Source organism: Engystomops pustulosus, chromosome 10 (assembly GCF_040894005.1).
Source record: "Engystomops pustulosus chromosome 10, aEngPut4.maternal, whole genome shotgun sequence".
Taxonomy (NCBI): Eukaryota; Metazoa; Chordata; class Amphibia; order Anura; family Leptodactylidae; genus Engystomops; species Engystomops pustulosus.
Window position 1 is genome coordinate 90,987,492 of NC_092420.1, and position 72,089 is coordinate 91,059,580.

At 44.6% G+C, this 72,089-nt stretch overlaps 1 protein-coding gene across 4 annotated transcripts; it reads right to left on the bottom strand.

The window, feature by feature from the left end:
* Positions 1–13,744: 13,744 nt before the first annotated feature.
* IPO13 (importin 13) lies at positions 13,745–57,085 on the bottom strand. 4 transcript variants are annotated; one of them, XM_072128245.1, is made up of 21 exons: positions 57,066–57,085; positions 48,630–48,921; positions 42,580–43,316; positions 36,059–36,199; positions 35,241–35,382; positions 33,984–34,150; positions 33,727–33,847; positions 32,391–32,538; positions 30,440–30,621; positions 29,932–29,958; positions 29,709–29,843; positions 28,687–28,830; positions 25,798–25,878; positions 25,256–25,393; positions 24,500–24,596; positions 20,516–20,568; positions 17,005–17,071; positions 16,513–16,571; positions 15,111–15,200; positions 14,592–14,773; positions 13,745–14,287 (listed from the first exon to the last, which is right to left on the bottom strand). In XM_072128245.1, exons 2-21 carry the CDS (start codon positions 48,684–48,686, stop codon positions 14,191–14,193), a joined length of 2,865 nt encoding a protein of 954 aa, XP_071984346.1. In that variant the 5' UTR covers positions 48,687–48,921; positions 57,066–57,085; the 3' UTR covers positions 13,745–14,190. The 4 variants fall into 4 exon arrangements, 3 of the variants coding, with proteins under 3 accessions (XP_071984346.1, XP_071984345.1, XP_071984344.1); XM_072128244.1 differs by having other exon boundaries at positions 57,002–57,084; XM_072128243.1 differs by lacking the exon at positions 57,066–57,085 and adding an exon at positions 50,398–50,616.
* Between the last annotated feature and the right edge of the window lie 15,004 nt (positions 57,086–72,089).

The window sequence follows — 72,089 nt, forward strand, 5'->3', positions numbered from 1 at the left end:
TAGCGCACGGCTGTAAGTAATTAATGCGCAGACGGAACTAATCAGTCGGGCGACATAAAAATGCCAATGAAAACGAGATCTGCGCCAAAATCTTTTCCTGGTCTGTTTTGCGCCAAAATTTGCACCTAAGAATGATGACCGACTCCACATAAACGTGGCAGATGTTATAGGCCACGCCTACTTGCGCCAAAAAAAGACTGATGAGTCGGGATAGTTGGAAACAAGTATTCTTTCTGGCGCCAACGCATTATAAATGATCCGCAACGCTTATGCAGCAAAAAAAAAAAAGGTGAGTTTCTGACACTTTTTTGGCGAAAATACGATAATACATCTGCCCCATTGTGTAACATTTTTATCCAGCATCACTAGACTCAATCACAGGTCACCTCCAGTACAATTCATGGGGTGACCCACAGGCGGTTCCAACACAGAACCTGGGAAAGCTGGGTGACAACCTCTGTGAGCTCTTAATGGTTGGCCACGCTGAATGTCCTAGTGACATTTATAGCATCACACAATGAATGGTTAATGAGAAGCAGCACAGGGCGGGATAGAATTCCCAGACAGACGGGGGATCCCGGAGCGACGTCTGAGTCACCCGGGAAGGCGGAGGGAGGGGGCGGCTCCAGAATTGTGTCTCCCCTGGCATCTCAGGCCACTGCTGGCTTTTTGAAGTGGGTTTGCCCCTGGCAAGTGAGTCTGTAGTTCCCTTATATGGCGCCAGAAAACGCTCTTTCATCTCTCCGAGTCCCAGAGAGATCCCAAACACGATGGAAAGGATGGAAGTGTTCCAGCTGGATCCAAATAAGGTCAACGCCCAAACACCCCGCCAGGCAACTACAGCGCACCTGAAGTACCCAGCAACCCACCGGCATCTACTACTGAGGACACCCTGACCCCAATACTACAATGAAAAGGCTGATAATAGGGAACAACAGATTATACTGCCTATACATTCACCTCTCCCCGGGATGAAATGGCTGATAACAGAGAGTAATAGATTGTATCCCGCTGTACAGTCTCCTCTTCCTGGGATGAAATGGCTAATAACAGAGAGTATCCAACCCCCCCAAACAGCCCCCCTCCCCCCCGTACAGAGATGTGATATACATCTGTTCTCTATTTACTTACATAAACTGTGTGGCCTAGTTAACAAATGTACATTTAAGACCCCGGGATGGGGGCCGCAGCTCCACAGACTTCAGACTATACGCTCACTAGATCCTGGGTGACAACCACTGGTGGCCGCCATTACATAAGAGCTTCCATCCCATATATCTGGACAAGAGGGTAAAAGTATCATCATGGTAAACTTGTCCTCTGCTGTTCGAGTCTGGGTCTTCAGCCGTATCCCACATTTTATACCTTAAATCTACTATCAAAATCCATCCTGGTTAACCAGGGACATTACTCATAGATCCCGGAACCAGGACTGTGGGAATCTTCCTATATGTTTTATCCATGGCCTTCGCAAATTAACAAAAAAAAAATGCTAATGAGCCAGAAGGGTTGTGCGGGGTTAACTAGACTCCCTCCGTGCTGTAGCTTCACAGACTGTTACACTGTGCAGCACTTCCCCTCCCACTGTGTTATATTACACCAGGCAGATAGAGGGGGAAGAGCTAAGGGAGAAGTTGGAGGGTGAACCTGTGAAGCTGCAGAACGGAGGGGCTCTGGTAACACCCTCAGATCCCCTAAGGTTCATTAGCATAATTGTAAAAGTAGATTTTAGAAGGAAGGAGGCCATGTATAACAAATGTAAGATTACGACAGTCCCGGTGACTGAATCTATGAATAATGTCCCTGGTTTATCAGGATGGATTTTTATGGTATATTTTCTTTATAGGCCAAAATGTATTGCCCGTAGTGTTTGGCATCAGATAAGTGAAGGTCCCTGGAGACTATAATGTGGTTCTGCATGGTATACTGTGTGCACCATTGCCAAGACCTATAGCAGGGGTCAGGAACCTTTTTGGCTGAAAGAGCCATGAACGCCACATATTTTAAAATGTCATTCCGTAAGAGCCGTACCACATGCACATGCTCCCCAGCACTTGCGGATTTAAAGGGCCAGTGTGCCGCTGCCCACTTCCTGGGTTCCTATAAAGACCGGCGGCCGCCAGATAGGTAGCCATACCACATGTCCCCCAGTATGTAGGTAGCCGCAGCACATGCCTCCCAGTAGATAGGTAGCCGCAGCACACGCCCCCAAGTAGATAGGTAGCCACAGCACACGCCCCCAGTATATAGGTAGTCACAGCACATGCCCCCCAGTATATAGGTAGTCACAGCACATGCCCCCCAGTATATAGGTAGTCACAGCACATGCCCCCCAGTATATAGGTAGTCACAGCACATGCCCCCCAGTATATAGGTAGTCACAGCACATGCCCCCCAGTATATAGGTAGTCACAGCACATGCCTCCCAGTAGATAGGTAGCCACAGCACATACTCCCAGTAGATAGGTAGCCACAGCACATACTCCCAGTAGATAGGTAGCCACAGCACATACTCCCAGTAGATAGGTAGCCACAGCACATACTCCCAGTAGATAGGTAGCCACAGCACATACTCCCAGTAGATAAGGTAGCCCCAGCACATACTCCCAGTATATAGGTAGCCACAGCACATGCCCCCCAGTAGATAGGTAACCACAGCACATGCCTCCCAGTAGATAGGTAGCCACAGCACATACTCCCAGTAGATAGGTAGCCACAGCACATACTCCCAGTAGATAAGGTAGCCCCAGCACATACTCCCAGTAGATAAGGTAGCCCCAGCACATACTCCCAGTATATAGGTAGCCACAGCACATGCCCCCCAGTAGATAGGTAACCACAGCACATGCCTCCCAGTAGATAGGTAACCACAGCACATGCCTCCCAGTAGATAGGTAGCCTCAGCACATACTCCCAGTATATAGATAGCCACAGCACATACTCCCAGTAGATAGGTAGCCCCAGCACATACTCCCATTAGATAGGTAGCCACAGCACATGCCCCCCAGTAGATAGGTAGCCACAGCAAAAAAAAAAAAAAGAATATTCACTTATCAGTGCTCCCTGCAGCCAGCTCCTCATCGCTCCCACGCTTTTCTCTTTGACCCAGGCTTAGATGATGGCGCCTGGGTCGTACAAAGGACCTAGGCAGTGGTAACATCGCTGCCTGTGATCAGTCTAAGAGACACACAGCAGCCATCGCTATTTATTAAAGATCTGTCTGAGAGCCGGATGCAGCCAACAAAAGAGCCACATCTGTCTCCCGAGCCATAGGTTCCCTACCCCTGACCTATAGTATACTTATACATGTACCAGCCCTATACTCTGCACAATACTCTGCATATGGAGTTGTGTTTTGGCTGTCCGGGCGCCGCTCATCTTCCAAATCGCTTTTCTTCCTCTGTATCAATTCATGAACAAGGATGCTCTGGATGAGCAGAGCTATACATCCCCCTCAGAGTAATTTTTCAGTACTAGGAATTGTGAGAAGTGACTATAAAAGGTAAAATGTGACATGTAAGGGCCCCGGTGATTATAATCAGTAATGGCGCGGCTTCTGTGCCCGAGTTCTGGGGAGATTCTCAGAAAACATTTGGCGAGCACTTCCACCTAAACCATTTGGCTGTAATCAAATAAACTCCTGCTCCCAAAATTGTAATCTTAAAAGAAACATTGGCGCTCAGCAAGCGGCGGCCGCGGTAATGACTGCGAACTCCTCGCTCTACCGAGAAAATTGCTAAGAACCATTTTACCTTAATTTGCTGCAAAATTAGAGGGGAAACGTCCTTAGGCCTTGGGGTTATTAGAGGTCAGCAGGATATAACGGATCACACAGTGCGATGATCTGCAGAGGAGCAGATGCTTCCGAGACTATAAGAGGAATAAGGACAACTAATTCATTTGTAGAAAGGACATAAAGCTCAGATTCAGGTAAAAAAAAAGCTCATTCCAAGCAGCACACGAGCTGTCATGTCACCCTTTATAGAGGCGGATGGGGAGGGGGTCGGGGGCTGCACTTGTTCTGTGCTGGGGATATTTTCAGAGAAATCTGTTTCTTGTAATTCTTTATATAACTTGTATCTGGCTGCACGGATTTCTCTGGTACAACTGCGACACCTGGTGGCCAGACATTGCATTGCAGTGTGCATCCAAAATCCTGCACTTGCATCGTTCATGCGGTCCCCTACTAAAGGACACTTGACTTACAGATGACCCCTAGTTACAGACAGACCCCTCTGCCCACTGTGACCTCTGGCGAAGTCTCTGGATGTTACTATAGGGACTACAAGGCTACAATGATCAGCTGTAAGGTGTCTGTAATGAAACTTTATTGATAATCCTTGGTCCCATTAGAGCAAAAAATGTTTATAATCCAATTGTCACTGGGACAGAAAAAAAAAATTTGGAGCCTCAAATATTTGGAGATAAAATATAAAGTTCCAACTTACATACAAATTAAACTTAAGAACAAACCTCAAAAACCCTATCTTGTACGCAAACACGGGACTGCTTGTATTAAACTGAGCAAACTATGGAGGAGATAGCAAAATGACCCCCAAAATTGTCTTGGATCAGAAGTGTTTAGAACTAATAACTACATCACCTTTCAGGCTTTACAGGTCGCTGTTCACCTCTGTCTTTATTGGACGTTGCTGACTGAATGTCACGTTGTGTCTTACTAATTTCTTTCCAAACTTATGGCATTATCCGTTCTGAAATCTCTCTCGAGTGGGTGGAGTCTAACTTCTTCCTGTATCAGCCCTGAAACTCAGTCCAATTCACTCTGCCCACAGTTTCCTTTATGCCTTGTGTTCTCTCCCAAACTAATTTAGCAGCAAATCCAGTGAAATTCACACAAGTAAATCCAGTGAACAGTGCACATACAGGATGCATATGGTGACAGCCTGGCAGCTTCCATCACATGAAGGAACAGGGGACAAGTAATAAGTGGTAGAAATCATAGGTAAAAGTTACATGGAGTGTATATCCTGTGCTGTGTGAGCACTAAGGGTTAATAGCTTCTGCAGAGCTTATAGTGCCTGTACAAGTTGGGGGAGGGGAGCAGCGTGAGGTGAAAAGAGAGAGGAAGTTCTGTAGAATCACAGGCTGGGATGGAAGGACTAATAGGGAACATGGGATATCTTGTACCTCACTATTCTGTGTAGGAGACATCTGTATGAACAGCCATGAACACATTCAGCTCGACTACATACACCAGGGGTCTCAAACTCGCGGCCCAACTGCGGCCCCCGGGACAATATTTTGCGGCCCCCACCTGGAAAAGCACCGCCCGCCGTGTATTCACGGCGGCGGTCGGGCCACGCTGCATGGAGAGGGCTCACGGGCTGAGCCCTCTCCATAGCCGGTAAGTCTTTGCTGCATATTGCAGCAAAGGCTTACCGGTAACACCCGCGATCGGTGCTAGCACCGATCGAGGGTGCTTTCACAGCAATGGCTTCCGGCAAAGCTGCCGGCAGCCTCAAAAAGATAGCGACGCATGGGCGCCGCCATCTTACCTGGAATCGCTGCTCCCCCAGGGGCAGCGATCCGTCTCCATGGTAGCCTCGGGTCTTCCGAAGACCCGAGGCTATTTCGTTTTAACCCCTTCATTACAATGTGCTGATAGCACATTGTAATGAATGAGGAGGAAAATCCCCATATACTGCCATACTGTAGTATGGCAGTATATGATAGGATCGATCAGACAACCTAGGGTTAAAGTACCCTAGAGAGTCTGAAAAATAGTATAAATAAAAATAAAAAAAAAGTGTAAAAAAAAAATTATAATAAAAAAACATTAAATTTCAAATCACCCCCCTTTCCCTAGAACTGACATAAATATAAATAAACAGTAAAAATCATAAACACATCAGGTATCGACGCGTCCGAAAATGCCCGATCTATCAAAATATGATAACGGTTTTTACAATGCGTTTAACCCCGTTACGGAAAATAGCGCCCAAAGTCGAAAATGGCACTTTTTTGCCATTTTGAAAAATATAAAAAAATCTATAAAAAGTGATCAAAAGGTCGTACAGTCCTAAAAATGATATCATTGAACATATTATCAAATTTCGCAAAAAATGACACCACCCACAGCTCCGTACACCAAAGTATAAAAAAGTTATTAGCGCCAGAAGTTGGCAAAATCAAAAAAAATAATTTTTGTACAGGAGGTTTTAATTTTTGTAAATGTATGAAAACATTATAAAACCTATACAAGAAAACAAGCCATCACACAGCTCTTTACGTGTAAAAATAAAAAAGTTATAGATTTTTGAAGGTGGGGAGTGAAAAATGGACATGAAAAAACAGGAAAGGGCCCGTAACCGGTTAATCCGCTTCCTTCCGGTACTTGAAGATGATGAAGTCGCCACTCTGAACGCACTTGGTGAAGGTCAGAGCGGCGACTTCATCTTCTTCGATGGGAGGGACACGGGGAGGCAAGTACCGGAGGGGGGGGGGGGGGGGGGATGGAGTGTCCCTGACTGGGCTCAGTGCGGTAGGAGCTTGGGACCCCTCGGTGCACAGGACACGTTCATAGAGAGAACACGTCTCCCCGCTCGGGGCTTTCCTTGCGCTGGGAGACGCCATGACATTTGAATCTGAATAATGATATTTTGTAAGTGCATTTTGTGTGGAAAACTTGATGCGGCCCAGCCTTACCCAGAATCTACCTCCAGCGGCCCCCAGGTAAATTGAGTTTGAGACCCCTGACATACACAGAAAGCACTGTCACATGACCTCCCCCTACTGCCTCCTCGATAAGCAGCAGCCCCTCCCTCCCTGTGAGTCTGTAAATTTGTTTACAAGACGGATTCACAGGCAGGGAGCTTCTTCAGGAATGGGCTAACCTGAGGGGGATAGCAAAGAAACTGCTGCATATAAAGAACAAAGGTAATAGGCAAAGTTGTTCTACATCCCAAGAGCTATTGATTTGTACAAGTATATCTTTTCAGTGCGGTTTTCTTTTCTTCCCTGTGTATCAGGTTCTTTTCCTCCTATCTCCCAATCTATATCTCTATCACAAGAGGTTTATCCTGCTCAGTACAGGTCAGAAATTCTCCTATATGGTCCAGCTGACGCTTCAGAGGGATAAAGGAGAGACATGGACAGCGGCAGCTGGAGATAATAGGAAGTTTCGGTCTCTCCCCAAGTGCTTTATTCCCATCAGCAGAAGTCAAAACTTTTCTTTAAAAGGACGCGAGTTGGCTCACCTCAGTGAGTCGATGGCTCAATATACCCCACACTAAATGGCTCACCACGCCCCCTTTAACCCGATTTGTGAGTGGTGTGGGGTGACTGACTGGCCTGCCGATCCCTATTATACATGTAATAGGGAGTCTTTCAGTAGCCAAAAGAGCCGGCTCGCTAAGAACAGCCGGACTTCCCATCACTAAGCAGCACATCTCAGTCTTACCCTCCCTCCTGTACTTCCTGCAATTTTGGCAGCAGTGTGACACAAGGGGGGGGGGGGGTGCTTCTTCAGAACGCAACAGCTTATGAATCTGCAGCAAGGAAGGGCTCTTCCAGGTTCATTAGAATAGATTTAAGGAGATTGTCTACAATGGCCCTTACTTTGTTTATGATGCATGAACAATAATCACAATTATATATCACTATATGTTACCTGCATTGTGGTTGTGTGTCGTCTGCTGTAAGTCACTGGCCACTAGCGCAGAGACAACACATATTGAAGTCCATTCTACTTAGTGGCGTAACTTGAAGCTGGTGGGCCCCAGTGCAAAGTTTGTGCTAGGCCCCCGACTATAATGTATGGATTTTAGTACTAGTATTCTCATATGGGAAAGTAACACTTAATGGGCTCCCTAAACCACTTGGGCCTGGTTGCGACTGCACCCTCTGCACCCCCTCAAGTTACGCCCCTGATTCTACTAGATATAAGTGTAGCGATAGTAAAGATCTAATCACCATTCACCTATATCCTTTTATACCAGGGGTCTCAAACTCGCGGCCCGCGGGCCAACTGCGGCCCCCGGGACAATATTTTGCGGCCCCCACCTGGAAAAGCACCGCCCGCCGTGTATTCACGGCGGCGGTCGGGCCACGCTGCATGGAGAGGGCTCACGGGCTGAGCCCTCTCCATAGCCGGTAAGCCTTTGCTGCATATTGCAGCAAAGGCTTACCGGTAACACCCGCGATCGGTGCTAGCACCGATCGCGGGTGCTTTCACAGCAATGGCTGCCGGCAAAGCTGCCGGCAGCCTCAAAAAGATAGCGACGCATGGGCGCCGCCATCTTACCTGGAATCGCTGCTCCCCCAGGGGCAGCGATCCGTCTCCATGGTAGCCTCGGGTCTTCCGAAGACCCGAGGCTATTTCGTTTTAACCCCTTCATTACAATGTGCTGATAGCACATTGTAATGAATGAGGAGGAAAATCCCCATATACTGCCATACTGTAGTATGGCAGTATATGATAGGATCGATCAGACAACCTAGGGTTAAAGTACCCTAGAGAGTCTGAAAAATAGTATAAATAAAAATAAAAAAAAAGTGTAAAAAAAAAATTATAATAAAAAAACATTAAATTTCAAATCACCCCCCTTTCCCTAGAACTGACATAAATATAAATAAACAGTAAAAATCATAAACACATCAGGTATCGACGCGTCCGAAAATGCCCGATCTATCAAAATATGATAACGGTTTTTACAATGCGTTTAACCCCGTTACGGAAAATAGCGCCCAAAGTCGAAAATGGCACTTTTTTGCCATTTTGAAAAATATAAAAAAATCTATAAAAAGTGATCAAAAGGTCGTACAGTCCTAAAAATGATATCATTGAACATATTATCAAATTTCGCAAAAAATGACACCACCCACAGCTCCGTACACCAAAGTATAAAAAAGTTATTAGCGCCAGAAGTTGGCAAAATCAAAAAAAATAATTTTTGTACAGGAGGTTTTAATTTTTGTAAATGTATGAAAACATTATAAAACCTATACAAATTTGGTATCCCCTTAATCGTATCGACCCAAAGAATAAAGTAGACATGTCATTTGGGCCCTCAGTGAAAGACGTAATATCCAAGCCCACAAGAAAATGGCGCAAATGCATTTTCATTGCATTTGGAATTTTTTTCCCGCTTCCGAGTACATGGCATGTAATATTTAATACCATCACTATGAAGTGCAATTTGTTACGCAGAAAACAAGCCATCACACAGCTCTTTACGTGTAAAAATAAAAAAGTTATAGATTTTTGAAGGTGGGGAGTGAAAAATGGACATGAAAAAACAGGAAAGGGCCCGTAACCGGTTAATCCGCTTCCCTCCGGTACTTGAAGATGATGAAGTCGCCGCTCTGAACGCACTTGGTGAAGGTCAGAGCGGCGACTTCATCTTCTTCGATGGGAGGGACACGGGGAGGCAAGTACCGGAGGGGGGGGGGGGGATGGAGTGTCCCTGACTGGGCTCAGTGCGGTAGGAGCTTGGGACCCCTCGGTGCACAGGACACGTTCATAGAGAGAACACGTCTCCCCGCTCGGGGCTTTCCTTGCGCTGGGAGACGCCATGACATTTGAATCTGAATAATGATATTTTGTAAGCGCATTTTGTGTGGAAAACTTGATGCGGCCCAGCCTTACCCAGAATCTACCTCCAGCGGCCCCCAGGTAAATTGAGTTTGAGACCCCTGTTTTATACTCATAGCTGCTGCCATTGACGTTGGATGTAAAGAACTTGTGCATGCGGATGTGACTCCATATAACGTCCCTATGACAACACTAAACGTGACAGAAATCAGAGCCGAAAGCTATTATATACACTGCGGACCCTTCCCATATTTATAATCAAGGGTCTCGGTTAGGCACATGCATTATGAATAGACTTCCGTTTTTCACCATAATGGGGACTTTCAGTTGCGTTATATAAACAGCGCTCAGACGTCTGGAGCCACGGACCGTTCCTAAATACACGGAGGTGTCAATTATGTAACATAAGAGCCTAGAACAAGACATCTGGGGATGATGAGTGGGGGCAGCGGTATTATTCTCTGAGTGCCATACCTCGTTACATAATGAGCCCTGGATACTCGGATGAGCCGGTAATGAGCAGCAGGGGGAGGGGGCCCCATTAGCCGCTTTCTTGCTGTCCATAAACACATCCATTTGACAGAACACAAGACACTTACGTTGTTGTAGATCCGGTGACTCAACGCTGATACTACATCTATTATAAAGTGTAGATGAAGATGTCAGTGTGAACTGTGCAATAATACAAAACACAACATCACAATTCAGACGCAATGGGGCTCATTTACTAAGGGTCAGAATCGCGCATTTTCGTTGTGTTTCCCGAATTTTTCCGATTTGCACCGAATTGCCCCGGGATTTTGGCGCACACGATTGGATTGTGGCACAAAGGCGCCAGATTTAACGCGACAGAAATCAGAGGGTGTGGCCATCGGAAAACCCATCGGATTCGGAAAAACCGCAGAATTTTAAAAAATTTGTGGCGCAAGAATAGCACTCACATACACCGGGGCAAAGAAGGTGAACTCCGGCGGATCTCAGCGCAACAGCGACACCCAGTGGATATCGGGCGCACAACCTTAGTGAATCCCGGCAAGCTCCGAATTAACATCCGAGAACGTGCCGCAGGATCGCGAATGGACCGGGTAAGTCAATGAGCGCCAATACGTTACATTGCAAAGTGGAAATTAGTGCCACTTACCTGCTGCTAATATTCTCTAGTGTCCAGTGATCCTACTATAAGTGACCCCCATATTAGCTGCACTGTCTGGGCTGTGGAGTCGTAAGGCCGCGGTCACACTTGACATTTTAAAAACACATTTGGCTTCTTTATTGCTGGAAATATAAGAAGCTGTAAAAATGGTAACACAGCTGCTTTCACTTCCAGCAATAAATGGAAAAAAACGCTTTCAAACCAGCCAAACACATGGTAACATGTAAGAACGCATCCAGAAAAACACCATGTATTACCACAGTCTGAGCCAAATTTTAACTCTGACTCCACAATCCTGTTTTCCTGGTCCCTCTAGCAGCGCATGAGATAAATACCGGAATTCCTTCCCACTGCCGTATTCCTCTGATCTGCAGCAGAGGAGCTTCACTACTGAGCATGTGCATAAAGTGCAGCCACATTCATCTCTAGTGAAAGCCTAGAAGAGAGTGCACAAACCATAGCCAAGCAGCAGCGTTTTCTGCACCCTACTGCTATGGAGTCTCTGGTATTATTATGGTCTACTCTGGCATTAATGGTGCTGGTTACTGGTGCAGTCCCTTAACGCTGAGCAGTATGACCCACAGACCAATAAATGTTGTTCACCCCTGGCCTAAATCCTTAGATCAGGAATAGGACAGACATTGAAGGAAATTTAATAATTTTTATAATTTATTTTACATTTGTGTAGTTGGAGCCGGTCCATTTTTTACCAACTCCAGTGTCTAGAATCAACTCCGTCACATCAGAAGCTCAGGCTTCAGCTCTGTGTCTTACATGTTTTATACTAGAGATATACCTGATCCCTATATACCTATCTACCTATCCTGATCCCAGACCCACATTACACTTTGTCCTGAATGGGTGAGATCTTTTACATTTTTTGTATATAGTGTCTAGCATTGGCGCAATTTACACTATTAACTATACATACCTAGATCTATCGTTCCTGCAATTGAATAGTTATCAGTGCTGTGATTATATAGAAATAAGTTTTTTATGAAACAAGGCCCCTGATAAGAGACTTTTTATAGAAGAATTAAAAGTTATGTTTTATATATATTTTTCCATCTTGCTTGTGCCACTTATTTATTGCAAAATGCCAACATTTAAGTGCAATTCAAGCAGTAACTTCTTGCTCCCATTGCTTTCAATCGTATCAGTATCCTAAGAGCAACAATATAGTAGAAAAAGACAGCGACAAATTCAGGGTACCCTGAATAGGAAGAATTTTTGGGCCTGGAGCTGAAGATACATTGATAATGCACTCGCGTAGAGGACAGTCATTCAGGCCCACACATTCCGATTCCTCCTGTAGTCTCAAGCAGTACTGTCGCTTTAAGATAGCACTGAGCGCAGCAAGTCCTGGGCTGTCAGGGAATCCATGAAGATACCTTGCATCCTATTTGGTGATGGCCTGGGTGCCCTCTGAGTGCCACCTTTGGTACCCGTGCCATAGGTTCGCCACCACTGCACTATAATAAGAGATTCTCTTTACGCCTATAGGACCTCTGGTAGTGTACAGCGCGGTGCTACGGCGTCGTGTAGTGTACAGCGCGGTGCTACGGCGTCGTGTAGTGTACAGCGCGGTGCTACGGCGTCGTGTAGTGTACAGCGCGGTGCTACGGCGTCGTGTAGTGTACAGCGCGGTGCTACGGCGTCGTGTAGTGTACAGCGCGGTGCTACGGCGTCGTGTAGTGTACAGCGCGGTGCTACGGCGTCGTGTAGTGTACAGCGCGGTGCTACGGCGTCGTGTAGTGTACAGCGCGGTGCTACGGCGTCGTGTAGTGTACAGCGCGGTGCTACGGCGTCGTGTAGTGTACAGCGCGGTGCTACGGCGTCGTGTAGTGTACAGCGCGGTGCTACGGCGTCGTGTAGTGTACAGCGCGGTGCTACGGCGTCGTGTAGTGTACAGCGCGGTGCTACGGCGTCGTGTAGTGTACAGCGCGGTGCTACGGCGTCGTGTAGTGTACAGCGCGGTGCTACGGCGTCGTGTACAGCACGGTGCTACGGCGTAGTGTACAGCACGGTGCTACGGCGTAGTGTACGGCACGGTGCTACGGCGTAGTGTACGGCACGGTACTACGGTGCAGTGTACGGCACTATACTATAGTGTAGTGTACGGCACTGTACTATAGTGTAGTGTATAGCACTGTACTATAGTGTAGTGTATAGCACTGTACTATAGTGTAGTGTAACACAGGCTCTGCTCTCAGGTTTTGGCTCTGACCTCAGTCTATCACAGGTTACTGGTGTCGGAGCATCACTGATCAACTGTGACGACCCATTTTAAGAATAGTAGTAAAAGTGCTCTAAGCATTTGTTTAGTATATTTAGAATAGGAGCAAAGGGGCCAATAAAATCTAAACTTCTAGTCCTGTCTTCCTGCCAAGTTCGCCCGCTCTGTCTGCTTTGGTCAGGCGGCGTCCATATAGGTCTGGTCAGTACTGCAGCCAGTCACTGCCCGCTATGCCAGGATCACAACCGAGGCCAGCGATTTACCCCAGCAGTGAACTCAACAGACGGGATATCACTGCTGGTCGCAGCCGCGCCAAGAAACCATTGCAGAAACAACACCCAGATGTGGAAATCAGGGAGCAGGGAAAGATGTCATCATGTTCTAATTTGCCCCTTTGCAACTCAACTATAATAATAAAAAAAAAAATAAAAAAAACACCTGTTATAAGAGCGAGTGCAGTTCTTGGAGAACCAATTCTTCTCAAATAAAGCCTAATTTATTAGAGCAACCAAATTTGGCCTCTGGTTCCCTTCCATGGAATCATTACTGTACAATTTCTTTCTTTTTCTGCTACATCTTATGTTGTAAGTAGGAAGATAATAAATAACGGAGCGCAGGTTATCTACACCGGGGGCTGGGTGTAGCGGGTACAAGAGGCTGGTATAATAGTGGTTAGGCTGGCATGCTATTGCACTTTGTATAATGAGACATAGTTTAATGGTAATCCCTGGGTTCAGACACGGAGAGGACATGTAAAACCATTGCCCCCTGTTCCATATCTTATGGGTGAGCAGATCAGTGAGACATTGTGACAGTCTGGTATATGTAGTAGTATCTGCAGACATGCTTGGTAACAGTAATTACAGTCAGAGTGGAAGCAGCAGACGTGGCTCAGCTCGTGCTTGAGTCATCTCTGTACATATCCTACAAGCAGCCACCAAAGTCTGTACTTAAACCCCCTTTCCCCCCTCCCCAAATCCTTGCCTTTAGCTTCAGATGGCAACAATTACACTTGTCTGTGTCTCACAAGGCCGGGGAGCAAAGCCTGGAAGCTCCAATAGTGATGAGCACCCAGCCAACGGGTCCTGAATGCTCGGAGTCCACCCATCCTCCACTCTTCATATGCACCAGATGGGGAAATGGTGATACACAATCCATACGGTTTACACTCACATAGAGGACAGTCATTCACCTCTGTATGAGATCACGGGCGGGTGGGTGGGCATTCAGCCATCTCCGAGCTGTCGGTCAGTAGTCGGCAGTGTACTCTGTCCCATGTAAGCCGCGGCAAAGCAACGTGAACTCCTTCACCATGTCCCGTATTCGCCGCTTGTTCACTCGCTCCCTATAAGACATGTTACGGGTAAGCACCGAATAATAAAAGCAATAGTCGAAAGCCATGACATTGTTTGGCTCTTAAGACATACGATCAATCAATGTTTGATCGGGGGGGGGGGACAAATTTCGGAGATCCCAAGGTTTACCAAAACATTATCGGATTTGTAGGGGTCAGGTAATCAGGTCCCCCCAGTGACCAGTTGTAGACCAACCACAGATAATGGAGTCAGAACAACAGCTCTTTTCTATCTGTGGTGGTGGGGTCAGGCAACTGCAGCTGAGGGGCAATGCCCTTTAATTAGCTAGCCTACCTTAATATGTGCTGACTGAAGTTATCCTTCTGCTCCTGCGTCACACGGGGGGACGGGAAGCCATCTTGCTGCATCAATTCTTTTAACCAGAGAACCAAGTAGGAGAAGCAGTTCTTATTGAGAGAGAAGAGGATATCCGCAAAGGAGTCCATGAGATTGCGAGAGGCTTGCCCTCCAATGCCCTATAGACAGATATACAGGTTTTAGGTTGAATTAACAAAAAATCAAAACATTACAATATAGTTTGTTCTTCTAATTCATCCTTTTTTCAGGATCTCTCCTTGTTGTCAGGCAATGGAAACACTGCAAAAAAACTGTTGTGACCTGGGGCTTCTCCCACAGCGTCCTTCTGTGTTCAGTTCCTGATACCATGTGCTTCCACTTGCTGACACACAGCAGAGATCTTGACAAGGAACTGAAACCTCAACATTATGAAAAAGCAGAACATTTCATGTACAAAATGGACAAACAAAAATGGACACTTTGTATAGAGCCGTATGTTACTGTACTGAGCCTGACCTCCAATGCAGCCTGCAGCAGCAGCTTCCCGTCATCATGCAGCACCTGCCCCACCGGAGCCAGTTCTCCACATCTAGGCAAGAACTCCATCTAGAATACAAGGATACACAAGCCAATAAACCAAATTGTCATCACTTTAAGTGGATTTGAAATTTAGAAGGGTTGTGCCACATGCACTGGAATAAGTGACTGATTGCTGAGTGGCCCAACCACTAGGGCCATATGAATGGTGCACATGCTGGAAGAGAGCTTTATTCACTGCTATGAGACTTCTGGGATGCCCATTTATTGCAGTCCATATTACTGAACATGGTTCTGGTCAAGCAAGTGCCCCAACAACCCACTCTGACAGAGAACTAGCGCCGCCTGCAGGTCATTGCTCGTGAGAGTTGAGGGCAACAGTGACCAGACACTTTCCCCCTACCCTGTGGATAGACATAAGTGTACTTACAGGCACAGACTCCTGAAAGTCTCTCTGCAGTCTCTAACATCGTGTCCTCTTCTCTTTTTGAAACTTAATATTTCTAAGGCTACATTCACCCTAATGTATGGAGGACGTATATACGGCCGATATACATCCTCCATAGACGTCAATGGGCGCACGGCACCGTACCGCTCCATACCCGGAAAAAGATAGGACCTGTCCTATCTTTTGCCCTAATACACCTCCTCCTCCTCTCCCCATACACTGCCGTTGCCCGCTAAGGTACGGTACGGGCAGGCAACGGCAGTGTGAATGTAGCCTTAGACTGAACTCCTTCTCTTTCCACCATCTACCAACAAGCCCAAACCTGACCTCTCCATCTCGGTCTGTGGGATCACTATAACCCCAGGGCCGCAGGCCGATGTCCTGGGGTTGTGCTGGACTCTGACCTCTCCTTGCACCATATATTCAATCTCTTGCTCGCTCTTGCCGGATGCATCTCAGAAACATCTCCACAATCCGCCCATTTCTGACAATTGAAACTTCTAAAATGCTAATTTTTGCTCTGATTCACTCCCCACTAGACTCTTGTAACTCCCTACTAATCATCTTCCACTCACTAAACTCTCTCCTCTACAATATATTCATGATGTAGCAGCCAGACTTTTCCAGACAAAACGCTACACATGACCCCGGCTGTACCCACGGTGCACGTACTACTTTTGATGGAACTCATACAGGGAGAATCGGGACACTAAACCACAGGTCAATATGGAACTGCTGGTCATTTTGTGGCACAAATCACCCTGACAGGTTCCCTTTAAGTTATGAAGAATGAGCTGTAATACCAGGCACAGCCACTGATAAATATTTAGCACTGCAAGGATAGTCCATCTATACTGTAATTCCAGCAACCCTCTTTTACTCCATGATGGGGAAGAAATACATATTCTCCATCTTTTTATGTAATATACTCACAAAGAACTGGCAGGCGGATTTGACTGTGGTCGGCTCGGGGAACTTCAGAGAGAGGACTCCTGGAAGGAAGAAAGAAACAATCATAAGGAGAATAGCTGGGAGGGAATCTACCATCTGGAATCTACTTAGTGAAGCACGATCCAGGCAGGGAGATTTATTAAGCTGGTTAAAATCTATCTTTTATAATATGCTAATTCTATGCTAATTCACAATTATTGCGGATGTGCAAGGGGTGTCTCTGCAGGGCTACTGGGGGGTGTAAAAGCCTTCACTGCCGGAGGACTGATGGGAAACAGAAGGGCTTCAGTTTACCTTCAGTCTTATTAGGCTTTTGTTCTATGCCTTACTTATATAGACTGGGGATTGTGTGAACACAGCCCAATACAGCAGGGGGCGAGAATGACACACATCTCGCCCATCCATAAGTAACAGGGGCCACCCTGCAGGAGACAGGACACAGGAGACAGGACACAATCAGACATGTCGTCTTACCACATTGAAATACGGCCTTAACATCCAGCTCAGCTGACATGAACAGACATGGTTTGCGCTTCAGGGCCTGCAAAATGCAAGAGATGGATAGATGAGGGCCTGGTTTCGTGCAGTCACATGAGTCCACCTTCAGGCACTTACCTGGGGCCACGAGCCGTGGATACCTGAAGCCAGACTTGGGTCAACTTTCTTCAGAATCAGTGACAAGTACAGTATGTAGAAAACCTGATAGGTGTGAACTGCCTTTGAGATGGTCCTTCAGCCGGCGCCTACACACAGGAGCCTCAGATCCATACTGCCGAGGACTTTCATTATTTTATGGCCCAGGACTTTTTACACTCTGATCCCCCTCCTGTGTGTAGGTGAAGGGTCTATGATACTGGGATGTGTACATCAGCATGTAGCCGCCAGGGATGTGAATATTGTATATAGCAGAGTGCAGGTAGTCAGGACCTCAGTACATGTACAGGGCAGCACCAATATGAAATGATTATAAGAGGTCACTACAACCAACACAACAACAATAATATTTAAAGAATATGTTACCCTCATGACCATTATACAGTCTACAATATAATAACTATTCTACATAAACAGCTCAGCTACTATGGGAATGTGTACTAAGCTACCATCCACATTATACTCCAAATGTGCAGAGAAGATATACATACATTGCACGTTTACACCAGGACTGTACAGTCATCTGTCATTACAGTGACTGCACCAGCAGCAGAATAGTGAGTGCAGCTCTGGTGTATAATACAGGATGTAACTCAGGATCAGTACAGGATAAGTAATGTCACGTATGTACACAGTGACTGCACCAGCAGCAGAATAGTGAGTGCAGCTCTGGAGTATAATACAGGATGTAACTCAGGATCAGTACAGGATAAGTAATGTCATGTATGTACACAGTGACTGCACCAGCAGCAGAATAGTGAGGGCAGCTCTGGGGTATAATACAGGATGTAACTCAGGATCAGTACAGGATAAGTAATGTCATGTATGTACACAGTGACTGCACCAGCAGCAGAATAGTGAGTGCAGCTCTGGGGTATAATACAGGATGTAACTCAGGATCAGTACAGGATAAGTAATGTCATGTATGTGCACAGTGACTGCACCAGCAGCAGAATAGTGAGTGCAGCTTTGGAGTATAATACAGGATGTAACTCAGGATCAGTACAGGATAAGTAATGTCATGTATGTACACAGTGACTGCACCAGCAGCAGAATAGTGAGTGCAGCTCTGGGGTATAATACAGAATGTAAATCAGGATCAGTACAGGATAAGTAATGTCATGTATGTACACAGTGACTGCACCAGCAGCAGAATAGTGAGTGCAGCACTGGGGTATAATACAGGATGTAACTCAGGATCAGTACAGGATAAGTAATGTCATGTATGTACACAGTGACTGCACCAGCAGCAGAATAGTGAGTGCAGCTCTGGGGTATAATACAGGATGTAACTCAGGATCAGTACAGGATAAGTAATGTCATGTATGTGCACAGTGACTGCACCAGCAGCAGAATAGTGAGTGCAGCTTTGGAGTATAATACAGGATGTAACTCAGGATCAGTACAGGATGAGTAATGTCATGTATATACACAGTGACTGCACTAGCAGCAGAATAGTGATTGCAGCTCTGGGGTATAATACAGGATGTAACTCAGGATTAGTAATGTCATGTATATACACAGTGACTGCACTAGCAGCAGAATAGTGAGTGCAGCTCTGGGGTATAATACACGATGTAACTCAGGATCAGTACAGGATAAGTAATGTCATGTATGTACACAGTGACTGCACCAGCAGCAGAATAGTGAGGGCAGCTCTGGGGTATAATACAGGATGTAACTCAGGATCAGTACAGGATAAGTAATGTCATGTATGTACACAGTGACTGCACCAGCAGCAGAATAGTGAGTACAGCTCTGGAGTATAATACAGGATGTAACTCAGGATCAGTACAGGATAAGTAATGTCATGTATGTACACTGTGACTGCACCAGCAGCAGAATAGTGAGTACAGCTCTGGAGTATAATACAGGATGTAACTCAGGATCAGTACAGGATAAGTAATGTCATGTATGTACACTGTGACTGCACCAGCAGCAGAATAGTGAGTGCAGCTCTGGAGTATAATACAGGATGTAACTCAGGATCAGTACAGGATAAGTAATGTCATGTATGTACACAGTGACTACACCAGCAGAATAATAGTGAGTGCAGCTCTGGGGTATAATACAGGATGTAACTCAGGATCAGTACAGGATAAGTAATGTCATGTATGTACACAGTGACTACACCAGCAGAATAATAGTGAGTGCAGCTCTGGGGTATAATACAGGATGTAACTCAGGATCAGTACAGGATAAGTAATGTCATGTATGTACACAGTGACTGCACCAGCAGCAGAATAGTGAGTGCAGCTCTGGGGTATAATACAGAATGTAAATCAGGATCAGTACAGGATAAGTAATGTCATGTATGTACACAGTGACTACACCAGCAGAATAATAGTGAGTGCAGCTCTGGAGTATAATTTTATGCATTTACAAAGTGGCTTAACTTTTTATGTAGATAATTTCTCTATAAAACTGTAAAATGGTTTTTGGCAATTAACAGACCCTTTAAGTAATAACATAAACAGCTTTGCTGTAACACATTTCTACCTAATAGTAAAATACATCAGACTTCATAAAGCATTGTCAAACAACACTAATTGTAGAAGGTCATCTTCCGTGGTATCATGGTGGTGCTGGTGAAATGGGATTCAGTCAGGAACTTTTAATATCCAAAACATAGAGAATGCAAAAATAAGTAGATGCATCTCTCTACATTTAAGGTAAAGAAAGCGAGTTCAGTGGACATGACCCAAGTATGAGAACAATTACAGAACAGCAGCACAAGGGGGACGTCCGTCTCATGCGATTGTCCCTCTGCTTCCATATCCTGCCAAGTATCTATATGTATCTGTAACATCTCTGGCAGGAGAACGGATACATAAAGGAATCACATGGCTTTCCCGTGCTGTAAACAAGTCTCATTATTTTATACCTGTTGATTCAAGAGAAAATCCCTAAGTTTGTTACTCAGGACCCTGGGAGAGCTGGATAAGTCCCCATCCAGCTGGCACCGTCCTCACTCCCTGGTGTCTACCAGATACAATGACACAGAGGAAGAGAATCCTGAATCTCAGTGACCCTGGCGTATGACTCATGGGGGGGGGTCCCCGGCCTAAGAGCAATGACCTAATTCCTTGCTGCCCATAGCCCCAGGTCTCTATACATTTATGGGCCGCATGAGCTGTGGGATACGGATTTATTTTTGCTTTCTCTGAGGGCGTCTCAAAGAAAGAACTGGAGCAAAACTTGATGGAGAAAGGCTACAGAACATAAAGAAATCATAGGGGGGAGGAAGGGAAGAGAACAGAAAGCCAAATTGAATTAAATAAAGAGGAAGAGAGAGAGAAAGAAAAGTGAATGAAATAAACCCAAAACACACCTGTGCCAGGAGTTGCATAAATGAATCAACAATATCAGGATGGTCCCTGGGTCCTAAAAATATAATAAAGATGTAACTTAAGAGAAAATTATACAAACAGCAACTTAATCTCATATAAGTCATGTGATACAGAAAGAAGTTCACAGGGAGGGATGTGAGGAGGGGGAGGATAAAAAGACATGAACAACTTGTCAAAGAAACAAAATTATGACTTGGAAAACCCAAAAAATAGAACGAACAAATTAAAAAGAAAGATGCCTCAGACCCTGACCATCCCGCACACTCAAGACATCAGTGATGGAATGCGGAAGGAGGACGTGGACCAGTGGCCGTGGAGCGCTGCCCCCTACAGGTCACTCTGCTATACCACAGCTAGCAATGGGATCATCTTCAGAGCTCCGTAGCGCCTGTGTCTCACGTTAATACTCATCTTACACAATCTTTAAAGCTTTTCTCCAGTCTTCTGTAAATAAAACCGTATTATGGGGGGAAAACGGCAACTTATAATTTTTTGTATCCTCATCATTGTCAGGACCTTGCAGGCAGTGTATTAAAGCATTTAGGGGATAAAAAAAATGTTGTAGCAGCGGGCCTGTGGAATATGGATTTGTTTGTATTCTAGGTCTGAGGGAGGAGTATAGACTTCTGGTTGCTTTCTACAGTGAGGACACTTGTAGAAGTTACAATCCTAGAACATAAATCCATATATCAAAGTCCTGCTGCTACTAACAGCATACACAAAAGTCTGCTTACACATCTCTCCAGGGACATTACCTAACAACGAGTGACCGCATTTCAGCAATCAGGTTAATGAGTGTTCAGACTAGTTATATGTGGCTAGTATTAGCTATTATAGGTTATATTGTACACGGTATAGACCTGCGGATGGGCTTGTTACAACACACTGGTATGTGCTGTAAGGAACCGAGAGAGATCAGAGGATTGTCTACATCATTTCACAGCAGCTCTGATCCAGACCGGGGCCAATATTCAGACCTTCAAATGTAAATAGCCATTAAATCCCCATGATCCCACCCAATGCCAACAAGCAGAGATCTTGCAAGTAGTGAGTCTATTATTATGTAGCTGAACTTTCCATTATAAAATCATTTAAGCTTTTTCACATGAGACTAGGTCTAGGACCTTAGGATTTTATGATCCAGACTGAGGTGACTGCATGCAATGCAAAACAGGAACGTAGAAGCAGAACAGTGACGAGCAAGAAAAGAACATGAACTACAACCCGGGCCAACTCAAAGGTAACAGCTGCTCCTTCTTCATTGTAAGATCTTGTATGTGCAGAACTTCCTATGAGTCTTATACGCATAGAGTGTGGGGACGCCTCTCCCTAGAGGTCTGCATATACGAGGGATTATATAGATAACGCTCCACATAGTTATCCCTAGTCATTGAATGGAAATGTCATGCTCAATAGTATGACAGCTTTATAATAGACCATGTTAAATATCTCTACTTGCCATCACTGAATGGAATCGACAACTGTTTATCCAGAGGTTGAACAACTGTCCTGACAGATTACCGCTTACACAGATGATTGGATTTTGGAGAGATGAAGGGGACACAGATTGCCTTCTATAATAGATGAAGACATCAGGGGCAGTGGGTCAGGACACATGTTCAGCCTTCATAGTTAATGAATGTCCTCATTCACTAAAAGCAAGCAAAGATCTTCAATATGATTTCAGAATACATTACATTACAATGTTTCTGCTTTATTTACACGAGAAAGCAGCTATATGTGATTGTAGCAGATGGCAGAGCTACATGCAGCAATGCTATACATGGGTCCTATAGAATCACATAATATGTAGGCCACGTGTTCCATCTGATTGGTTTCATCTCCCACTGTCTGTATGTGTAAGGAACAAAACACAATGAAGCCTACAAAACATGTGCAGGTCCTCACGTCCCACACAACAGTCCCATGGACCATTGTTTGCCGCCAAACTGTCCTTAGCGGATAAGCGCCACTCAGACGACCGTAGGAGAGGACTGTGCGAGCCATTAACTCATGCAGGAGCAGGATCAGCTTTCACAGCTCGGACACTCAGCTCATCATGACAGTCTATGAGAATGGATACCAAAAATATAGAATCCACGGACACTGGAAAATGGACCGGAGCACAGGGTCTACTAAGGACAGAAAGGCAACGACTGAACTACAAATAAGTTGCAGCAAGTGAATGCTATTCTAATAGATACACTGGAGGCTGGAGCATCAATTCAGCAAATTTCAGGGTTTCCCAGAACAGATCAATGCAAGTTTGCATTCCCTCCACCCTCTTATGGTGTATTCGGGAAAACCACAGATCTCCTCTATACATTATGCATAGGCTGGTAGATGGGTGCAGCCGCTGCAATGCAATCTCCAGGATGGAAACACTTTCTCATCTCTCATCGCCTGTAGTGCCACCTGCTGGACTTTAGGGTTACTACCACATTTACCATTAAAAAATGTGTTGATTTATATGGTGAAATAAGAATTGATTTTATTCATAACTTGAGAACTCAGTGAGAAGTAGAAGTTATTACCCTAAAGGCTGCACCATAAGGTAACACTATTGAGCACCTCACGATTTTAATTCCCCTGAAACACCATAAATAATACCAATCTTTTTAGATTCCTCCCCCAGAGAATTCATCAGTAACCACTGTTGTCTAGGCAATACCTGCGAATGTTTAAGCCATTGCTTAGCAATTGGACAGTGGGTGGCAACCCCCAGAGCATCATACCGGAGCTCATTCATGCGGCATGCACTGATCACAGACCACTAGCAGAATACAAGAGCTTACAGTATAAGGCTGCATTTACACGACCATTGGAGAACGTGTATACGGGAGCGAGCTTGCAGACGTATATATGTCCCCCATAGGCCGGCACTGGGCGCATGGAGTGGTACGGGTGCAGCACAGGTGCGGCAATGTACCGCTCCGTACACAGGGAAAGATAGGACATGTCCTATCTTTCTCTGTGTTACTGCGCCGTGCATCTCTATGAAGATAACCCTCCTCCTCTCCATGGCACCGGACGCATGTCCGCCTAGCTACGTTTGTGTGAATGCAGCCTAACAGCTATATATTTCCTTATTTAACAATGGTTTTATGGTAGGAGGTGCTAGGTATGTTTTATATGTCTTTTTTCATACCTCACTTTTATCTGCCAAACTTTAAATTTCTACATCTACAGTGACTTCGGATTGATGCAGCATGCCCGACAGCACGGCCAGATCTTTATCATTTCCATTACATTAAAATATGTTGAGGCTTATACACTAACAGGTAACCAGACTGCTGCTCACAATTCTGTAGTGACTGATTTTAAGCATAACTAAACAGAAAACTTTGCTATTTTCTTTATAAAAATTCCTCATTTGCTGACTAATAGTCCCAGGCCTGAAAAACTGATGCTTAAAAGGGGTTGTCCGATAGTTTTCAAAATCCTGGAGGCAAGCTGTATTCGCCCCCTCTGTTGCTTCGGGTGTCCCGCCAGTCCATGCCTCCACATGATGGGGATAGGGATAGGTGGGATTGGCCAGCCGGAAGCTGAACTTAGCGCAGCTTCTATGCCTCTGTAAGCAAACAGGGGCACGGCACAGAGAGACGGCGGCGCATAACACCGGCACGTGAATTGGGAGCAAGAGATCACGGAGACCGACTACAAATATAAGTAAAGTCCCCAACAAAGGGACTTGCAATTTCAATTGAATCCATGTTTGCCCTTGGCTTAACTCAATTTTGTCTTTAGTTTACTAATATTTTCACATTATCCTTCGCCTACAGTATATTCCTGGGGGAGGTGGGTGTGATCTGGTCTACCTATTTCCAAGAACCTTCCATCTGACTAGGGAACCATAAAGGCCCAGATGTTGCACGGACATGTACATCTCCATTTAGGAAATCCTTAGCTAGAAACGTAGGGACTGTAGTTACAGCATGGAGGGTGTCCATCCCAGGGTGACTAACCTTGCTGAAACAGCGACAGAGTGAGTGACGTGACCAAGAGGAAAAGTGCTCTGATGGGAGGGAAGTGCGCCGGCTCATTGGCGAATATGTGAACCATCTGAAATGGAACAAACCAAACACAAGACAATGTAAATTCCCCAGCTGCTCGTCATAATATTGGATATACACTATATATATTGAGTACATACAAGTCAACAGAATATCTTTTGTCTGCAATGGATACCACCTCCTTGTAAGGACAGTGGGGGTTCCAGTTGATAGAAAGACACAGGGGGGCATTTACTATGGCGTTTTCGCCAGTTTTGAGGCGCTCTCACCGCATCTTCTGCTCTCCGACCTATTTATCAGCTGGCGGCGCCAGAAAAAATGACTTTCCACCTGCTCCGGCTCTTCTCCGAAAAGGGGCGTGGCTTTGTCGGAGTGGAAACTCAGACACAATTTATATGTGTCGTAGCCAATTTTGGGCGCTGTAAACTGGCGGAAAGTAGAACAAAAGAAATCTGATCTAGCAGGGACACAAAACACTGCTATTGCACCGTTGCCTGTTCTCCGACTGTTGGACACATTTCTGGTGCTCGGGAAAATTTTGGTCCCAGGGACAGAAAATGGTTTCGGCGCCAGAAATGAATCTGCACAGCTCCACAATATTAAATGTGTATCTTCTTTCCGAGAGCAGGTCGGTAACAAAGCCAATGCAGACAAAAGTAAATGTCCCCCACAGTCTCTACTAATTCCTACCATGGATAAACCACTTACCTGGCGTGTAAGGTCAATGGCAGAGGCTTGAGGAATTGTACTATACATCTGGCCCAGCATCTCACATAATTGAGGTACTATTGGGGCAAAGTCATCCAACAGGGTCTTTACCGATTTCTCAAATATGGTGCATACAGCCTGAAAACATGAGAAGAAGGTGTAAGTATTGGACCTACATGAAACCCAGAGATAGGTAAAGGGAAATTACTAATTCTAGTCTGCTGCAAAAAATAAGAAAAAAAAAAAAAAAAAGACACCAATATTCAGGAAAAAAGGAGTCATGTAACAACATGGGAGTGTTACCATTCCAGATCAATATTAACCAGTTCGATTTCTCTTACATTCTTCCAAGCAAACAATATGAAGAAAAGCAGATTATAAAGGGAAACACTATTCCAACACCACATTCACTTTTATGCCTCGGATCTGCTTTCCAAAAGTCCCATTAAAAGTGAAGCAGAGTGGTGGTCCAGCGTGTGCATCACTGCTCTAATCTAATGGGACATGTCCATGTCACTCCAGGGGTCAAACAATCTTCTCACCTCCACAACCTGAGCGTCATTCAACCAGGTGCTGAGAATCTTCCTTATCAGCTGGAACACCTGCTGCAGAACCAGGACAACCTGCAGACAAAGGATAACACAATGAAACCGGGAGACATGCTGAATGTAACCATGCTTATGCAACTATTTATGTAACTATGATGGCTGCATTTAACCCCTTAAGGACGCAGCCATTTTGTAGCTTAAGGCTCAGCCCGATTTTTTGGATTCTGACATGCTTCGCTTTATATGGTTATAACTATTGAACACTGTTACTTATCAAAACGATTCTGAGATTGTTTTTTCCCCACATGTTGTACTTCATTTTAGTGGTAAATTTTGGCTGATAAGTTTTGCGTTTATTTACAAAAAAAAAGAAAATATGATAAATTTTTTGAAAAATTTACCATTTTCGAAATTCTAAATCATTGCGTTTTCAGGCAGATGGATTTACCACCTAAATAAGTTGCTGAATAACATTTCCCATTTGTCTACTTTACATTTTCATAATTTCTGAAATGTCTGGATAATTTATTTTGACGTCACGCGGCTTGCAAATAGAATATCGCTTTTCCGGATTTTCAGAATTGACTATTTTGGGGATAAATACAGTTTTGAATGAAATTTTACATATTTAGCATCAAAACCCCCTATATAACCAACCCATTTTCAAATCTGCACCCCTCAAACTATCAGAAACAGCTTTTAGGAAGATTGTTAACCCCTTGAGATCTTCATAGTAATTGAATCAAAATGGAGGTGAAATTTAGAATGGTCATATTGTTCCCTTATACGTTCATTTAGCCCTAAAATTTACACATTTCCAAAATATAAAAAGAGAAAACCCACCATACAATTTGTTCTGCAATTTCTCCTGAGTACAAAGACCCCCCACATGTGGCTGTGACTTGTGTTATGGGGGCACAGCGAGGTGCAGAAGGGAAGGAGGGCGCTGCAGCTGCCAGGATTTTAGTTTCCTCATTGGCCCCTTTTGAAGGCTATAAAATTTTCGCTTTTTCGTTATTGGGGCCATGTGACGGCATTTTTTTTTGCGGGACGAGATGCTTTTTCCATTGTTACCATTTTGGGGTTAGTATCACCTATTGTTGAAAATTTAGGAACTTTTTTTAAGGGCAGGAGTAGAAAAGCATCAATTCTGTACTGGATTTTTTACTTTTTTTTTTTTTTTTTTGATGTTCACCGTATAGACTAATAATCCTGTTATCTTTATTCTATGGGTCGATACGATTACGGGGACCAGACACGAATATATTTTCTTACGTTTTACTAAATTTGTCAAACAAAACCCTAATGTGGGGAAAAATCTATCATTTATGTATTGCCGTCTTCCAAGTGGCATAACATTGTTACTTTTTTGGCTACGGAGCTGGTTGATGGCTTGTTTTTTGCAGGACATGTTGTACTTTGCACCAGTATCATGTCTGAGTACATATGGTTTTTTGATCGCATTTTATAGCATTTTTTGTGGGATTGAAAAGGTAAAAATCATAATTTTTGGAGGGTTTATAACAGTTTTTTTTTACGGCGTTTATCGTGGGGGTTCAATAATAATTTACTTTTATTCTACGGGTTGTTACGGACGCGGTGATACTATATATGTGGGGTTTGTGTTATGATTTAGACTTTTTTTTGAGTTATATATCTCTTTATATGTTTTGGGGGTTTGGGGCATTTTTAGTGATTTATGACTTTATTTTTTTATTGAATAACTTTTTTTTTTTTTAACTTTTTCACTTTTATACCATGGGACATGAAGAAGCAATCATCTGATTGCTTCTTCATGATAATATTCTGCAATAATCATGTATTGCAGAGTATTAGCAGTGTCAGCCTATACACTTGCATAGGCTGGCACTGTGCCAGTAAGATGACGTCACAGACGCCATCTTACCGGCAATTCTTGCAAGTAACTCTGGGGTCCAGATCGGACCCCAGAGTTGCTATAGCAACGATCGTCGCCCCCCGAAAACGGTTCGGGGGGGCCCGATCGTGGGGGAAAGACCCCCCCAGATGCATGTTAGATGCCGCGGTCGCGCTGACCGCGGCATTTAATGGGTTAAGCACCCGCGATCGGAGACAACTCCGATCGCGGGTGTTACACTGGGGTGCCGGCTATTAGTTACAGCCGGCACCCCGTGTTTCCCGATGCCGGTTCGGCTCTGATTCAGAGCCGAGCCGGCATAAGCACCGTGGCGGATATATCCGCCACTGAGCGCTAAGTCACTGCGCTCCGTGGCGGATATATCCGCCACGGAGCGTGAAGGGGTTAAAGGACATCTATTACCAGATCAGGGATTGTACACCAAGCACACCGGCATAGTGGTGCGTGTTCCTCTGGCAGGATCTGCTCTTCTTTTAGTTTTTTATGCCCTGGTTTTTACATAAAAAAAAGCTTTTAAAATTGTGCAATTGAGCCTAAGGGGCTCAATAGGAGTTAATGGGGCCTGGAGTCCCCCAGGCTCATATGCATAATTTTTAAAGCCCTTTTTTTCTTAAAAACAATGGCATAAGAAGCTTAAAAAAACTGCGGATCCTGTCAGAGGGGCCACACACCAGTATGTATGAATGTTTGGTTTACAATCCTTGATCTGCTGATAGATGTCCTTTAAAGGTCTGGGCATCATAGCCAATAAACCCAGACCCCTCAAGTCAACCTATCTTAGATCATCAGAGAGATGGAGATAATGGACATGGAGCATATGACATGATGTGATGTTGTTCAACAGGGATTTCAAGTCACACTCACTTGGATGCTATTCTGGACATGCAGGATACCCTCATATCTAAGATTATCAGTTGTGTCCCCATAACATAGATGAGACATAGACAACATAGAATACAATATGAAGGCTAGGACATAAGACTCACTGGGTTGGGTCCCTGCACCACAGGTAACTTCTTCACTTCAGCCGCCTCGTGATCATCATCATGGCAGCTGATATCCAGAGTCGCAAACAAGTTGGAGAGAAGCCCAAGAATGTGGATGATTGCCAATTTATTGGAGGGATTCGGCTGCATAGAAGAACCAAGATTCATGTCATTAGGATGATTTTACTGAGCAACTATGCAAATAGACTTAGGAGTGGTAGACTGTCACCAAATGCATGCTCATTACCTTAGGGGTGATGGGGGAGTGCTCCGGCCACGTTCCGGCATGTCTGCTACCCCGAAATAAAGACTTTAAAACTGTATGCAAATGAGCCGGAGGCGCTTACTTCTCCGCTAGCCGAGTGCCTACTGGCTCCGGCAGATGATAATTTATGCACACCCCCTCATTAATATTCCCCCCACGTCGCCAGCCGCGAGCGTGAGGTCACCCAGTTGTTTGCTAATCTCATGCATGCTCAAACTACCTTGCGCGGGCGGCCAGAGAGAAGTACGGCTGCGCGGGCGGCCAGAGAGAAGTACGGCTGCGCGGGACAAACATAAGTGACTTCGACCAGCCCAGAGGAGGAGATTAGCAGACAGCCGTTAAAGTGGGGGAATATCAATGAGGGGGCGTTCATAAGTTATCTTCCAACAGAGTCAGGAGGCGCTTGGCTAGCTAGAAAATGAGCTGCGGCTCATTTTCATAAATTTATAAAGTCTTTATTTCGGTGTAGAAGACGTGCCCGAACGTGGCAGGAGGACTCCCCCATCACCCCTAAGGTAACGAGAATGCATATAGTGATAGTCTACCCCCCTTAAATGTGGCAGTAGATGTCCTTTAAATTGGACTCTGCATCTCTGTATGCTGCAGTTCTTTACACACATTAATTCTGAATTTTGCATTTCAAAAAACCGTGGACGTACATACGGCCACTTGTAATCTACAAGAAGTATTAAAACATAAAATAAGAAAAACGTAGAAAATGGAAAAAAATCCCTTAAATAGTACAAGCTCAACTCACTGTCTCATCTGCTAATTTTTCGAGCTGCTGGATATACGGAGTGATGAGCGAGTGTAAGTTGCTGAGAATTTCTTCTACCTGCAGCGCTGATAGGAGGAAGCCGAGGGCCTGCATCAGCCACATGCACTGACTGGTCTGCAAGACAACAGCACATAGTGGTAATTACCAGCCCCGAGGGCAGCTCATGAGATTATCTACCACAGCGACAGAACATTAACATTACCTTGTGGATCTGCTTCAGTAGCACATCCTGGAAAAAAATAAATAAAATGACATGAGTTCTCACTGGGAGCCCCTGAGAATAACAAAGTTCCCTGTCTGATAAAACTGCATGGACTACACCACCAAGGCTCTGTATGTGCTGGCACAGCTACGGTTTAACTAGGCTCCATTCATACAGTTACAATGCTCTTTTATCATACAGGAGAAGATAAAAAGGATAATGACACTGTCCTCCCAGCAGGCAAAAAATGTTAGTCTCGAGCTGCCAACGCAGCAGAGAAGCATCATAGGACGGACAGGGAGAACGAAATATATGGATGGTGCCTGATCAAATCGGCCTCAAAAGAGGCTGCAATGCAGTAAATAAAAAGAGTGTAAAAGACAACTGAGTGAGGATAGGAAAGGTTTAAAATAAATGATGATGAAACCCTTCTTTACACTTCAGTTATATAGAATACGGGATCTCCTCTAAACTTGAACAACGAATACAAAGCAGGTGATGATGATACCTGGGATACGGCAACAATATTGGCAGCATAAGGAAGAAGGTCGTATTTGCACTCTCGACAAATTTTTTTCAGGGTGGAAACACTGGATATTGACAGCTCAGGATTTCCCAAGGCGTGAAGGACCAATGGCAGCACTTTACTGATCATCACTGGGTGGTCTGCCAGCCATTCAGCAAGCGCTCCTAATGATATAAGGAACAACATCATTTATTGTCATTTATAAAAGATACAGGTCAACAAAATGGCCATTGAAAATATTATTACATTCAACTCTTATTATTTTAAATATTCTTTTTATTACTTTAAAACACTACAGTGTCAACACAAACATACACAACTGTTCTGTTTTTTTATTGGCTGCTGTAGCATGGGAATAGCGCAGTCACTAGTCACAACGCTGCATCTTTAAGCCGGTTGCTCACAGGTTAGTTCAGTCCAAGAATCTATTCATGCACTTGCCGGACCGAACCTTGAATCAGTAAAGGGAAGTTGAGGTGAGCGATTTGAGATTTGGTTCGGGAAATCCTGCAAGTTCAAGTACATGCGGTCCCCTACTTAAAGGGGACCTACCACCACGATTCTACCTATAAAGGTAGAACGGGTGGTAGGTGGATGAATGGGACGTAAGGATAGCCCTTTTGGGCTAATCCTTACGTCCCGGCTATCCTTTTGTAAACTTTAATCAGTTGATATGTTAATTTAATTAAGCGGCTACTGGGGCGTGGAGTAGCCGGACATGAGGCTACTAGTCGCGGCTACTCCACGCCCCAGTAGCCTTGTTCCTCCGCCTACCGGGTAATCTTCGGCGCGCAGCTCCTCGTAGCTGCGCGCCCTCGTGCGAATATCCTGCGTTCTGCGCATGCGCAGGACGCAGGCCTACGGGTGCGCGGCCGTAGCTCCGAGGCCGGCGCTACTGCGCATGCGCAGACGCCGGGTGCTCGGACGAGGGCGCGCAGCTACGAGGTGCTGCGCGCCGAAGATTACATGGTAGGCGGAGGAACAAGGCTACTGGGGCGTGGAGTAGCCGCGACTAGTAGCCTCATGTCCGGCTACTCCACGCCCCAGTAGCCGCTTAATTAAATTAACATATCAACTGATTAAAGTTTACAAAAGGATAGCCGGGACGTAAGGATTAGCCCAAAAAGGGCTATCCTTACGTCCCATTTATCCACCTACCACCCGTTCTACCTTTATAGGTAGAATCGTGGTGGTAGGTCCCCTTTAAGGACACTCGACTTACAGACGACCCCTAGTTAAAGACGGACCCCTCTGCCCACTGTGACATCTGGTGAAGCTCTCTGGATGCTTTACTATAGTCCCAGACTGCAATGATCAGCTGTGAGGTGTCTGTAATGAAGCTTTATTGATAATCCTTGCTCCAATTACAGCAAAAAATTTAGAAACTCCAATTGTCACTGGAGTGAAAAATTTTTTTTTGTCTGGATCTACACAATGATAAAATATACAGTTTTGACTTCCATACAAATTCAACTTAAGAACAACCTATGGACCCTTTCTTGTATGTAACCCCGGGAACTGCCTGTACAGGTACAAGTTGCTCGAGAGATCTTGCTGCTGGGAAACTGGTTTCATAAACAAACGCTCTGCCTTTCAGAGATCAACTTGAACAAGGATGTTACAGAAATCTCTGAAGACTCAGAAGTTACTTGAGTGATCTACAGGGGAATTCATACATGTCTGATACCATGGTCTTAAAGTGGTTTTCACAAATATGGCAGCCAGAGAGCAACTCTAATGACGGACTTCCCACTGTTATTTACTGAAGAGTTCACAGATGATAATTTCAACATAATCAAAACTAAAGGGAGTTTTATCCTGGCAATTTTTTGTATATGCAATTAACTGTTATTAAAGGTATTATCATAGGCTTCTCCTGCAAAATAGGAACAAGGCTTTAATGTACCAAGCACCTAATAACTGTCCTCCTTACCAATGGTGAACATCACGGTGTCTGCAAGCTGCACGTTATTGATGTTGATCCGTGGTATGAGACCAATAAGTCCAGGGACGACATCCGAGTAGTTTACATCAACGGTTTCTGCAATGGACTGGAAACCGAAAAGCAAAGCTTCTGTATTCTGCAGGGAACAAAGGGTTTTACTGTTAGCAATCAGATCAGCTCTGAAAAGCCACTTGTTTTACAAACCTTTATGGATCCATTGGTGTACAATGAGTACCCTGCCAAAATGCAATACTGTGGTTGTGTAGTCATAAACATCCTAACCCTCTAAGGCAATTATACAGAATTCCTCCCTGCACGGTCAGCAGTTCTGATGTGCCGCAGTAGCTGAAAGCAGCCCAGGCCCAATATCTTGAGGCTACATTATAATATCATTATACAAGCCCTGAAGTGGTAGCATTTATCACATAGAAACTACCAAGTCAGCTTTATTCAGTACTTCCTTGCCAACAATGTCAGTGTAAATTGGTTTTATTTTTTTCTAGATAAATAAGCGGCTGTCCACAAAGGTAGTCACATTTTAGGGATGGCACCTGTTAGAGACAGAGGGTGCCCTGCCTTCTCTGAACAAAAGGTAAGTCATGTTTAATCCAAGTTTATTCAAGGAAGGCAACATACACATAAAAGTGTGACAAAGTAATAAACGCTCAAGGGGTATGGGGAAACAAAACAGATATAGCTCTAGCAAACTATAATGGGATCTGCTGGTAGAACAACATACGAAAGACAAATGAACAAAACAATCATAGGGAAAGTGTAGGGGTAGGGATAAAAATAAGGGGGGGGCAGTTCCCAGATTATCTTTCAAGCTCAGTTATCAGGTATGATCATGCCACCCAGAGGTTCTTAGATAAAAAGATCCTGAAAGGAAAGGAGTCAGCTGGTACTTTTCCCAAGGGGCCCAGGCCATCTCCTCCATTCTGCATAAGAATCGGAGCTCATGCAATCACTCCACGGTAGTAGGTGGGGGGCTCTTCCAATGTTGTAGAATCATTGTCCTCGCCGCTGTAAGTAAATGGCACAGGAGGCCATTTTTAATAGAGGAGATGGAGCCCAGCAACACTGAAAGAAGAGCAACCTGAATTGTATAGTCTTACCAGTGTGCCTGTTGTAGGTAACAAGCACCATCCGCCAAGAGGGCTGAATCACCGAGCAGCTCCACCAGACGTGTAAAATAAGCAATTTATGTGACAAATAGGGGCATCCTTCTTTATCTATAAAACTGCACATGCACTTCCATGGGGAAAAACAACCATTTCACAAATGCAGAAAAGAATTTAGGAACAATGACAAGCAGAGCTGTTACCTGCCACGATGTGGGGTGCTCCGATGAGGTCAGGAGGCGTCCCAGTTTATCATACAGGCTGCTGAGCAGCTCTGCTCCCAACATCTCATATACATACATCAGAGTGTCAGATATGTCCACCCTGCAAGACATATTAGATGCTGATTCAGAATCTGCTGGTGGAAGGACGACACACACTACCTGGAGTTACTGCATCCACAATCTGTAATCTTGTTCAGTTTCATGGCCTGAGAAACTCGAAGCAACAACATATGTACCTGTAGATGCGGAACTGCTCCTTTTCATCAGAAGACCAGGACGCATACTCGGCATCGGCAGGAAACTGCGCTTTCTGAAGCAAAACGTCAACTAGTTGGAAGTACACAGGGCGATAAACCTGCAAATACACAGTCTGCTTCTCCGCCTCAAACGAGAGGATATCATCCTAGGAAATGATAAAAGGTGCTCAAAACGTGGATTTTGCAAGACAAAAATCATACTGACTTCTATTGTGAGTCAAATTTCACATTGTAACAAGTCAAAAGGGTTTCCTGAAACTATGATTTCACTTGCTTTTTCCAATGCATTGACAGTTCTGCAGGGTTATGGGATCTTGTCCAACCTCTGTGTTCCCATGCAGTTGTAGAACGGAATATGCTCGCATTCAGAGGTTGTAAACTCTCATTAAAAATTAATAGAATCTGTGTGCAAAAGCTTCCCAACTCTGCTTCAATTCTGCCTGTACTAATTTTAGAAAATACAATATATGTCTTTTTGGCCAAAATGTGCACAATTTTCTGGCTTACAAGAGTAGTCTCTGGTTTAAAGGAAACCTATCATTTGATTTGATGCATTATGAAGCAAACACACCTTGAGACTGCTGTAGCTACACTCATGCAGGATCATATCTCGGTTAATCCCTTTGCTGAGTGGTTTTGCTGATATAACAGATATAACATTATGATAATGAAGCTCTGTCGCTTCTATGGCTCCTTCAGCGCTTCTCCTAGCATGTGAATTTTTCTCTGCAGGAGATGATGATTGCAATCACTCTTCTCCCTGCCGGACAATAATCAATTGCTGCACCCTCCCCCAGCTGCTGTGTATTAGTGATCCAGCTCAGGTAGATTAGTCATGCTTGACTAACCGGCATTTATAATTCTAAGCTCCGTGTAATGTGTCAGCCAGCCTGTCCTAGCTTTCCCAAGGTCCTGAATGTTATAATTGTTTGTTCAGCAAAACCACTCAGCTAAGGGATTAACAAAGATATGATCCTGCATCAGTGTAGCTACAGCAGTCTCAAAGTATGTTTTCTTCATAATGCATCAAATCACATGGTAGGTTTCTTTTAAAAGAAATTTATTACCTATCCTTAGGGACCCTACAATAAAAAGACACTGTTAAAAAGAATGTTATTTTAGGTGGAATTGACTGGTCAGAAGAGTTGGCAGATCCTAATGACAGTTTAAGTACATGTGTTCCCATGGTCCCAAATTGTAATCTCATTTAACTGCATCCACCCATAGAAGTCCTACCTGCAGCGTGTACCAGAAGGTCAGAGTGAGGGAACTGGTGGTTTCATTGACTGGATAATGCCCAGGAATACCAGTGCAAAACATGATCATATTCACCAGTGCTAGGAAGCTCTGCCAGTGATCAACCTGATCCAAAAGGGCCCTGAGAGACAAGAAACACAGATTGAACTGTAATCCGCAGGTATTGGCCATTCCTGATAGTGTCTCATGGAATCAGCTTTAATTTCTGCATTTGTTTTCTACTCTGTTCAGTGTATTCTCCAATTTGAAGAAATGTATGTTTGTTGATGCATAGTTTAACTTAAAGGGGTTTTCCCACGAACAAAAGTTAGGCCCCACCCACGGGATAGGACCTAACTTACTGATCAGTGTGGGTCCAAAAAAGACTAGAGGTCCAATGGGGTCCCACGTACCTCCGTCGGATCCCTTGTCGCTCCGTCAGACTAATGGAGTAGACGGTCGCACATGACCTTTCTGCTCCATTCATTTCTATGGAGCTGACAGAAATAGCCGAATGTCTCAGTACTGAGACCCCCACTGATCAGCAAGTTAGGCCCTATCCTGTGGATAGGGCCTAACTTTTGTTCATGGGAAAACCCATTTAATCACGGACCAACAGGACAAGTAATAAGTTGTCCGATTGTGGAGATCACACTCCTGGGACCCACACCATCATTTTATTGGGCTACTGAATCTCCATTCTTAAGACGGTGGTGGTCCCAGTATTCAGGCGGCAATGGTTCAAAGAGATATGCATTATCTTGTGTATAATTTTAAACAGTGATACAACCCCCCTGGGTATGACACACGTCACATACCGAGAATGGTTTTCTCCCAGAGCCACCACAATTCGGCAGATCCCGTGGGAAGTCTCGATATCCCCATTCTGAACTGCTTGATGGAGCTGGTCTTGCAAACCGAGCGCCTGAGGGATCAGTTTTAGGAGGGTGTTCACATATCTGAGAAGACAACAAGAAAACAATTCAATACATGGACACAAAACAAGACAATAATATCACCTGTAAATAACTATTTATATGCTTTGATGCATTTTCCTGTTACAGGAGGCGAGATCTGCACTTCTCTCCAGAACAGAGACCCCTGACCTACCTGGTAACACCACAGCATCCAGGTGGGATTGGGCAGACAGGTGCTTAGCTCTGTCCAGTTATTTCTTATGGGGTCACAGAACATCCAGAGCTTTTTGGTCCACATTGAAACCCAATGGACCTGCTGCTGGTAGTTATATTGAAAATCAATAATAATCTATCACCACCAAAATAACCTGGAACTGAATACAGAGCTGTTTGGATGGGGTGAGAAGGTAAACTTCTATTATTGAAAGATTATGGTCTAAAGTCAATGGTGCATTAGGACAGGGCAGCAACAGTTTTTTTTAATTTCTGTACCACCTCTACCATCGAAATCCATTATGATAAACCAGGAGCACTTACTCAAAACTCCAGGCAACGAGACTGTGTTAACCATTTTATATTTGTTATCAATGGCCTTCCATCCTTTAATTTTTTTAAATCATGCTAATGAGCCAGAAGGGCTCTAAGGGGTGTTACCAGAGCCCCTCCATTCTCTATATGCACAGGTTGTTAAACCGGCCCCCCAGGCACTCCCCCCCCCTCCTTTGTCTGATGCAATAGCGGAAGAGGGAAGTATTCCTGCACACTATCAGCCTCTGAAGCTGCAAGCCTTCTTGCTCATTAACATAATTTTAAAAGTTGATTTTAGAAGGGAGGAGGCCATGGATAACAAATAAAAGAAGATTACCACAGTCACGGTGGTATAAGACTCCTAAGATTTCCTTAAACATTTAGAAGACATGTAGCAGTACTCTAGATGTCCAGTTGTGCTCATTTGTTGTATGTGCATCCATCTGTGTTAAGGCAGTACTTCTTTTTGAGCAGGGAGTACTAAATTTATGTCCACCTGGGACCGATATTTTGCAGATATTTGGAAGCAGGATTACAACTGCAAAATCTGCAGCATCTACATGTAAGGCTACATGAACCAAATTGTGGCCACAATTGAGGTCTATGTCACCAAATCGTGGTGCGGTGAGCATACGGTGTCTCATTGGACCGTGACCTGGCCACATGGTGCGAGACAGAGTGTGCTTACCTGCCCCCTCTTCTGTACCCGGCCGTGTGCTACACCCAGGGTCAGGCCCAGGTGAGCGCACGGTCGTGTGCACGTAGCCTAAAGTGGATGGAAATTTCAAAACATCCAAGCAAAACTTGTGCAGAAAGTGACTTGTGGTAAAAATATGAAACACTAATCTGCTGCAGATTATTTCTTCTAGTCACCTCCCACATGGAGAGAACCTTTAACATGTAATAAGTTTGGGGCTTCCAAAGTCATTTAGGTACAAAATAATATAGAATTCTGTCTCCAAAGGCACATTATATTATATTACAGCCAGTCCTCAGGTTACATACAAGATGTGTCATTCGCGCATGAGCCGGCTCTTGTTCGTGGACGCTGGGAGCCGGCTCCCATCAGTGAGCCGATGGCTCACTTAACCCGCCCCTAACCAGCTCACCATGCCCCCTTTAACCTGATACAAGTGGAGTGGTGAGGGGTGGTGGACTGGCCTGCAGCTCCCTATTATATATTTAATAGGGAGCTGTTCAGGAGCTAGAAAAGCCGGCTCTTCTTAGTGAGCAGAGCCTAATGAACCAGCTAAGAGGAGCCATAAATCCCATCACTACCTGGAGTCCGTATTATAAACAAATCTACAAACTCTACAGAGTCCTGGTAGGGGAATGGGCTGCTGCTAACAAAGGAGGAGGTCATGTGACAGAACTCTCTCTGTGTATGTAGCAGGGCTGGATGTGTTCATGACTGTGGATACAGATGTCTGCTGCACAGAATGGTGAGATACAAGATCTCCCCTGTTCCCTGTCAGCCCCTCCATACTAGTCTGTGATTCTACAGAACTTTCTCCGTCTCTCTCTGCACCTTATGCTGCTCCCCTCCCCCACCTTGTCTTCTGCAATATCAGCTCTATTCAGAGAAGCTGTTAACCCTTAGTGCTCACACAGCAGAGGCTATAGACTTCATGTACTAACAATTTCTAGCAATTATTACACATTCCCCGTTCCTCCATGTGATGGAAGCTGCCAGGCTGCCACCATATACATCCTGTATGTTCTCTGTGCAGTGTTCCCTGTTCCTCCATGTGATGGAAGATGCCAGGCTACCACCATATACATTCTGTATGTGCACTGTGCAGTGTTTACTTGTGGAAAACTAAATGGATTTAATAGTAAATTACGGTACTTTGAGAGAGAACACAGGGCATCACGAGATCTGTGGGCAAGCTAACTGGCCTCAGCTTGAGGGCACAGACAGACAGACATTAGTCTCCGCCCACTTCACCTCTGGTGATAAAGATTTTTGTCAAACACTTTCAGAACAGAAAAGGCCAGAACTTTGGAAAGAAAAAGACGAGCAGCACAAAGTAGGCATCAAAGGTGGAATCACATATAATAATTTGGTATAATCATTATAACATTACAGTTACGCTTTAAGTTGAATTTGTATTTAAGTCGGAACTGGTATATTGTATAATTGTTGTTCCAGGCAAAAAAAAAAAAAAAACATTTTTGTCACTGTGACAATTGGAATTTCAATATTTTGTGCTGTCATGGGAACAAAGAGTATCAATACAGATGATCATTGCACCCTGGGACTAAAGTAACATCCAGAGACTTCACCAGAGGTCACAGGGGGCAGAGGGGTCGGTCTGTAACTAGGGGTTGTCTGTAAGTTTGATGTTCTAAAGTCAGGGACTGCCTGTATAAGTTTCTAATTGGGTCAAAAATGTAAGACATTTTAGGAAATAGTCAAAATCCTGTAGTCAGGAAGCCTTCATTGCTGATCTGTGTAGTCAGGTGGCACCGTGCCCTGTATCCTGCAGACGCTGTCCTTGCTGTGACCTTGCCCTAGACATTTAGTATGCTCCGCTCATAGCAAAGGGGGGGGGGGGGTCCGGTCTCCCAGCAGCCTCTGCAGCATTTTTGTTTGGAAGAGCTGCAATGCATATTCTTCAAGAAACCCCTGCAAGGATACAGCCGGCTTTTCGTCAGCTTATGCCTGATGGGGTTAATAAAGCTACATTCCCAAGACGTGGTGGAAAATACAGCGGCTCAGCTCTGCAATTAAGAACCTTTTATTATTGCTGGTGTGAACACAGGAGTGAGCTACAAGGAAGGGAAGAGGAGAGGATGTGTGGTTGCTAAGCAACTGGAAGGTCGAGCAGCCAATCGGTGGGCTCTGTTTGTGGTCACGGCGGGTACCAATTCCCTGGGATGCAAGATGCTGTCTGCTAGAATCACAAGCAAGAACTGCACCTTCCCCCCATATCACACACCTTCAATACGGGAGGTTGGGGGGAGGGGTGTCTAGTCAGGTCGCATTCTACAACATGACAGCTGCAGCGCATTACAGAACACCCGCAGGCAGGAGCGCATGTGCTAATACACAGGACTCAGTCACAGGACACATTAGGAGAAGGATTCAGGGAGGTCCGGCTTCTGCTGCTGATATATTTAGTAAAAACATGAAAAATTGCATCCAGCTCGCGCTTAGAATCGATAAAATCTGCTTTTATTGTAACATATTACAAGGGATGCACATGCATAGACACAACAAAAAGACAAGTACTCGGTCTACTTCTCTATAGATGTCTATGGATGTGCATCCCTTGTATGTACTAATATAATTTATGTAATAAGCTACAATAAAAGAAGATTTTATGGATTCTACGTGCGAGGTGGACGACATTTTTCATTATTTCACCACAGGGAGGACACAGTTATTCCTCCTTGTCCTTTCCTCCGTGCTTGCTGTACAAAATTAGGAAGTTAGATGATGATTATATTAGGACTGATAAGCTGGCTTTCTCTTTTTACACTTCTGATCAATGTACAATGTAATAATACATGCAGTCCCCTTCTTAAAGAAACCCGACTTACAGACGACCCCTAGTTAAAGACGGATTCCTCTGCCCACTGTGACCTCTGATGAAGCTCTCGGGATGCTTTATTATAGTCCCATGATGCAATGATCAGCTGTGTCTAAAATGAAACTTTATGGATTATCCTTGGTCCCATTACAGCAAAAAATTGTCACTCCAATTGTCACTGGAGTAAAACAAATTTTTGTCTGGATCTACAATTATAAAATATATAGTATCGACTTACATACAAATTCAACTTAAGAACAAACCTATGGACCATATCTTGTATGTAACAGCAAATGCAATAATATATGGGAAATACAAAATATAATAAATAGCGGCTGCTGCAGCCTCCATACACAGGGCATAGATACCGGGAGCGTGTACAAAGATTGTACCACCTTCTTAGACGCTTTGTGCTTGCTGTCAGTGAATGGAAACTATTCAGTTTACATCAAGAGGCTCATAAAACAGTTACCATTGTATCTAGACAATCCTCTGGCCTTTAGCCTGATAACCAAAACTATGAATCAAGTCAAAATATAAAACCTCCGCTTCGGATCTAAACATTGCACTTTTCTGTTCACTGACTGCAAGCCTCAATCGCAAAAATCATATTATAAAAGCCAAGTGATGCAATGCTACTGAATATGGGATGACACCCAACATACACAGTAAGACACATTGGATTGGGGGCAGTGAGGAATCAGCCCTGAGATAATAAACTTCCCTAACCATATCTCATTGTTCAGTACAAGTCAATTAAATTATGTGTATGGAGTATATGGAATATAAGAGACGCTGCCATCATGCCCAGGAGGTGATTCTATAGTGTCCAATTTTCTCAAGATGGGTCCCTTCTATTTTTCATGCTTATCAATGTGGCCTTATAAATGGATTTTGCATTTAGTTGAAGGCTGACATACAAGAAATATACGTCCTCTACCTGTGATAAATGTTCATCTTTTGTTAAATAGATGTTAAAACCTTCCTTCTACCAAGTGTGCCACCTCTAGTCCTGCTCACACAGCTAATGAGTTTTGTCACTGCAAACCTCTCCGGGGTCCTGGACAGATGGATTTGAGACAATGTATCAGAAAGAGGCTTTTGCTTCTGTTGAGTTTGGTACCAAAATTCCTTAGACTTCTACAATGTAACAAAGCCATGAAGTGTGTGACCAGGACGAATACCAATTCCAATCTCTGGATGGAAACAAGATTTTGAAATTGCCAAAAAGAGATGATATACAAAGTACAGGCAGTCCCCGGGTTACATACAAGATAGGGACTGTAGGTTTGTTCTTAAGTTGAATTTGTATGTAAGTCGAAACTGTATATTTTATCATTGTAGTTCCCGACAATTTTTTTCTTTTGCCCCAGTGACAATTGGAGTTTCAAATTTTTTAGCTGTAATAGGACCAAGAATTATCAATAAAGCTTCATTGCAGACAATTTTAAGCTGATTATTGCAATCTGGGACTATTTTAAAGCATCCAGAGAGCTTCACCAGAGGTCACAGTGGGCAGAGGGGTCCGTCTGTAACTATGGGTTGTCTGTAAGTCGGGTGTCCTTAAGTAGGGGACCGCCTGTACAGACAGTCCCCGGTTCACGTACAAGATAGGCTCCATAGGTTTGTTCTTAAGTTGAATTTGTATGTAAATCCAAACTGTATATTTTATCATTGCAGCTCCAGACAAAAATTTATTTTGTCCCACTGACAATTTTAGTTCCAAATTTTTTGCTGTAATGGGACCAAGGATTAATAAAGCTTCATTACAGACACCTTGCAGCTGATCATTACAGCCTCGGACTAAAGTAACATCCAGAGACTTCACTAGAGATCACAGGGGGCAAAGGGGTCCATCTGTAACTAGGGGTCTACTGTAAGTCGGGTGTCCTTAAGAAGGGGAACGCCTGTACTGTACATGAGAAAGTCGCAGGACAAAGTTGTATAGAACAGTATTCTGGGTAATATTTTTCTGAATGGTGCCAACGTCCATAAAAAGAAGAGTTCTTACCTGGTCATTCACTTTTGCATCCAGCTCAACAGCCAATCAGCTGTGAATGCTGATGTACTGTACTCACCGGCCAGTATTCAGCACTTCACCGCTCAGCCACTGATTGGATGCAGAAGCTGCAGCGATAAATTACCCAGCATGCAGCACAGTTTATTTTCTGGAATTTGGGTCCAATGGAAACCAGATTATACCCCCCAAATTATAAACATAAAGTTGCACCCCATAAACCCTATTTGACTGGGACTTTTGAAGAGCGGCATGTATCTCCTCATATTTTAAGCAATCACTTCCATGTTTCCACAAATACTATAAAAGAGCCACAATACCAGAGCAATGTAGGATCTGACCTTTGTGCATCGGGCTGAGAGATGGTGTTCACTAAGGCTTCCACCGCAGAGTCAAAGAGTTCAGGGTCCCGTAGAGCAGAGAATGCTGCCATAGTCAGCTCTTCGCACTCTGTTAGGGGGATGCCCAATTGAGCCCAACTGGAAAAACACTTCAGGACTTTCTGCTTGACAAATCCTGGGGAGTCACTCTGTTGTAAGAGCTGGCGCAGCAAAGGGAAGACGCATGCGCACTCCTGAGACAGGCAGCTGCGCACTTGTCCTTTGCGGTAAGGTGGAAGGCGGCTGGTCTGGAACTCCTCGGGCAAAACAGTTAACAACTCCAAAAGTGCCAAACAGCGAGCTCTGCCATCTGTCTGTCCATCCTCTGTCTGAAACACTCGCACCATGTCCGGCACTGCGTGTGGCCATGTATCAGGCATCATGTTCAATGCCAATGACGCAAGTGCCACACAGAGCCGGGTGAGGACAATCTTGGAGCCGCTAGCAAAGGCAGAAATCTGTGAGAAGAGCTGTGACTTGAGGGTCTCATACTGGTCCGAGGGTATGTCGCCCCAGTAGCGGGATATCTTGATGTGCAGCGCACTGGCACCAAAGTACTGGATTTCTGGTACTTTGCCGCCATTCAGGAGCTGCCAACTGAACTGCCAGGCCTGAGGGGACAGCTGAGCCTGCATCAGCCACTTCTGAGCAAGGTTCTTGTTGTCAATATTGGGATCATAGTATAACTGGTGAAGAGCCTGCACAACAGAGACAAACACAGGGGTTACTTGAAAATGAACAAATATCGGTAACATCTTATCACAACAAGTTACTTTAAAATGAATTTACATAAGCATTATACAAAAAAGAAAGAGTCCGCAGAGAAAAACATCCTATTGTGTAATCGGTGCGGGATTATAATCTACAGCCAATCAATTTATATTGTTGATTTGTAGTGTATGTAAATCTATGGTAAACTCACGCGATATGTTGCACTCTTTTTTGGCCATGTGGCCAATCAGGACTCTCTCTCATCTTTCCAAAAGATTTATCAAAGAGAGAGAGAGAGTAAATAGAGACTTGAATGGCTATAACTATTCTGTTTGGCTTTGGTAATACAGACAGAGCTATGTTATAAGACGTTTGCAAAATAAAAGAAGCAACTCGCAGTCTATTCCACCTGAAATGTAGAGCATGAGAATCAAGATCCACACTACAAAGCCCGACAGCGGATTTTGATGCAGATTTTCTGCCATGCAATCTAGTCCCAAGAGAGATACTGGTCAATCCAATGTCTGACACATTATTAATATGTAGCATCTTACATGGTGTACAATGGGTTGCAAAGCTATTCATACCACTTGAACTTTAGGCATTCAGGCCAAAAAGTTCTTCAGACCAAACCACCTTATTGCACGTTTGTGGTGTCCCCTACTTAGCACTTCTTATGGCTGGAAATCCAACACATCTAAGCTTGTGGGAAGCATCCTGCTGGGGCAGAAGACTGAGGTATACATAGATCTGCAAAGAAGAATGAAGGAACTGCAGTCTCTAGAGGTGCAAACAACAAATGGGGGAACCTCCAGCCCCTAGATGTGCAAAGAAGAATGGGGGGAACCTCCAGCCCCTAGATGTGCAAAGAAGAATGGGGGAACCTCCAGCCCCTAGATGTGCAAAGAAGAATGGGGGGACCTCCAGATGTGCAAAGAGGAATGGAAGAGCCTCCAGCCTCTAGATGTGCAAACAACAATGGGGGAACCTCCAGCCTCTAGATGTGCAAACAACAATGGGGGAATCTCCAGCCTCTAGATGTGCAAACAACAATGGGGGAATCTCCAGCCTCAATCACATTAAATACATTTAATTGTTTGGCTGTGACATTTAAATTGAGGAAAACCTTACAGGGTACGAATACTTTTGCAACCCACTGTACGTGACTATATATGTGAGATGATGATGATGATGATGATGGGCATGAACTGCACCTTGTAGTCAAAGTTACATTCAGTCACTAACCCCCCCCCCATCCCCCCGCCAAACACCGTTCCTTGAAGATCCTAAAAATAGTGTGTGCACAGCAGCATTAGTGAGCCCAGAGCGGAGGCCGTATTGATTTTCTAGTGCGAGTGTCTTCTGAGCTGAGCTCCATGCCCTGTTTATGTGTCATTCATGCCCGATGCCAGGAGGATCCTGTCACCAGGCGGTGGGGAGTCACACAGCTGCCCATGTCCCCAGAGCACTGGGTAACGTCATGTCATGTTGCATCAGGGAAGTCGCCCAGTGTCAGTGCGAGGAGCCACATGCTCCACATACTCCTGCAATAGACCTGCAGCTGTCAGGAGGGTCCCCGGGGGCCGGATCACTGATATACACGGCAGGAAGCCCAACAAGTCCAGCCGGGGAGAGGCCATAGCCTGGAGACTGCAGCCAGGAAGCCGCAGGACAATCACACATTACACCACTGATAATGGATGAGATAGATAATACATGTCACATGTGCCAAGAGCGCAAATAAGTGACAAAAATCTGGTGCAGTCACTAAATGATCAAAAATTGGCAAAATTACAAATCCACAGAACAGACCTCACAAACCGCTGAGATCCCCTGCTGAGACATTTACTTCTGGACTAGCGGGCAAATTTCAGTCCCCCGCCATGAGCGGGCTCACAACAAAAGCCAAATATACTTCAGATACGACACAACACCCATCCCCCCATGCAGCAGCAGCAGCGCCAGGCACAGCTGTACCCAGCATCGCTCTGCAGAGATATAACATAGAAGATCTGTGCCCCATGTCTTATCCGCAAATCAATGCTGCAGCATGTCACAGCCGACCCGGGGTGTATGGTATATAGCTGTGGTGGCATCTACTTTACCAGTCCTGCTACTAAGCGATAAGAAGGGGATGAACGTAGCCCAGCACTGGGTAACATATGGGATGTAGCTGCGCCGGCACTAGGTGACATATATGGGATGTAGCTGCGCCGGCACTAGGTGACATATATGGGATGTAGCTGCGCCGGCACTAGGTGACATATATGGGATGTAGCTGCGCCGGCACTAGGTGACATATATGGGATGTAGCTGCGCCGGCACTAGGTGACATATATGGGATGTAGCTGCGCCGGCACTAGGTGACATATATGGGATGTAGCTGCGCCGGCACTAGGTGACATATATGGGATGTAGCTGCGCCGGCACTAGGTGACATATATGGGATGTAGCTGCGCCGGCACTAGGTGACATATATGGGATGTAGCTGCGCCGGCACTAGGTGACATATATGGGATGTAGCTGCGCCGGCACTAGGTGACATATATGGGATGTAGCTGCGCCGGCACTAGGTGACATATATGGGATGTAGCTGCGCCGGCACTAGGTGACATATATGGGATGTAGCTGCGCCGGCACTAGGTTACATATATGGGATGTAGCTGCGCCGGCACTAGGTTACATATATGGGATGTAGCTGCGCCGGCACTAGGTTACATATATGGGATGTAGCTGCGCCGGCACTAGGTTACATATATGGGATGTAGCTGCGCCGGCACTAGGTTACATATATGGGATGTAGCTGCGCCGGCACTAGGTTACATATATGGGATGTAGCTGCGCCGGCACTAGGTGACATATATGGGATGTAGCTGCGCCGGCACTAGGTGACATATATGGGATGTAGCTGCGCCGGCACTAGGTGACATATATGGGATGTAGCTGCGCCGGCACTAGGTGACATATATGGGATGTAGCTGCGCCGGCACTAGGTTACATATATGGGATGTAGCTGCGCCGGCACTAGGTTACATATATGGGATGTAGCTGCGCCGGCACTAGGTTACATATATGGGATGTAGCTGCGCCGGCACTAGGTTACATATATGGGATGTAGCTGCGCCGGCACTAGGTTACATATATGGGATGTAGCTGCGCCGGCACTAGGTTACATATATGGGATGTAGCTGCGCCGGCACTAGGTTACATATATGGGATGTAGCTGCGCCGGCACTAGGTTACATATATGGGATGTAGCTGCGCCGGCACTAGGTTACATATATGGGATGTAGCTGCGCCGGCACTAGGTTACATATATGGGATGTAGCTGCGCCGGCACTAGGTTACATATATGGGATGTAGCTGCGCCGGCACTAGGTTACATATATGGGATGTAGCTGCGCCGGCACTAGGTTACATATATGGGATGTAGCTGCGCCGGCACTAGGTTACATATATGGGATGTAGCTGCGCCGGCACTAGGTTACATATATGGGATGTAGCTGCGCCGGCACTAGGTTACATATATGGGATGTAGCTGCGCCGGCACTAGGTTACATATATGGGATGTAGCTGCGCCGGCACTAGGTTACATATATGGGATGTAGCTGCGCCGGCACTAGGTTACATATATGGGATGTAGCTGCGCCGGCACTAGGTTACATATATGGGATGTAGCTGCGCCGGCACTAGGTTACATATATGGGATGTAGCTGCGCCGGCACTAGGTTACATATATGGGATGTAGCTGCGCCGGCACTAGGTTACATATATGGGATGTAGCTGCGCCGGCACTAGGTTACATATATGGGATGTAGCTGCGCCGGCACTAGGTTACATATATGGGATGTAGCTGCGCCGGCACTAGGTTACATATATGGGATGTAGCTGCGCCGGCACTAGGTTACATATATGGGATGTAGCTGCGCCGGCACTAGGTTACATATATGGGATGTAGCTGCGCCGGCACTAGGTTACATATATGGGATGTAGCTGCGCCGGCACTAGGTTACATATATGGGATGTAGCTGCGCCGGCACTAGGTTACATATATGGGATGTAGCTGCGCCGGCACTAGGTTACATATATGGGATGTAGCTGCGCCGGCACTAGGTTACATATATGGGATGTAGCTGCGCCGGCACTAGGTTACATATATGGGATGTAGCTGCGCCGGCACTAGGTTACATATATGGGATGTAGCTGCGCCGGCACTAGGTTACATATATGGGATGTAGCTGCGCCGGCACTAGGTTACATATATGGGATGTAGCTGCGCCGGCACTAGGTTACATATATGGGATGTAGCTGCGCCGGCACTAGGTGTTATATATGGGATGTAGCTGCGCAGGCACTAGGTGATATATATGGGATGTAGCTGCGCCGGCACTAGGTTACATATATGGGATGTAGCTGCGCCGGCACTAGGTTACATATATGGGATGTAGCTGCGCCGGCACTAGGTTACATATATGGGATGTAGCTGCGCCGGCACTAGGTTACATATATGGCATGTAGCTGCGTCGGCACTAGGTTACATATATGGGATGTAGCTGCGCCGGCACTAGGTTACATATATGGCATGTAGCTGCGCCGGCACTAGGTGATATATATGGGATGTAGCTGCGCCGGCACTAGGTGATATATATGGGATGTACCTGCGCCGGCACTAGGTGATATATATGGGATGTAGCTGCGCCGGCACTAGGTGATATATATGGGATGTACCTGCGCCGGCACTAAATTATATATATGGGATGTAGCTGCGCCGGCACTAGGTGATATATATGGGATGTAGCTGCGCCGGCACTAGGTGATATATATGGGATGTAGCTGCGCCGGCACTAGGTGATATATATGGGATGTAGCTGCGCCGGCACTAGGTGATATATATGGGATGTAGCTGCGCCGGCACTAGGTGATATATATGGGATGTAGCTGCGCCGGTACTAGGTGATATATATGGGATGTAGCTGCGCCGGCACTAGGTGATATATATGGGATGTAGCTGCGCCGGCACTAGGTGATATATATGGGATGTAGCTGCGCCGGCACTAGGTGATATATATGGGATGTAGCTGCGCCGGCACTAGGTGATATATATGGGATGTAGCTGCGCCGGCACTAGGTGATATATATGGGATGTAGCTGCGCCGGCACTAGGTGATATATATGGGATGTAGCTGCGCCGGCACTAGGTGATATATATGGGATGTAGCTGCGCCGGCACTAGGTGATATACATGGGATGTAGCTTCCCCGGCACTAGGTGATATCTTGGGCACACAAATAGTCACTTACTTTCTCCACATTGTCCATGGTGAAGTCCAGGCTCTGCTGCTCCTGCCTGCGCTCCATCTCTGGACCTAGGGGAGGGGGGAAGGAGGTGATTGTGGATCCGTTTTTGCTTTCAGATGAGGATGACAGTGAATCAGCACATCCCAGCGTTGTGATCCATCCCTGCTCTGCTCTTCTTAGTGCAGCTCGCACACAGCTCGGAGGGGAGGGGGCACTCACAGACGCCTCCCAGCTGACTAGATGACAGCACTGCTGCTTGTGTGCAGGTATCCAGGCTGCCCAAGGAATGTGGACCCTGCAAAAAGCACAAGCAGACGAGTGAACACTTCTCCATAGCGAGTGTGCACTCTCCTGTGTTATTAGTTTACCTCCCCTCTCCTGTATCAGTCTTTGACTCATGTGAACTCCCCTATATTGTGCCTATATCTCCAGAGCATGCACTCCCTCTCATCCTGTATTCCCAGATACTGTGTCGACCCCAAAAGTGCATTCTCCTGACCCTGAATCTCTGTACTGGCTGAGTGTGCACTCTCCTTCCTATTCTATATCTGTACTGGCTGAGTGTGCACTCTCCTTCGTATTCTGTGGCTCTACTGGATAAGTGTGCACTCTCCTTCGTATTCTGTGGCTCTACTGGATAAGTGTGCACTCTCCTTCCTAGTCTATAGCTGTAGTGGCTGAGTGTGCACACTCTTTCCAATTATGTGGCTGTACTGGCTGAGTGTGCACTCTCCTTCCTATTCTGTGGCTCTACTGGATAAGTGTGCACTCTCCTTCCTAGTCTATAGCTGTAGTGGCTGAGTGTGCACTCTATTTCCAATTCTGTGGCTGTACTGGCTGAGTGTGCACTCTCCTTCCTAGTCTATGGCTGTAGTGGCTGAGTGTGCACTCTCTTTCCAATTCTGTGGCTGTACTGGCTGAGTGTGCACTCTCCTTCCTTGTCTATGGCCGAGTGTGCACTCTCCTTCCTAGTCTATGGCTGTACTGGCTGAGTGTGTACTCTCCCCTTCTAGTTTGTGGCTGTGCTGGCCGAGTGTGCACTCTTCTTCCTGGTATATGGCTGTAGTTGCTGAGTGTGCACTCTCCTTCCTAGTCTGGCTGTACAGGCTGAGTGTGCACTCTCTAGTCTATGGCTGTACAGGCTGAGTGTGCACTCTCTAGTCTATGGCTGTACAGGCTGAGTGTGCACTCTCTAGTCTATGGCTGTACAGGCTGAGTGTGCACTCTCTAGTCTATGGCTGTACAGGCTGAGTGTGCACTCTCTAGTCTATGGCTGTACAGGCTGAGTGTGCACTCTCTAGTCTATGGCTGTACAGGCTGAGTGTGCACTCTCTAGTCTATGGCTGTACAGGCTGAGTGTGCACTCTCTAGTCTATGGCTGTACAGGCTGAGTGTGCACTCTCTAGTCTATGGCTGTACAGGCTGAGTGTGCACTCTCTAGTCTATGGCTGTACTGGCTGAGTGTGCACTCTCCTTCCTAGTCTTTGGCTGAGTGTTCACTCTCCTTCCGAGTCTTAGGCAGTACTAGCTGAGCGTGCACTCTCCTTCCTAGTCTATATCTGTACTGGCTGAGTGTGCACTCTCCTTCCTAGTCTATGGTTGTACTGGCTGAGTGTGCACTCTCCTTCCTAGTCTATGGTTGTACTGACTGAGTGTGCACTCTCCTTCCTAGTCTTTGGCTGTAGTGGCTGAGTGTGCACTCTCCTTCCTAGTCTATGGCTATCCCCCCTGTATGCTGGACTACCGGCCTGCTCCCCGCAGCCTCCCTCACCCTGCAGCCTCCCGGTGTGGCCGGCTCCGCTGTCTCCCTCACACAGTGACACACTCCAGCTGGGGTCCTGTCCGGCCTGCGGGCTGCCCCGGCACATGCCTGACTCTCAGGGAGCCATACACCGGCAATAACCTGATGGCTTCTAGCACGGGGGCATGTCCGATGTCCCGGGGACCGGCGTGTGATCGCACGATCCGTAACTACCGCACACAATACGGGCAGAAACGGACCACGAGGCAAGGACCCCGCCGCGAGGCATCATGGGAGATGTAGTCTGCGAAATGGATCCTGTGATGCAGCATACACTGCCTGTCAGTATTCATCATCTATTGCTCCCTGTTATCACCTTATTCATACCGTGCAGGGTCCTGCCATGTATCATACACTGCCTGTCAGTATTCATCATCTATTGCTCCCTGTTATCACCTTATTCATACCGTGCAGGGTCCTGCCATGTATCATACACTGCCTGTCAGTATACATCATCTATTGCTCTCTGTTATCACCTTATTCATACCGTGCAGGATCCTGCCATGTATCATACACTGCCTGTCAGTATACATCATCTATTGCTCTCTGTTATCACCTTATTCATACCGTGCAGGGTCCTGCCATGTATCATACACTGCCTGTCAGTATTCATCATCTATTGCTCTCTGTTATCACCTTATTCATACTGTACAGGGTCCTGCCATGTATCATACACTGCCTGTCAGTATACATCATCTATTGCTCTCTGTTATCACCTTATTCACACCGTGCAGGGTCCTGCCATGTATCATACACTGCCTGTCAGTATACATCATCTATTGCTCTCTGTTATCACCTTATTTATACCGTGCAGGGTCCTGCCATGTATCATACACTGCCTGTCATTATACATCATCTATTGCTCTCTGTTATCACCTTATTTATACCGTGCAGGGTCCTGCCATGTATCATACACTGCCTGTCATTATACATCATCTATTTCTCTCTGTTATCACCTTATTCATACCGTGCAGGGTCCTGTGATGTATCATACACTGCCTGTCATTATACATCATCTATTGCTCCCTGTTATCACCTTATTCGTACCGTGCAGGGTCCTGAGATGTATCATACACTGCCTGTCAGTATAGATCATCTATTGCTCCCTGTTATCACCTTATTCATACCGTGCAGGATCCTGCCATGTATCATACACTGCCTGTCAGTATACATCATCTATTGCTCTCTGTTATCACCTTATTCATACCATGCAGGGTCCTGCCATGTATCATACACTGCCTGTCATTATACATCATCTATTGCTCTCTGTTATCACCTTATTCATACTGTGCAGGGTCCTGCCATGTATCATACACTGCCTGTCAGTATACATCATCTATTGCTCCCTGTTATCACCTTATTCATACTGTGCAGGGTCCTGCCATGTATCATACACTGCCTGTCATTATACATCATCTATTGCTCCCTGTTATCACCTTATTCATACCATGCAGGGTCCTGCCATGTATCATACACTGCCTGTCAGTATACATCATCTATTGCTCCCTGTTATCAGCTTATTCATACCATGCAGGGTCCTGCCATGTATCATACACTGCCTGTCATTATACATCATCTATTGCTCCCTGTTATCACCTTATTCGTACCGTGCAGGGTCCTGAGATGTATCATACACTGCCTGTCAGTATAGATCATCTATTGCTCCCTGTTATCACCTTATTCATACCGTGCAGGATCCTGCCATGTATCATACACTGCCTGTCAGTATACATCATCTATTGCTCTCTGTTATCACCTTATTCATACCATGCAGGGTCCTGCCATGTATCATACACTGCCTGTCATTATACATCATCTATTGCTCTCTGTTATCACCTTATTCATACTGTGCAGGGTCCTGCCATGTATCATACACTGCCTGTCAGTATACATCATCTATTGCTCCCTGTTATCACCTTATTCATACTGTGCAGGGTCCTGCCATGTATCATACACTGCCTGTCAGTATACATCATCTATTGCTCTCTGTTATCACCTTATTCATACCGTGCAGGGTCCTGCCATGTATCATACACTGCCTGTCAGTATTCATCATCTATTGCTCCCTGTTATCACCTTATTCATACCGTGCAGGATCCTGCCATGTATCATACACTGCCTGTCAGTATACATCATCTATTGCTCTCTGTTATCACCTTATTCATACCGTGCAGGGTCCTGCCATGTATCATACACTGCCTGTCATTATACATCATCTATTGCTCTCTGTTATCACCTTATTCATACAGTGCAGGGTCCTGTGATGTATCATACACTGCCTGTCATTATACATCATCTATTGCTCTCTGTTATCACCTTATTCATACCGTGCAGGATCCTGCCATGTATCATACACTGCCTGTCAGTATACATCATCTATTGCTCCCTGTTATCACCTTATTCATACTGTGCAGGATCCTGCCATGTATCATACACTGCCTGTCAGTATACATCATCTATTGCTCTCTGTTATCACCTTATTCATACCATGCAGGGTCCTGCCATGTATCATACACTGCCTGTCAGTATACATCATCTATTGCTCTCTGTTATCACCTTATTCATACCGTGCAGGGTCCTGCCATGTATCATACACTGCCTGTCATTATACATCATCTATTGCTCTCTGTTATCACCTTATTCATACCGTGCAGGATCCTGCCATGTATCATACACTGCCTGTCAGTATACATCATCTATTGCTCTCTGTTATCACCTTATTCATACCGTGCAGGGTCCTGTGATGTATCATACACTGCCTGTCAGTATACATCATCTATTGCTCTCTGTTATCACCTTATTCATACCGTGCAGGATCCTGCCATGTATCATACACTGCCTGTCAGTATACATCATCTATTGCTCCCTGTTATCACCTTATTCATACTGTGCAGGATCCTGCCATGTATCATACACTGCCTGTCAGTATACATCATCTATTGCTCTCTGTTATCACCTTATTCATACCATGCAGGGTCCTGCCATGTATCATACACTGCCTGTCAGTATACATCATCTATTGCTCTCTGTTATCACCTTATTCATACCGTGCAGGGTCCTGCCATGTATCATACACTGCCTGTCATTATACATCATCTATTGCTCTCTGTTATCACCTTATTCATACCGTGCAGGATCCTGCCATGTATCATACACTGCCTGTCATTATACATCATCTATTGCTCTCTGTTATCACCTTATTCATACCGTGCAGGGTCCTGTGATGTATCATACACTGCCTGTCAGTATACATCATCTATTGCTCTCTGTTATCACCTTATTCATACTGTACAGGGTCCTGCCATGTATCATACACTGCCTGTCAGTATACATCATCTATTGCTCTCTGTTATCACCTTATTCACACCGTGCAGGGTCCTGCCATGTATCATACACTGCCTGTCAGTATACATCATCTATTGCTCTCTGTTATCACCTTATTTATACCGTGCAGGGTCCTGCCATGTATCATACACTGCCTGTCATTATACATCATCTATTGCTCTCTGTTATCACCTTATTTATACCGTGCAGGGTCCTGCCATGTATCATACACTGCCTGTCATTATACATCATCTATTTCTCTCTGTTATCACCTTATTCATACAGTGCAGGGTCCTGCCATGTATCATACACTGCCTGTCAGTATACATCATCTATTGCTCCCTGTTATCACCTTATTCATACCGTGCAGGATCCTGCCATGTATCATACACTGCCTGTCAGTATACATCATCTATTGCTCTCTGTTATCACCTTATTCATACCATGCAGGGTCCTGCCATGTATCATACACTGCCTGTCATTATACATCATCTATTGCTCTCTGTTATCACCTTATTCATACTGTGCAGGGTCCTGCCATGTATCATACACTGCCTGTCAGTATACATCATCTATTGCTCTCTGTTATCACCTTATTCATACCATGCAGGGTCCTGCCATGTATCATACACTGCCTGTCATTATACATCATCTATTGCTCTCTGTTATCACCTTATTCATACCGTGCAGGGTCCTGCCATGTTATCATACACTGCCTGTCATTATACATCATCTATTGCTCTCTGTTATCACCTTATTCATACCGTGCAGGGTCCTGCCATGTTATCATACACTGCCTGTCAGTATACATCATCTATTGCTCCCTGTTATCACCTTATTTATACCGTGCAGGGTCCTGTGCTGTATCATACACTGCCTGTCATTATACATCATCTATTGCTCTCTGTTATCACCTTATTCATACCGTGCAGGGTCCTGCCATGTATCATACACTGCCTGTCAGTATACATCATCTATTGCTCTCTGTTATCAGCTTATTCATACTGTGCAGGGTCCTGCCATGTATCATACACTGCCTGTCATTATACATCATCTATTGCTCCCTGTTATCACCTTATTCATACCGTGCAGGGTCCTGTGATGTATCATACACTGCCTGTCAGTATACATCATCTATTGCTCTCTGTTATCACCTTATTCATACCGTGCAGGGTCCTGCCATGTATCATACACTGCCTGTCAGTATACATCATCTATTGCTCTCTGTTATCACCTTATTCATACCATGCAGGGTCCTGCCATGTATCATACACTGCCTGTCATTATACATCATCTATTGCTCTCTGTTATCACCTTATTCATACCGTGCAGGGTCCTGCCATGTATCATACACTGCCTGTCATTATACATCATCTATTGCTCTCTGTTATCACCTTATTCATACAGTGCAGGGTCCTGCCATGTATCATACACTGCCTGTCAGTATACATCATCTATTGCTCTCTGTTATCACCTTATTCATACCGTGCAGGATCCTGCCATGTATCATACACTGCCTGTCATTATACATCATCTATTGCTCCCTGTTATCACCTTATTCATACCGTGCAGGGTCCTGCCATGTATCATACACTGCCTGTCATTATACATCATCTATTGCTCTCTGTTATCACCTTATTCATACCGTGCAGGGTCCTGCCATGTATCATACACTGCCTGTCAGTATTCATCATCTATTGCTCTCTGTTATCACCTTATTTATACTGTACAGGGTCCTGCCATGTATCATACACTGCCTGTCAGTATACATCATCTATTGCTCCCTGTTATCACCTTATTCATACCGTGCAGGGTCCTGCCATGTATCATACACTGCCTGTCATTATACATCATCTATTGCTCTCTGTTATCACCTTATTTATACTGTACAGGGTCCTGCCATGTATCATACACTGCCTGTCAGTATTCATCATCTATTGCTCCCTGTTATCACCTTATTCATACCGTGCAGGGTCCTGCCATGTATCATACACTGCCTGTCAGTATACATCATCTATTGCTCTCTGTTATCACCTTATTCATACCGTGCAGGGTCCTGCCATGTATCATACACTGCCTGTCAGTATTCATAGTCTATATTTGACACTTATATTTTTAGCTTTTCCATCCGATGTGTTTCATGACCTATTCCTCCATCCTGGCCTTTTCGTTATACCCTATATGTGTCACCCATAGTGACCTATATACATCCGTCCATGCCTTCCTTATACAGTCATCTATATATGTATGGAGTATGAAATAACAGATATGAGCCCTGCACAACAATCACTATTATTGTTGGTTTATAGACACAGTATTAACTATGAACCATGTACAAAAACCATAAAATTCTAAAATATAAATAATCTTTATTTTTAACAAACACGCACGCTGAGCACCCTCTGGAGAATTAGTTAGTAGTGCGCATGCGCTAGGACCTGTATTCGAATCTGCCAAATACGTCCTTACTTGCTGCGCATGCGCCTGTGCCATTATCCTCTCAATACAGGAGTATTCCGGGCTGTATATATGTATGACGACAAGTGCATTACTAACTAGTAATGACATATTGCACTGTGTATTAACAAGGTATTATGTATGCATACCTCTAATATAGCAAGCAAACATAAAAAATAAAGAAATAATACACTGAAAAGTATATACACTTACAAACAAGTGCCTGGCTTAGTAAAAGTGACATATGACACTGTGGGGCACATTTACTAAGGGCCCTGCGGCCACATTTTTGTGTTTCGGGTTTCCCGACTATTTCCCTTTTGCACCGCAATTCACTGGGTTTTTGGCGCATGCGATTGGACTTTTTGCACAATCGCGTTGACTTTTATGCGACACAAATCGGGGGTGTGACCGTCAGACAACCAACCGTTTCGGACTAAGCGCGGGATTTAACATTCAAAATTGTGTCGCAAGACAATGCACTCATATACACCGGGAAGAAGGTGAACTCCTGGGACCTGAGCGGGGAAGCGACACATGCAGGAAATTGAACGCACAATCTTAGTGAATTGCGGCAGATAACGCACCTTGGGGAACGTGAAGGGACTGGGTAAGTAAATGTGCCCCATAGTGTCAATATACATAGATGGTTTTCCAGATATACACCTAACCAAACTCCATTCTATACACTAGGTCACATAACCACAGGTGTCTACTGACTGCCATTTTCTGTAATAGTGACAAATAACATATTTTAGTTTTGTATCTAATACTAATAAAATCAGCGTGTGACCTGTATAACCAGTATAGTGTTGCCCACTTTCTGCATTTTACTGGTAGATGATAACATGGCGGACCTCTGAGGAGAAGCGCTAGGCGGGAACCACTCGTCGGTTACAAGCTCATTGACAGCTGGTGCAGCCAATCAGAACGGCGGAGAGTCCCGCGAGCGGCGCCTGTACAGGTCCCGGGTAGGCGGAGCTGCGCGCGGGGCGGGATTAGTGCGCCTGAGGAGAAATGAGCGGGAACAGAGCGGAATGACGGAGTGTGAGGCCGGTAATGGCGGCATCGAGGTCCGTGCTGCGATATCATTACACTGCGCTGGTTCTACTTTATATGTTCATTGTTTTTTTATTATGTTCAGAAGGACTCTGTACATTTTGTGCCTAGGTTCTCTGGTAAATCTTATATTTGTGTAAGCAGTCTCTGCTGTAAGGAAGTGTAATCTGCACGATGTATATGTATATGCTCCTTACCTTGTGCCTATCTGTGTCCACCACATAATATATACTAGAAATCAATGTATTACAATTAAAAAGGGGTCATGTCTCCACCGTGTTGTATCCATAGGGTGCGGTCACACGTGGCGTTTTTGGCTAAGTTTTTTGAAAACGCATCAGTATTTGCCCAGTTTTCCCAATTATCTTAATTAAAATCGGTCAAAAATGTGTGCGGTTTTTAACAGGCGGCCTAAAAACGGGTTCAAAACGCCACGTGTGACCGCACCCTTAGGCCGGCGCCACACGTGGCGCTTTTGTCTGCGCTTGCAAACGCAGAAAAAGTCGCGCCTACCGGGGTGGGCCACGGCCCGATCGCATCGGCCTTCCAATGGAAACGCCTGCGATCGGGAACGAGACGCCGGTGTTTTGCCTTAAATTAACGCAAAACACCGGCGGCTCGTTCCCGATCGCAGCCGTTTCCATAGAAACGCCGATGCGATCGGGCCGAGGCCCGCCCCGGTGGGCGCGACTTTGTCTGCGTTTGCAAGCGCAGACAAAAGCACCACATGTGACCGCACCCTAAGAGGATTACTGAGCAAATGTCATTGCACGTCATAAAAACCTGAGCCCAACATGTTGTATACGGCTGTATTCACACTCAATGGAGGTTTTGAATTTAGAAACGCCATCGTTAGCAGGCATCATGCAAACTATGGAAAACACACTGGACCACGTGTATTAAAGCCCATTCGCCAGTTTTTCTGTCGGATTTTGCACATTCTTTTAACTGCAAACAGCTTGCTCAGGTATTAATATAGAGTCCGCACACATTTATGTCACGGCTGCACTATACCTGACGCAACACAAATTTCTGCAATGAAAGGAGCGTTCTGGTGCTCAGTCAGATCCTGCGCCACTTTTATCAAAACTCGTGCAGTCTGTACTATGTGCAGTTGACTCATCAGCACTGGCCCTATGTCTAAATGAATGTGGCGCCCCCTCCACTACTGAAGTGTGCACCAACTTTCTTTATGGTGCACCTTCGTCATGGGATCTGGACACCCTTTTAGGTGCAGAATTTTGTGGTGCATCGGATACAGTGCAGCCGCGACACAAAACTGGCGCAGACACTTTAATAAATGTGGGCCATTATGCTCATTTTCGATTGCATGGCCCACATTTATTAAAGTGTCTGCACCAGATTTGTGACTGTGTCCGACAAGACAGAAAAATGTGCATCTAAGGGTGAAAACACGTGGCGTTTTTAGGCCGTTTTTAGTAAAGCGTTTTCAGATTGGAAAAAAAACGTATGCGGTTTTGGAAAACGCATGCTTTTTTGACCAGTTTGAATTAAGATAATTGGTCAAACCTGTCAAAAACTCACGCGTTTTTAAAAACCGCCAGCGTTTTTTACGATCTGAAAACTAAAAACGGCCTAAAAACGCCACCCTAAAGGGGCGAGTTACTGCTGAGGCGCAGTCTAATTCTGCAGCATGAACAAAGTGCACCGAAAAAATGCTGCCTACTTCCCCGAGCAGTGCAGGGGGCGCCTGATTCATAAAGGGTGTCAGAATTCATGAAACGTGTCCTGCACACTACACAGGCAACTCCACATAGAGCAGACTGCACAAGTTTTGATAAATTTGGGCCAAGCCCCTCCTCGTTCCGGTTGACTTGCGTTTCTAAATGTACGACTACCAAAACATGTGACTGCACCTTTATGTGCTTTGTAACTTGTTAATAAACAAGAAGCACTTACTCATAGATCCAGGAAGCATGACGTGGTAATTTTATTATATATGTTATCCACAACCTGCTTTCTGCTAAAATCAAATTTATAGTGATGTTTATGAGCCAAAAGGGCTCTGGTGGTGTTATCACCTCTGTGTTACTGCTTCACAGGCTATTACACTTTCTCCCCTCCCCCTCATCACTTTCCTTCCTCCCTCTGCCTTATATAATCTGCAGCAGCAGAGAAAAGTTCAACACACGGGGAAGTGCTCATTGTAAGTAACAGCAAGACTCTGGTAATGCCCACAAAGCCCTTCTGGCCATGGTCTCTGGATCTATTAGTAACTGCCCCTGGTCTATCATTAATTTTTAAATGTAAATTTTCCTTAAGGGCCGGATCCAGTAGCCAGCAGCACTGCAGCTTCTTCTCTCCTCCCTGCACCACACACTGCAGCTTCTTCTCTCCTCCCTGCACCGCACACTGCAGCTTCTTCTCTCCTCCCTGCACCACACACTGCAGCTTCTTCTCTCCTCCCTGCACCGCACACTGCAGCTTCTTCTCTCCTCCCTGCACCACTGCAGCTTCTTCTCTCCTCCCTGCACCACACACTGCAGCTTCTTCTCTCCTCCCTGCACCGCACACTGCAGCTTCTCCTCTCCTCCCTGCACCACACTGCAGCTTCTTCTCTCCTCCCTGCACCGCACACTGCAGCTTCTCCTCTCCTCCCTGCACCACACTGCAGCTTCTCCTCTCCTCCCTGCACCACACACTGCAGCTTCTTCTCTCCTCCCTGCACCACACACTGCAGCTTCTTCTCTCCTCCCTGCACCACACACTGCAGCTTCTCCTCTCCTCCCTGCACCACACTGCAGCTTCTTCTCTCCTCCCTGCACCACACACTGCAGCTTCTCCTCTCCTCCCTGCACCACACACTGCAGCTTCTTCTCTCCTCCCTGCACCACACACTGCAGCTTCTTCTCTCCTACTGAGTACTGCTACTGAGGCACCTAATTTTACCACAAAATCCTGGGAAAACTTATTGACTCGAGTATAAGCCTAGGTTGAGAAATGCAGCCACTACTTTTTAATTAAATGTCTACAGCAGCCTCCCATCCTGATAATGAGATATGGGATATTTCTGTGGGAGCATCATCCACTGCTTCCCAGAGAAATATATATCCTATTACCATTTACATATCCTTCCTACTCCCATGGAGCGTGGCGTTACCTTTTAGAAAACCAACCCCATCCTGATAATGTCAGCCCCTCATGACTAAAATGTCCCCAGCAGAGCCCCCTTAAAATAATCTTGGTACTTCTCTTCTCTATGCATTTCCTTGTCGGGATCCCATCAGTATGGGACACACTATGACGCGGCAGTGGCGCTGCCTGGTGACAGTGTGTGCCTGGGCTGAGCACATAAACCTGCTTCTGCCCACACTGTTGGGAACCCAAAGAGGAGATGTGGGGAGAAGAGGACTAAGTTTATATTTTAAATACTCAAGTATAAGCCGAGTGAGGCTTTTTCAGCACAAAAATTGTGCCGAAAAACTTGGCCTAATTAATATAATTACTGATGTATGGACTAACTAGCCTCACATCCCTATAGACAATGTATGACATGAACTAAATAGCGGGGATGTGCATAAAAAACTGGCCACAAAAAATAATAAATATCAAATGTATATCCGTGATATCCTTACTTTTTTGTAATATAATAGCACTAACATAAAAACATTTTAAAACATATGGCCACAAGTGCCATAGTACAATGCATAAATGCATACAATACGTGCAATATGCTGACAACCCCCAATAGGTCCGGTATGGACTAACTCTAGTGTGAATCTAGAAATCCTGATCTGATGGGACTAGTTATGTATACAATGCAGATTAATCCGACAAAATAAAGTGGCAAGTGCCAATAAAGTGATGAATGTGCATCTTATGCCATAAGCAGTCAAACACATGAAGTCCAAACAGCATAAAAATGATATCACCCCAACATTAACACGGTGATATCACGGCGTATTGTATGCATTTATGCATTGTACTATGGCACTTGTAGCCATATGTTTTTAAATGTTTTTATGTTAGTGCTATTATATTACAATAAAGTAAGGAATTCACGGATATACATTTAAAAACTTGGCCTATACACAAGTATATACAGTAACTCGTGTATGTCACACAGCAGAGTTGCAGTCTAAGGCTACATTCACACTACTGTATGGAGGACGTATATACGGCCGACGTATATATGGCCGATATACGTCCATAGACAGCAATGGGCGCACGGAGCCCTACGGGAGCGGTACGGTGCAGCACACATGCGGCACCGTACCGCTCTGTACCAGGAAAAAGATAGGACCTGTCCTATCTTTTCCCGTAATACAGCACCATGCGCCATGCATCTCTATGGAGAGGGGCGGGGGTGAGCTGCGCTCACCTCCTTTTCCTCTCCCCGTGCACTGCCGTTGCCCGGTACGGGCGGTCAACAGCAGTGTGAATGTAGCCTTAGTGTATGTTATAGAAGACATTGCTGATCACTTCCAGTTCACCGCTCAGATGTCCTGGTCAAATGAAAGCTTATAGGGGTATTCTCGCCTGGGCATTCACATTCAGTTTCACTAATCTTCCATTTGTAAACATTTCTTCAATTGGATGTTATTAAAAAAAATGTTCCTGTGTGAAGATAATTTCTCATAAACATAGCCATGTTGTCCCTTAGAAACGAGATAGATTCCTCGGATACGACCACGTCACACTCTGGCAGCGGTGGCCAGACTTGCACTACTGAGTCCTGTCTGACCTCCTGGATTCAGCGATCATTGCCACAGGACGGCTGTGGAACCTGCAGTAACTCCTGGACATTTCATATACAAAAACCTTTTGTTTATTTGTGCAATCCCTCCAGCAGACGTGGCCGTATCCGAGATGGCTTCCTTGGATACGGCCACCTCTGCTGGAGTGATTGCACAAATAAACAAAAGTTTTTTTCTATATGAAATGTCCGGGAGTTACTGCAGGTTCCACAGCCGTCCTGTGGTAATAATTGCTGAAGCCAGGAGGTCAGACAGGACTCAATAGCGCATGTCTGGCCACTGCTACCAAAATGTGAGGTGGTCGTAACCGAGGAAGCTGATCTCGTTTCTAAGGGACAACATGGCTACATTTATGAGAAATTATCTTCACACAGGAACATTTTTTTTAATAACATCCAATTAAAGAAATGTTTATATATGGAACACTAGTGAAACTGAATGTGAGTGCCTAGACGAGAATACCCCTTAAGTTGAGTATATAAATCTTAGCTGGTTTAATTTCCTTCATGTTCTGTACATTCTGGTTTGTGCTGCTGTTAATAATGGAGCTATATAAATAACGCATTATTATCATTTCAGGGTTTGGTGTCCATCTCTACACTGAATCAGGTACATGATCATATTGGCAGCTTATTACTGCTCACACTACACACATATCCCTGGAGATGTCTGTTATAAAGTGTCATCACAAAGCTTATTACAAGCTGCTGCTCTCTTATTACTACACCGTGCCTGGCGTAAGCCATGGGATCATCACGTGAGCAGTATTAATTTATGTTCCCTATGGGTACAACAAGAAGGTTCCCATGTAAGACCTTACTTTTTTGCCTCATTGTCCTCCCAGAGCCATTATTTTTTTATGTTCCTGTCATGGTTCCTATATGGGGAAACTTTTGTGGGGAAATTGTAGTTCTGTGGAATATTTTTAAAACAGTAAATCTGCTGTAATGTTTTTTAAAAATATGATTTAAAACGTAACCAAATTGCACGTTAAGAACATTTTATTTTGCCGCCTTCTTAAACTTTTCACATTTTTTTGTTAGAGGATTTGGGGGTAAATATAGAATATAAATATATAATACTGTATATTTTATTTATTTAACAGTAGAGGTGAGTAGCTCAGATTATAACAAATTTCTGAAATAACATATACAGTATGTGTAACTTCTAGTTGTGTGTACATACCTTAGGGCGGCAGGTGGGTTCGAATCCCACCCAGGTTAACATCTGCAAAGAGTTTGTATGTTCTCTCCGTGTTTGCATGGGTTTCCTCTGGGTCCTCCGGTTTCCTCCCACACTCCAAAACATACTGTTAGGTTGTTTAGATTGTGAGCCCCATCGGGACATGGACCGATTTGACAAGCTTTGTACAGCGCTGCGTAATCTGTGTGCGCTATGTAAATTAAAGAGTGTCTGAGAGAAGAGTGTATTGGCGGTTTTCCGCTGCCTTATCATTATAATTATTATTACATACCTTGAACAGTTCAATACCAGGATTCTGTCATTTTCGGTAATGAATGACTTTCAGTTCTACAAACTCCTTTTATCTGTCTGCAGGGGAATTTTCAGAGGAGACATCGGGCAGGGAATCCTTTGTATAGATGTGTTGGGCAGCGGCAGAGCAGGGACCACATCATCAGGGAAATATCATCATCGGTCCATTTATGGTGTCTCTGCATGTCCGATGGCTTCAGCTGACACAAGTTTCTAAATTTTTTCATGTTATTTAATTAACTCTTTTTTTTTTTTTTTTTTTGGCCCAGCTGGGATTTGAATTCACATAGAGATACTTAGCCTCTATTCTCTAGATATTTTATCTCACTAGATCTTCCATAGAATTACACTGTGACACATGCTCCATGCACTGGCATATAAATTAAAACATATAATTACTATAGTTAAAGGGGTATTCTCATCTGGGTATTTACATTTAATTTAATTCATTTGCCACATGTTAACATTTCTTCAATTGGATGTTATTAAAAAAAAGTGTTCCTGTGTGAAGATAATTTCTCATAAATGTAGTCATGTTGTCCCTTAGAAACCAGATAGCTTCCTCGGATACGACCACCTCACATTTTGGCAGCAGTGGCCAGACATGCACTATTGAGCTCTGCCTGACCACCTGGGTTCAGCGTTCATTACCACAGGACGGCTGTGGGACCTGCAGTAACTCCGGAACATTTCATATACAATAACCTTTTGTTTTTTTGTGCAATGACTCCAGCAGAGGTGGCCATATCCGAGGAAGCTATCTCGTTTGTAAGGGATCATATGACTACATTTATGAGGAAGTATCTTCACACAGGAACATTTTTTTAAATAACAGCTAATTGAAGAAATCTTTATATATGGCTGATTAATGAAACTGAATGTGAATGCCGAGACGAGAATACCCCTTTAAATGGAATGAATAAAAATGTACAAGTCACAAAATAAATCATACATTTTATATTAACATTACTGGACGATTTTCACATTACTTTATATAATCTTTAAATAATCTTTACTAATCACATGTGTTTCATTAGAAACTCATAGAAACGTGAACCTGAGCCCGTTTACAGATGTTTTCATTACATTTTTAAACCCAGTGTGAGCGTGTCATGTGATCACACCTTAAACATTGAATTCGGATACTATTCCTATTAATACTATTTTCTTTTCTTAAAAGTATTGTAATGCATCTCCGGTTATTGTATCACATTCAAAATTCTGGTATTGGTGTAACCCTACATCGTACAGCTCTGTGAATAAAAAAATACAAATGTCATGGATTTTTGAAGATGAGTGAAAAATGGGCTAATTTGTTACTGGGTTAATCTATGTATTTTTCGGACTATAAGGCGCACCGGAGTATAAGGCGCACCATCAATAAATACCTGCTAAAATGTCTAGGTGCATATATAAGGCACACTGGACTATAAGGCGCACCTGATTATAAGGATTTATGACCAGCAGGTGGCAGACCTGTGCACAGTTCAAGGCAGCTGTTGTCTGTCAGTACGGTTCATATATAAGGCGCACTAGACTATAAGGCGCACCTTTGATTTCTGAGAAAATCAAAGGATTTTTTGTGCGCCTTATAGTCCGAAAAATATGGTATATATAATTAGTATTCAGTATACAGGCGGTCCCCTACTTAAGAACACTCGGCTTACAGACAACCCCTAGTTACAAACGGACCTCTGGATGTTGGTAATTTTCTGTACTTTCGCCTTAGGCTACAATAAACAACTGTAACAGTTATCACTGGTATCTATAATGAAGCTTTATTGTTAATCCTGGTTCTTATAACAATCCAACATTTTTAAAACCCAATTGTCACAAAGACCAAAAAAATTCTGGCTGGAGTTAGAATTATAAAATATACAGCTCCGACTTACATACAAATTCAACTTAAGAACAAAAATACAGAACTGATCTTGTACGTAACCCGGGGACTGCCTGTACATTCACTGGCCCACATTTATCAAAAACATTGCAAACTGCACAAGGTGCATTGGAATGCCCCTTTCAGCGTAGAATTATGTTGTGTTGAATGAAATACAGCCACGACACAAATGTGTAGATGTGCAAGCATTTTACAATGAAAAGAATGTGCCAAGTCAGACAATAAAGGTGCAGGTGCTTTAACAAACGTGGGCCAGTATATATTAATTTTGTAATGTAATTCTGGTGACAGGTTGTTGTAAGTCCATGTTACCACTAGATGGCAGAGCTAGAATTCTCTTTGTGAAGTTTATGGCTCCATTATTATATCTTCTAGAACAGTACGTAATTTAGAAGTTGCTGGTGTTGACCTCAAAGCTGCCTCCTAAATACTGTGTTATGGTAGCCCTTGTATTAGCCCTTGTTCACTTCATATAGTTCATATAGTATGAAGGGACCTTAGCTGTCCCAAAAACTTGCTTGTAATATCATCTATTTCTTTTTATATTTATATTTCTAATGAGATGCATGTAGCCAAAGATCCTGATTACAGTTATGCACTACCGTACCTGGGGAAACAAAGGACATTTGCATTTACCCAAAAATGATGTTAATATAGTTAACATGCAAATGTTAACAGCAATGTAATTAGACAGATCTCCTCCCCAGCTGTTGTATTGCATTTCAAAATGATTTCAAAATCAGTTTTGAGGTGGTTTTATGTGCAGTTTTCAGGTGAAAGACATGAACTGAACGGGTGAATTTGATATTGAAGGAGAAAGCTGTTACACAAATGTCATTCACCTGTTACATTTACAAAACTGCACCTAAATACTGATTGTAACTGCAACGTGTGACCGCAGCCTCAAGAGGAACCTGCTGCGTGGCTGTGAAACTACTGCCACCTGGAAAAAAGGGTCAGTCACATCTCCAGGGTAAATGCTCTGGATGAGCGAAGTCCGGGTTCAGAGCTCAATCAAGATTGAGAAAATGCTGTGTTTATATGAGCAGAGCTTCACGTGGACAAGGGCTCTAATTGCAGCCAAAGGCTCATCTTGTTGGAAGTGGAGAGACAGGTAATCATAGTTTATACGGTTGAAAAAAGACACATGTCCATCAAGTTCAACCAAGGAAGGGAAGGGATTGGATGAGGAAGAGAAAAGCCAAAACCATTCTGCAGAAATTTCTGATGGTTGACCTCCACCCAGTCTGTACAGAAGGTCACATAGCAGAGCACATCTTATAACATTCTTCTGTAATTAGACCATTGGTGGATATCACCGAACCGATGCCGTACAATCACAGGGTCTTGTATAACTGCTCATCACTATCCAGCAAAATACAGTTTCTTTACCTTACATGGAAATGTACAGGCAGAAGACAGCTGAGGCTTTCACATGTGTAACATGTGTATGTGCTGTTTATGGAAATATTGACCATCCATGAGAGGGAACTAATTAGTAGCTTTCTTTGTTTCCCATAATTGTAGTATTCCATTATTTTGATTTTCCCATAAGAAGTCAGCCCCACAGGCCAGCAGAGTACACATGTGCTTTTCCTGTGACTTGGAATATGGGAAAGTTATATCTAATATCAATTAATATGCAAAATCTCTGCCAGTTTTCTCTATCATAAACATTCAACTTAGGAAATGGATCTGCATCCACTTAGCTATGCAAATGAGACATTCTACCAGCAATAAGGCCGCTAAATTTTCTATTTTGGTTGGGCAGCAGAAAAAAAAAACTCCCATGAGGTTATGCCCAACAGGACAACTTTATCAGAATAGTTTTGAATAGGACTTCCGAGATGGCTCACAAGTACTCTATAGGACAGCTCAGCGACTATATGGTCCCTGTTATGCCCATTATTGGGGGTGCCTGGTCATAAATGTCTATAATGATGAAGCCTTAAAAGGGTATTCCAAGAATAAGCATAACCTATATTCAAGTGGGTCATTAAAATATAACCTTATATGTAACATAAGTTATTTCAAATGTTGTTCCCTTTAGTAGAAAAATGCTATCAACATACACTATAATGAAGAATTAAAATGCTACTGGCCCCGTAAATCATTCCATTGTCCCTATGGAGGAGACAAAGGACAGAAGATGGCCGCTGGTCACATGTCCTGCATCAGCCTGGGCAGGTCATAGTATCATAGTATATAAGGCTGGAAGGAGACGCAAGTCCATCAAGTCCAACCTTTAAGAATTAAATAAATGTTTTATCCCCATAACCCGTGATATTTTTTCTCTCCAGAAAGTCATCCAGGCCTCTCCTGCACATGTACATAGAGTCCGCCATAACAACCTCCTGCGGCAGAGAGTTCCATAGTCTCACTGCTCGTACAGTAAAGAACCTTTGTCTATGGTGATGGTAAAATTGCCTCTCCTCTAGGCGTAGAGGATGCCCCCTGTCTAAGGTGATGGTAGAACCACCTCTCCTCTAGGTGTAGAGGATGCCCCCTGTCTATGGTGATGGTAGAACCTCCTCTCCTCTAGGTGTAGAGGATGCCCCCTGTCTATGGTGATGGTAGATCCTCCTTTCCTCCAGGTGTAGAGGATGCCCCCTGTCTATGGTGATGGTAGAACAGCCTCTCCTCTAGGTGTAGAGGATGTCCCCCTGTCTATGGTGATGGTAGAACCACCTCTCCTCTAGGTGTAGAGGATGCCCCCTGTCTATGGTGATGGTAGAACCACCTCTCCTCTAGGTGTAGAGGATGCCCCCTGTCTATGGTGATGGTAGAACCTCCTCTCCTCTAGGTGTAGAGGATGCCCCCTGTCTATGGTGATGGTAGATCCTCCTTTCCTCTAGGTGTAGAGGATGCCCCCTGTCTATGGTGATGGTAGAACCTCCTCTCCTCTAGGTGTAGAGGATGCCCCCTGTCTATGGTGATGATAGAACCTCTTCTCCTCTAGGTGTAGAGGATGCCCCCTGTCTATGGTGATGGTAGAACCTCCTCTCCTCTAGGTGTAGAGGATGCCCCCTGTCTATAGTTATGGTAGAATCTCCTCTCCTCTAGGTGTAGAGGATGCCCCAGTCTATGGTGATGGTAGAGCCGCCTCTCCTCTAGCTGTAGAGGATGTCCCCTGTCTATGGTGATGGCAGAACCACCTCTCCTCTAGGTGTAGAGGATGGCCCCTGTCTATGGTGATGGTAGAACTGCCTCTCCTCTAGGTGTAGAGGATGCCCCTTGACTATGGTGATGGTAGAATCTCCTCTCCTCTAGGTGTAGAGGATGCCCCCTGTCTATGGTGATGGTAGAACCTCCTCTTCTCTAGGTGTAGAGGATGCCCCCTGTCTATGGTGATGGTAGAACTCCCTCTCCTCTAGGTGTAGAGGATACCCCCTGTCTATGGTGATGGTAGAACCTCCTCTCCTCTAGGTGTGGAGGATGTCCCCTGTCTATGGTGATGGTAGAACCTCCTCTCCTCTAGGTGTGGAGGATGCCCCCTGTCTATGGTGATGGTAGAACCTCCTCCTCTCCTCTAGGTGTAGAGGATGCCCCCTGTCTATGGTGATGGTAGAACCTCCTCTCCTCTAGGTGTAGAGGATGCCCCCTGTCTATGGTGATGGTAGAACCTCCTCTCCTCTAGGTGTAGAGGATGCCCCCTGTCTATGGTGATGGTAGAACCTCCTCTCCTCTAGGTGTAGAGGATGCCCCCTGTCTATGGTGATGGTAGAACCTCCTCTCCTCTAGGCGTAGAGGATGCCCCCTTGTCCTGGTCACAGGCCGAGGTATAAAAAGATCTTTGGAGAGATCCTTGTACTGTCCGTTCAGGTATTTGTACATTGTAATGAGGTCTCCCCTCAGTCGTCTTTTTTCTAAACTGAATAATCCCAAATTTTGTAATCTGTCAGTGTATTCTAATCCCTCCATTCCCCTTATAATCCTGATTGCTCTCCTCTGCACCCGTTCAAGCTCTACTATATCCTTTTTATACACTGTTGCCCAAAACTGTACACAATATTCCATGTGTGGTCTGACCAGGGATTCCTCTCTTGATACATCCCATAATTTTATTTGCTTTAGCAGCAGCCGCCTGGCTCTGGTCACTAAAATTAAGTTTACCATCCACCAATACCCCCAAGTCCTTTTCAGCTTCAGTTTTACTAAGTAATTGACCGTTTAGAACATAATTATACTTTTTGTTTCCATGGCCCAAGTGCATAACTTTACATTTATCTACATTAAACCTCATCAACCATTTCTCTGCCCACTCCTCAAGCTTCCACAAATCCCTCTGTAATGCTAAACTATCGACCTCAGTATTTATTACTTTACACAGCTTAGTATCATCTGCAAATATTGAAACTTGACTGTGTAAACCCACTACAAGGTCATTAATAAAAATATCATTATCCTTTGCTGTAGTTGGATTCTTGCAGTGCATCCAGTATGGCCAGTATTGAGTTGCACCACTATATGCTGATTGATTTTATATGATGATGAAATAAAGAAGCGAGAATTTTCAATATACAAGTGCTGGATCGGACGTTTTCTTTTTTACGTTTCTATTGAGACCCGCAACAGATGAAAGCTTACGGGTGTAATGAGTTCCTTTAAAACACACTTGCCACATGGATTATTTTACTGTGGTGAGATATCATCTTAGTGCAGAAATGTGCAGTGGGAGCAGAAGAGGGAGGAGCTGTTGCTGAGAACTGAGGGATCACGGGAGTTGTAGTTGTAGATCTTGGAGATAACTCTACCTACTTTAGAAAGCCTATAAAATGTTGTGAATCATAAAAGCAAACTATTCAAGCTCCTTTTTGTGATTAATGACATTGAGTTTTATTGTATGGATTTATTTAACCCTTACAAGATCAACCCTTTTTTTGTTTTTGCGGTTCTGCTTTTTATTCCCCTCATTCCAGAAGAGAGAACTTTTTTGTTTCTACGTTTTTTTGTGGGCTCAGTTTTTTTGTACAGCATTCATTCTGTGCTCCAAATGACACTTTCTCTTTATTCTTTGGGGCGGTACAATCAAAGGCATACTAAATTTTATTAGTTTTATCAAATTCTGAGGCCAAAAACTTTTTCACACTTTGGTGTACGGAACTTTTTAAGGTATCACTTTTTGTGGTATGTGCTGGCGTTTTAACTTATATTAACTTGGGACCTATATGACTGTTCGATCGTTTTTTTAATTCACATATTCATGTATGGAATAATGACTAAAAAGGGGCCTTTGAGCTCTCTCCATACACCCCTGCAGCACCAGGATGTAAGAATATCTCCTGGTGCATGTAAGGCTTAAAGCTTTATGTGTTTTTGTATCAGACGTCAACATACCCAGAATACAGACGTTCATATACCCGGAATACCCCTTTAACTATGTGGGCAAACAGCCAGACAATGTACATATGTTTCATCTACAGCACAAGGACCTGTGCACAAGGTCATGTTCAGTTTTGTGCGATATATTGTATCTACAGCTGCTAAACAGTTGTACACAAGGAAAAGTACTGAAGGTACAACTTTCATGCCTTGTTAGATACAGCAATGATAACAATGATGCAGCAAAATAGAAATTACACTGCACATCAGTTCCAGAGGGGGTTCTTTTACTGTCATACTGTCATTTCACACGCCAACTTTTGAGAGGGTTAATTTGCGATTATATGGTGATGTCAACGGGTGAAGACAATACATCAACCTGTCTCCACAAGAATTCTGGTGAAATTTCTCCCTGAATTGCAGCGTGCCACATTTATTACGGGTTTTAGATAATTTTCATCCAGTTTCCAGAAAAAGAAGCGTGGCCTTTGGAAAAGGGATTTAGCCTAGCCTGGGCACCAGTAAAATGTAGCCATGCACCATCAAATTTTGACGTAAACTAGACCTAGTTTTACACTGCACTATATAAATCGGTGATTTTCAACCTTTTTTGAGCCGCGGCACACTTTTTATACTTAGAAAATCCTGGGGCACACCACCAACCAAAATAGCACAAAATGACACTAAAACAGTCATAAAAGGCCTCCTTTTACTAATAAAAAAAACCCTAGCGGCCTCCCTTTACTAATAAAAACCTCTAGCGGCCTCCCTTTACGAATTAAAAGACTCTAGCGGCCTCCCTTTACTAATTAAAAGACCCTAGCGGCCTCCCTTTACTAATTAAAAGACCCTAGCGGCCTCCCTTTACTAATTAAGAGCCCCTAGCAGCCTCCCTTTACTAATTAAAAGACCCTAGCGGCCTCCCTTTACTAATTAAAAGGCCCTAGCGGGCTCCCTTTACTAATTAAAAGCCCCTAGCGGCCTCCCTTTACTAATTAAGAGCCCCTAGCAGCCTCCCTTTACTAATTAAAAGACCCTAGCGGCCTCCCTTTACTAATTAAAAGGCCCTAGCGGGCTCCCTTTACTAATTAAAAGCCCCTAGCGGCCTCCCTTTACTAATTAAGAGCCCCTAGCGGCCTCCCTTTACTAATTAAAAGCCCCTAGCGGCCTCCCTTTACTAATTAAGAGCCCCTAGCTGCCTCCCTTTACTAATTAAGAGCCCCTAGCGGCCTCCCTTTACTAATTAAGAGCCCCTAGCGGCCTCCCTTTACTAATTAAAAGACCCTAGCGGCCTCCCTTTACTAATTAAAAGACCCTAGCGGCCTCCCTTTACTAATTAAAAGCCCCTAGCGGCCTCCCTTTACTAATTAAGAGCCCCTAGCGGCCTC

Excerpts from the sequence above, each read along its gene's own strand:
- IPO13 (XM_072128245.1), bottom strand. The coding sequence starts at position 48,686 with ATGGAGCGCAGGCAGGAGCAGCAGAGCCTGGACTTCACCATGGACAAT. Across the intron at positions 32,539-33,726 it reads AGCACCCCACATCGTGGCAG|AATACAGAAGCTTTGCTTTT; the intron begins GTAACAGCTCTG and ends TGTTCCCTGCAG. Across the intron at positions 29,844-29,931 it reads TACTGAAGCAGATCCACAAG|ACCAGTCAGTGCATGTGGCT; the intron begins GTAATGTTAATG and ends GTTGTCTTGCAG.